This window comes from Somniosus microcephalus, chromosome 2 (genome assembly GCF_052327205.1).
Source record: "Somniosus microcephalus isolate GS21.2 chromosome 2, FLI_Smic_1.0, whole genome shotgun sequence".
NCBI lineage: Eukaryota > Metazoa > Chordata > Chondrichthyes > Squaliformes > Somniosidae > Somniosus > Somniosus microcephalus.
This window is the reverse complement of record NC_140988.1, coordinates 253283300-253355388: the sequence shown is the minus strand read 5'-3', so window position 1 is coordinate 253355388 and position 72089 is coordinate 253283300.

Below are 72089 nucleotides of genomic sequence, written 5' to 3'. Positions count from 1 at the left end.
TCTCATTAAATTGTGGAACAGGCTTGAGGGGCCGAATGGCCTACTCCTCATCCTATCTTCTATGTTTCTATGTTTCTACAATGAGGCACAGACTGAGGTGGGGAGATACAATGAGGCACAGACTGAGGTGGAGGAGAGATACAATGAGGCACAGACTATGGTGGAGGAGAGATACATGAGGCACAGACTGAGGTGGGGAGATACAATGAGGCACAGACTGAGGTGGAGGAGAGATACAATGAGGCACAGACTGAGGTGGAGGAGAGATACAATGAGGCACAGACTGAGGTGGAGGAGAGATACATGAGGCACAGACTGTGGTGGAGGAGAGATACATGAGGCAAATTCCGAGGTGGAGGAGAGATACAAAGAGGCACAGGCTGAGGCGGAGTAGAGTTAAAATAAGGAACAGATTGAGGTGCAGAACAGATACAATGAGGCACAAACCAAGGAGGAGAGATACAATGATGCACAGACTGTGGTGGAGGAGAGATACAATGAGGCACAGACTGTGGTGGAGGAGAGATACAATGAGGCACAGACTGTGGTGGAGGAGAGATACAATGAGGCACAGACTGTGGTGGAGGAGAGATACAATGAGGCACAGACTGTGGTGGAGGAGAGATACAATGAGGCACAGACTATGGTGAAGCAGAGATAAAATGAGGCACAGATTGTGGTGGAGGAGAGATACAATGAGGCACAGACTGAGGTGGAGGAGAGATACAATGAGGCACAGACTATGGTGGAGGAGAGATACATGAGGCACAGACTGTGGTGGGGGAGAGATACATGAGGCACATTCCAAGGTGGAGGAGAGATACAAAGAGGCACAGGCTGAGGTGGAGTAGAGATAAAATAAGGAACAGATTGAGGTGCAGAACAGATACAATGAGGCACAAACCAAGGAGGAGAGATACAATGATGCACAGACTGTGGTGGAGGAGAGATACAATGAGGCACAGGCTGTGGTGGAGGAGAGATACAATGAGGCACAGACTGTGGTGGAGGAGAGATACAATTAGGCACAGACTGTGGTGGAGGAGAGATACAATGAGGCACAGACTATGGTGAAGCAGAGATAAAATGAGGCACAGAATGTGGTGCAGAAGCGATACAATGAGGCATAGACTGAGGTGGAGGAGAGGTACAATGAGGCACAGACTGAGGTGGAGGAGAGATACAATGAGGCACAGACTGAGGTGGAGGAGAGATACAATGAGGCACAGACTGAGGTGGAGGAGAGGTACAATGAGGCACAGACTGTGGTGGAGGAGGGATACAATGAGGCACAGACTATGGTGAAGCAGAGATAAAATGAGGCACAGAATGTGGTGCAGGAGCGATACAATGAGGCATAGACTGAGGTGGAGGAGAGGTACAATGAGGCACAGACTGAGGTGGAGGAGAGATACAATGAGGCACAGACTGAGGTGGAGGAGAGATACAATGAGGCACAGACTGAGGTGGAGGAGAGATAAAATGAGGCACAGACTGTGGTGGAGGAGGGATACAATGAGGCACAGACTGTGGTGGAGGAGAGATTGTAAGGGGTGGCCGTGTGGGTGGTGTTGCTTGGCGCGTATGCCCAGCCAGTTATGCCTCTGACTGTTTTGTGAGCGGTTCTAATCACTCCCACGCCCCTGGGTTCTAGACACCAGACTTAGGTATAAGGCGGCGGTACAGAGAAGACTCGAGTAGACAGGTGGTTGGATGTAAACTGTTGTATCCGTGTGTTAATAGAGACACTGAAGGCAGGAGTTAGTTTCACAGGTGTTTACTGAACAAAGTCTGGAGGTGAACTAACTGATACAACACAATATACAGGCTTATATAGCCCGAGTGGCCATTACCGGCATTACAGTACACAGGGGGCTCTTAAAGGCACATACACTACAATTCCTCCCCTTTTAGCCAACCAGTACATCATATTTTAAGTAATCATTAATTACATGTTACAAGAACAATAATCTACACATTGCTGCAGTTAATCAATTATAAGTCAGTCTCTCTGGAGGCTTCCTGACTCGGTCCGGATAATGCCTCGGTGGTGTAGTAGTTTCTGGTGGTGTAGTAGGTTCTTTTGGCAAGGCTGATTCGGCTTGAATGCCAGTGTCGGGTTCATCTGGTTCCAGTATCACCGGATCGGAGGTAGATACTATGGGTATCTCTACTTCATCATTAGGCATATAGAGTTGTGGTGTAGGTTGTCCCTTTTTGGATGACTCTATGATCTGGTCAGCATGGCGCCTTATTATGCTTTCTCCAATGTCCACGGTGTACATCAGCAGTCCTAGTTGTGTGCAAATAGTTCCAGGCTGCCATTTCTCGGTACGGTAGTCCCGGGCCAAAACTTGTTGACCTATCTGGAAGGTTCTAGTTGGCCTTTCATTCATGCCTTGAAATTGTCGGTTCTCCACGTCCCTTCTGATGTTTGGCATGATCAAATCCAGCCGGCATCTTAGGCTTCTATTGAAGAACATCATGGCGGGAGTTTGGTTTGTAACCATATGTGTTGCATTCCTGTATGCAAACAAGAAGTTATCTACCTTATGCTGAAGTTTTATGTCTTCATTACCCATGGCCTTTATGGCCTTCTTGAAGGTCTGGACAAACCTTTCAGCCAATCCATTGGTGGCGGGATGGTATGGGGCGGATGTGTAGTGCTTAACCCCATTGTTTTTTAAGAACTTCCTGAATTCTTCGGACACAAATTGCCGTCCATTATCAGAACAGATCTGTTCAGGCAGCCCATTCCTGGCAAATATGGTCCTTAATACTGTGATGGTTTTTTCCGTGGTGGTGGAGGACATCTTTATTACCTCCAGCCACTTGGAGTGTGCATCAACCGCGATTAAGAACATTGAGTCCATAAATGACCAGCAAAGTCGATGTGTACCCTTTGCCATGGAGATGAGGGCCACTCCCATTGATGTAGAGGGGCTTGTGGTGGAGCATTTTGGACCTTCTGGCATCCTAGGCAGTTCTTGGTCATTTCTTCGATGTCTCCATCGATACCTGGCCACCACACAAACGCCCTGGCTAGGTTCTTCATTTTCACTCCACCCAGATGCCCCTCGTGAAGCTCCTTTAGCAATTTATCCTGGAGTTTGGGTGGAATCACCACTCTGGATCCACACATCAAGGTTCCTCGGCACACTGACAGCTGTTCTCTTCTTTGTGAGAATGCTGGCAACAGTGGTTCGCCATGTGCTGGCCATCCCTTCACTGTTAAATCGTAGACCCGTGAGAGAGTCGGGTCATTTCTCGTTTCCCTTTCAATGGCAGTATTTGTTACTGGTAGACATTCCACTATGGTAGAGTGGAACATCTCCACTGGGTCTACTGTAGGTGCCTCTTCTACCGTTGGTAACGGTAGGCGCGATGAACCGTCAGCATTCCCATGCTGTTTTGATACTTTGTATTCTATGTCATATTGGTGTGCCCCTAGAAAAAGGGACCACCTCTGTAGCCTTTGCACTGTCATAATGGGAACACCCTTTTTAGGGTTGAATATGGAGATGAGGGGTTGATGGTCAGTCAACAAGGTAAATTTTTTGTCCGTGTAGGTAATGGTTGAATTTCTTCACTCCCCATACCAGGCTGAGTGCTTCTCTGTCGATTTGGGCACAGTTACACTCAGCTGAGTTCAATGAGCGTGACGCAAAAGCTATCGGCCGTTCCAAGCCATCAGGGAATCGATGTGATAATACCGCTCCTACGCCGTAAGGGGATGCATCGCACGCCAGTCTGATTGGCAGTGATGGGTTGTAATGAGCCAAAACTTCCTTGGACGTGATTAAGTCTTTGCATTTATGGAAGGCACGTTTACAGTCTTCGCTCCATTTCCAAATTACTCCTGTTTGTAGCAGTTCATTAAGAGGGTGCAGAAGAGTTGATAAGTTCGGTAAAAATTTATGATAGTAATTTATCAATCCCAGGAACGACCTTAATTGTGAAACATTTTCAGATGCTGGGGCTTTTATGACCGCTTCAATTTTTTCAGGTGACTTATGCAACCCTTCCTTATTAATTATGTGGCCACAATATGATATTTGTTTCTGGAAAAATTCGCACTTGGGGCAATTTGCTCGTAGGCCCTGTTCTCTCAGCCTAGTGAGCACCTGCTCCAAATTGGCAAGGTGCTCGTTGTCGTTTTCTCCTGTTACAAGGATGTCGTCTAGGTAGCATTGAGTCCCCGGAATCCCTTGGAGGACTTGCTCCATAGCTCTTTGCCAGATAGCTGGAGCTGATGCTACTCCGAAAACCAGTTGATTGTACTGGTACAGTCCTTTGTGTGTATTTATCGTGAGATACTTTATCGAGTCCTCTTCAGCCTCCATCTGTAGATATGCCTGTGCCAAGTCAATTTTGGTGAAACGTTTCCCTCCGGATAGTGAGGCGAAAATATCTTCTATCCTCGGAAGAGGATACTGTACCGTGTGAAGGACTGGGTTTACAGTCACCTTGAAGTCCCCACAGATGCAAATTTTTCTCTGTTCTTCAGATTTATCATTATTCAACGTTTTCTTAATGACCGGGATGATGGGTGTTGCCCACTCGCTCCAATCTACCTTGGATAACACGCCTGCCTTTTCCAAATTCTCCAGCTCTGCCTCGACTGCTGGACGAATTGCGCATGGCACCGGCCTTGCCTTAAAAAACTTGGGAATTGCCACATCTTCTACTTTTATTGAGGCGGTGACGCCTTTCAAGGTTCCTAGTTCCTGTTGAAACAATTCTTTGGCGTTGGCCAAGATGTCTTTTAATCGTTCAGGTATGACGTCATCATCATTTTTTTTCTTACTGGTCACCGTCAGTGCCTGAATGGAGTGCCAGTCTAAACGTATCTTCCTGATCCATTCACGTCCCAACAGCGGTGGACCACCATCTTGCAGAACGTATAAATACAACTTCTGTATTTCCTTGCCATTGTATACAACAGGCACCCTTATTTTCCCTCTGGGGTATACTTTCTGCCCTGTATATGTCTTCAAGATAATGGATGTGTCTTTCAAAGGTATATGCGGAAATAGCTGCTCGTAATCCCGTCGACTTATGACGGTCAGAGCTGATCCTGTATCTAGCTCCATTTTAACTGGGGACCCCGCTATCGTGAGGGTAACCCAAATGGTCTGGTAATCTTCTTTGGCAATTACATTATGTAATTTGAGACAGCTTAGTCTCTTGTTTCCGGAGTCGCTATCGCTCTTCTGGTCTTCAGAGCTACTGTCCGTCATCATTTGTACCTTTCTGTACTTTTCTTTATTGATTTTTTTTTCCTGTCCGTGGATTTTTTTTGTCCAGATCGGCATACCCGTGCAATGTGTCCAATCTTTCCGCATTGCCTGCATGCTTTGTCCTTGTACCAGCAGTCCCTCTGGTCATGGGTGGATCTGCCGCAGCGATAACATCTCTCGAAACCCTGTGTCATTTCATGGGTGCCGAAGTCCTGTGTCTTTTGCTGTATCTCTGCAGCTCCTCTTGCGGCTGCTTCGTATGATACAGCCATACTGAAAGCCTTGTCCAGTGTCAAATCTTTCTCAGAAAGCAGCCTTTTCTGTGTTCCTTCACTTTGGAGACCGCAGACGAATTTGTCTCGAAGAGAATCTGCCAGTCCTGCCCCGAATTGGCAGTGCTTTGATAGCTTTCTTAATTTGGTGAGGTAATCAGCGTTACTTTCATTCTTGTGCTGATTCCTCTTGAAGAATTTGAATCGTTCCGCTATCAGCAGCGGTGTTGGGTTTAAGTGCTCCTGTAGGGTATCAACAATTTCCTTAAAATTCTTGTCCTTTGATTTGGCTGGAGTGATTAAGTTTTGTAACAGCCCGTATGTCTTTGCGCCCATTAGATTTAGAAGTACTGACGCCTTTTTATCATTTTCTATCCCATTTGCTGTGCAATATACCTCCACTCTTTCCACATATGTGGTCCAATCCTCTATATCGTTATCAAAAGCATCAATATTGCCAGCCTTAGGCATCCTGGAAAAAAATGGCGCTTCCCACGCTTTCCTTTCTTTCCTGCAGAAAAAGTATGGAGCTCCCCGCGCTTTCCCGCTGCTGCTGCTGCTGACAACGCTGTTTTCCACGTATTTTTTTTAATTTTTAAATTTTTTTTATTTACAGTTGGAGACTCGTTCCCGCTGGACTCTCTGGGACTTTTCCCCCCCCCTCTGCTAGGTCCGAACGCCGACCTGCTTTGCAGCGCCGGCCATCTCCCGAGTGCTCCCCCCCGTCTGTTTCTGCTTGCCTTCGCCTTCGCTGCTTGGCCTCGCTGCAGAGCCAGCCGATGGAGCCCCAGCCCGCCGCCCAGGAAGGATTATTGCAGTACCTGCCACCAGCTCGGCTAGCTGGTGAAACCACAGCTTTTTGGTTTTTTTTTTCTTGCTTTTCTTCGACTTTGGACGTCTGAGGAATCAATGTCCTTGAGGTGCTGCCGAATTGCAGGTATGTCCGTTTCCAATTCGTCGCCACTGTTGTATCCGTGTGTTAGCAGAGACACTGAAGGCAGGAGTTAGTTTCACAGGTGTTTACTGAACAAAGTCTGGAGGTGAACTAACTGATACAACACAATATACAGGCTTATATAGCCCGAGTGGCCATTACCAGCATTACAGTACACAGGGGGCTCTTAAAGGCACATACACCACATAAACAAAACCAAGATTTTTTTGAAGAGGAAAACTTGATACAATCTTATGGAAAAATTACTAGTGTACACTTCTGCAGGCAAAAATTGCAAAAGAAGAATAATAAACTATACTTATACAGGGAATGGGGAACACACGGCACATCGAGGGAAAACAAATATCTTAACAATCCCCTTATCCTTATCCCACCCCCTATACCTAACTAGATTAAGCTATGAGTGGTCAGAACTTCATGCTCACCAATCAAAAGGTTTGTTAGACTCAAAACAGCAGTTGGGTTCGGGGTTCGCTCTTGGTGCTCTCTGGAGCCTGCCGTCGTCACGTGGTTTTCAGGTGCTGCAAGGGCGATGTCCAGGTTTGCGTTCCCCAAAGTTAAAGTCTCTGTTTGGGTACTTTACCTTGCAGGGATGATTCTTCGTCGACAGCCGTCAGTTTGAGTTAGTGTGCAGATATTCGACAGTCGGCCGAGGCTGAATGCCTGATGATTCGAAGCCTCCCCTCAGTTCATCTCCTCAGTTGGTCTTCTTCAGCCGGCCTTTCCTCTGTTGGTCTTCCCTCCTCCCCTCGTTGCGTCCCGCCTCGCCTGGCCTGAATTGTCCGTGTCCGCCCAACCCGGTGCCGGGGCGATTCAGATGGAGTGGGAAAAGGGCACGGGCAAAGGCCAGGGGTTAAGCGCAGGACAGGGAAAGAGCAGCAGCCACGAGGGTGAGGGGCCGAAGAGCAGCACCAGCACACCAACCAACGAACGCACCTGACGATCTAACTCTTCTCAATGCTACCCGGGGCCTTCAATTATACCTTCGTCGAAAACCCTTATCTGCGCGCCAAATCAGGTTAGTTCTTTGTTTTAATTTTGGCGGGCAAGGTTAAAATAATGGTAGCAGTCCATACTAACTGGTTTTAGATGGCTAGTAATCACATCTACCGGCCCGATAATTGACTTGTATTGTCATGAAAGTTCCTTGATGGGCTTGTCCAGCCTCGATGGCTGTGTTAATCTGTTTCCAATAAAATATGTAGACTGTTTGATGGACTTAACTATAGGCAGAAACTTAATTTAGATTTTGTCTCCAATTCGGTCTAATGCTTAATTCGGAGTCCTGTCTGGTTTCAAAATGCAAAGTTTCTCTTCACAGACACTGCAGCTTTGCTTTCGATTTCTCCAAGCTCTCTGCATTGCAGAATCCATTTTAAAATCCCACAGCCTTTCAGCCACGAGGCACGGACGCCATCTTGGGTACCCTTTTTGATTTAAACTGTCCTCGCAGGGTCCCGTTTATTAATAACAGCCTTCGGGGAAATGTAGAAATTTTGCAAAACTTACAAGATAAAATGAGGCACAGACTGACGTAGACGAGAGATACAATGAGGCACATATTTTGATGGAGGAGAGATATAATGTGGCACAGATTTTGGTGGATGAGAGATACAATGAGGAACAGACTGAGGTGGAGGAGAGATACAATGAGACACAGACTCTGGTGGACGAGAGATACAATGAGGCACAGACTGAGGTGGAGGAGAGATCCAATGAGGCACAGACTGTGGTGGAGGAGAGATCCATTGAGGCACAGACTGTGGTGGAGGAGAGATCCAATGAGGCACAGACTGTGCTGGAGGAGAGGTACAATGAGGCACAGACTGTGGTGGAGGAGAGATCCAATGAGGCACAGACTGTGGTGGAGGAGAGAAACAATGAGGCACAGACTGAGGTGGAGGAGAGATACAATGAGGCACAGACCGTGGTGGAGGAGAGATACAATGAGGCACAGACTGTGGTGGAGGAGAGATACAATGAGGCACAGACCGTGGTGGAGGAGAGATCCAATGAGGCACAGACTGAGGTGGAGGAGAGATACAATGAGGCACAGACCGTGGTGGAGGAGAGATAGAATGAGGCACAGACTGAGATGGAGGAGAGATACAATGAGGCACAGACCGTGGTGGAGAAGAGATACAATGAGGCACAGACTGTGGTGGAGGAGAGATCCAATGAGGCACAGACTGTGGTGGAGGAGAGATACAATGAGGCACAGACTGTGGTGGAGGAGAGATACAATGAGGCACAGACTGTGGTGGAGGAGAGATACAATGAGGCACAGACCGTAGTGGAGGAGAGATAGAATGAGGCACAGACTGTGGTGGAGGAGAGATACAATGTGGCACAGACTGTGGTGGAGGAGAGATCCAATGAGGCACAGACTGTGGTGGAGGAGAGATACAATGAGGCACAGACCATGGTTGAGGAGAGATACAATGAGGCACAGACTGTGGTGGAGGAGAGATACAATTTGGCACAGACTGAGGTGGAGGAGAGATACAATGAGCCACAGGCTGAGGAGGACTAGAAATATTATGAGGCGCAGAATGAGGTGGAGGAGAGACAAAATGAGGAACAGACTGTAGTGGAGGAGAGATACAATGAGGCACAGACTGTGGTGGAGGAGAGATACAATGAGGCACAGACTGAGGTGGAGGAGAGATACAATGAGGCACAGACTGAGGTGGAGGAGAGATACAATGAGGCACAGACTGTGGTGGGGGAGAGATACAATGAGGCACAGAACATGGTGGAGGAGAGATAGAATGAGGCACAAACTGTGGTGGAGGAGAGATACAATGAGGCACAGACTGTGGTGGAGGAGAGCTACAATGTGGCACAGACTGTGGTGGAGGAGAGACACGATGAGGCACAAACTGTGGTGGAGGAGAGATACAATGAGGCACAGACCGTGGTGGAGGAGAGATACAATGAGGCAAAGACCGTGGTGGAGGAGAGATACAATGAGGCACAGACTGTGGTGGAGGAGAGATACAATGAGGCACAGACCGTGGTGGAGGAGAGATAGAATGAGGCACAGACTGTGGTGGAGGAGAGATACAATGAGGCACAGACTGTGGTGGAGGAGAGATACAATGTGGCACAGACTGTGGTGGAGGAGAGATACAATGAGGCACAGACTGAGGTGGAGGAGAGATACAATGAGGCACAGACTGTGGTGGAGGAGAGATACAATGAGGCACAGACTGTGGTGGAGGAGAGATACAATGAGGCACAGACTGTGGTGGAGGAGAGATACAATGAGGCACAGACTGTGGTGGAGGAGAGATACAATGAGGCACAGACTGAGGTGGAGGAGAGATACAATGAGGCACAGACTGTGGTGGAGGAGAGATACAATGAGGCACAGACTGTGGTGGAGGAGAGATACAATGAGGCACAGACTGTGGTGGAGGAGAGATACAATGAGGCACAGACTGAGGTGGAGGAGAGATACAATGAGGCACAGACCGTGGTGGAGGAGAGATGCAATGAGGCACAGACTGTGGTGGAGGAGAGATACAATGAGGCACAGACTGTGGTGGAGGAGAGATACAATGAGGCACAGACTGTGGTGGAGGAGAGATACAATGAGGCACAGACTGTGGTGGAGGAGAGATACAATGAGGCACAGACTGTGGTGGAGGAGAGATACGATGAGGCACAGACCGTGGTGGAGGAGAGATAGAATGAAGCACAGACTGTGGTGGAGGAGAGATACAATGTGGCACAGACTGTGGTGGAAGAGAGATACAATGAGGCACAGACGATGGTTGAGGAGAGATACAATGAGGCACAGACTGTGGTGGAGGAGAGATACAATGTGGCACAGACTGAGGTGGAGGAGAGATACAATGAGCCACAGAGTGAGGAGGACTAGAAATATTATGAGGCGCAGAATGAGGTGGAGGAGAGATAAAATGAGGAACAGACTGTAGTGGAGGAGATATACAATGAGAACTGACTGGTGGAGGAGAGATACAATGAGGCACAGATGGTGGTGGAGGAGAGATACAATGAGACACAGACTGAGGTGGAGGAGAGATAAAATGAGGCACAGATGGTGGTGGAGGAGAGATACAATGAGGCACAGACTGAGGTGGAGGAGAGATACAATGAGGCACAGACCGTGGTGGAGTAGAGATACAATGAGGCACAGGCTGTGGTGGAGGAGAGATAAAATGAGGCACAGACCGTGGTGGAGGAGAGATACAATGATGCAAAGACCGTGGTGGAGGAGAGATACAATGAGGCACAGACTGAGGTGGAGGAGAGATACAATGAGGCACAGACTGTGGTGGAGGAGAGATACAATGAGGCAAAGACTGAGGTGGAGGAGAGATACAATGAGGCACAGACTGAGGTGGAGGAGAGATACAATGAGGCACAGACTGTGGTGGAGGAGAGATACAATGAGGCACAGACTGTGGTGGAGGAGAGATACAATGAGGCACAGACTGAGGTGGAGGAGAGATACAATGAGGCACAGACTGTGGTGGAGGAGAGATACAATGAGGCACAGACTGTGGTGGAGGAGAGATACAATGAGGCACAGACTGAGGTGGAGGAGAGATACAATGAGGCACAGACTGTGGTGGAGGAGAGATACAATGAGGCACAGACTGTGCTGGAGGAGAGATACAATGAGGCACAGACCGAGGTGGAGGAGAGATACAATGAGGCACAGACTGAGGTGGAGGAGAGATACAATGAGGCACAGACTGAGGTGGAGAGAGATACAATGAGCACAGACTGTGGTGGAGGAGAGATACAATGAGGCACAGACTGAGGTGGAGGAGAGAAACAATGAGGCACAGACTGTGGTGGAGGAGAGATACAATGAAGGCACAGACTGTGGTGGAGGAGAGATACAATGAGGCACAGACAGTGGTGGAGGAGAGATACAATGAGGCACAGACCGAGGTGGAGGAGAGAAACAATGAGGCACAGACTGTGGTGGAGGAGAGATACAATGAGGCACAGACTGTGGTGGAGGAGAGATACAGTGAGGCACAGACAGTGGTGGAGGAGAGATACTACTGAGGCACAGACTGTGGTGGAGGAGAGATACAATGAGGCACAGACTGTGGTGGAGGAGAGATACAATGAGGCACAGACTGTGGTGGAGGAGAAATACAATGAGGCGCAGACTGGTGGAGGAGAGATACAATGAGGCACAGACTGTGGTGGAAGGGAGATACAATGAGGCACAGACAGTGGTGAGGAGAGATACAATGAGGCCCAGACTGTGGTGGAGGAGAGATACAATGAGGCACAGACTGTGGTGGAGGAGAGATACAATGAGGCACAGACTGTGGTGGAGGAGAAATACAATGAGGCGCAGACTGGTGGAGGAGAGATACAATGAGGCACAGACTGTGGTGGAAGGGAGATACAATGAGGTGCATGTGTCCACCAGGTAGCTCATCGAGAGTACAATCAGTATGCTGAAGAGCCGCTTCAGGTGACTAGACAGGCCTGGGAGCTTCTTCAGTATTTCCCAGAGATTGGCTAAGATTGTGGTAGTGTGCTGCATCTTGCACAGCTTCACATTGGCAGAAGTCTGGACAGCAACTTCCCAGCAGAGGAGCTATACAGACGGATGCTCCAATGCTATGGGACCCAGAGCAGAGAGACATGGCAATTGCGCAGGAGGGCAACCAGTAGATTTTGACACAAGGAGTGGGTATGAGGGGGGAGGGTGGGGTGGAGGGAGGAGGGGGAGGCAGAGGGATGGAGGGGGAGGGAGAGGGGGGGAGGGGGGGAGAGGGGGAGGGAGGGGGGAGGGGGGGGAAGAGGGGGGGAGGAGGGGGGAGGGAGGGGAGGGGGAGGGGAGGGGGGAGGGGGGGAGGGAGGGGGGGAGGGAGGGAGGGGGGGAGGGGGGGAGGGAGGGGGAAGGGGGAGGGGGGTTGGAAGGGGGTGTGAGGGAGGGGGAGGGGGGAGATGGAGGGGGAGGAGAAGGTGGGGAGGGAAGGGGGAGGGGGGAGATGGCGGGGGGAGGGAAGGGGGGAGGAGAAGGGGGGAGGGAAGGGGGGAGGGGGGAGAAGGCGGGGGGAGGGAAGGGGGAGGGGGGGAGAAGGGGGGAGGAAAGGGGGGAGGGGGGGAGAAGGGGGGAGGGGGAGGGGGGGAAAGGGGGGAAGGGGGGAGGGGGAAGGGGGGAAGGGGAAGGGGGAGGGGGAAGGGGGGGAAGGGGAAAGGGGAGGGGGGGAAGTGGGGGGGAAGGGGGGAGGAGGGGGAGGGAAGGGGGGAGGGGGGAGGGGGGAGAGAGGGAGGGAGAGGGGGGGAGGGGAGGGCGGAGTGGGGGAGGGAGGGAGGGAGGGGGAGGGGAGTGGGAGGGAGGGGGGGAGGGAGGGAGGGGAGGGGGAGGAGGGGAGGGGGTAGGGAGCGAGGGAGGGGAAGGGGGGAGGGGGTGGGGGGAGGGATGGAGGGGGGGAGAGGGGGGGAGGGGAGGGGGGAGAGGGGGGGAGGGAAGGGGGAGGGAGAGGGAGGTGGGGGGGAGAGGGGAGGAGAGGGGGGAGAGGGGGGGAGAGGGGGGGAGGGGAGGGGGAGGGAGAGGGGGAGGGGAGGGAGGGGAGAGGGTGGAGGGTGGAGGGTGGAGGGGGGAGGGGGGAGGGGGGAGTGGTGGAGGAGAGGGGGGAGGGGGGAAGGGAGGGGGGGAGGGAGGGGAGGGGGAGAGGGGGGAGGAGGGGGAGGGGAGGGGAAGGGGGGGAGGGAGGGAGAGGGGGGAGGGAGGGAGTGAGGGGAGGAGGAGGGGGGGAGGGGGAAGGAGAGAGGGAAGGAGACAGTGAGGGAAGGAGGAAGATACCGGGCAGCCAGACTAAAGATGGCGCTGTTCGGGCCCACATTGAAGTTCCGCCATGATCAAGGATGGCGTCACGAGGAAATTGTTGTGCTGCCAGGATCAAATATGGCGCTGTTGTTTCGCTACATTGAACTGCTGCCAGGATGAAAGATGGCCAGGCCCAGTTACCGGGGTAACCCTCCTCCCCTCCCGATCTCCAGAGCCGGTTGCCGGGTTAACCCTTCCCCCCCTTCCGAGCCCGCGCCCCGCTCTCCCGCGAGCCCCGCCCCCCCGCCCGAGCCGGCGATGGCTCCGCGGAGCTCCGTGCTGCCCCATGCACTGACATGACCCCGCCCTCCCGAGTTGGCTTCAAGCGAGTCGGCTTGAAGACCGCCGAGCGGGGAAGAGAGAGAGACGGGCGCAACCGCCCAGGAGACCCCGTGCTCCCGCCTGAGTCAGTAGACGTGGGAGCGATGAGACGGGGAGGTCCGAGGAGAGTGGGGGGGACGGGGGAGACCGAAGGGGGGCGTGGGGGGTGAAGGGTGGGAGGAGCTTGCCACAAAACAATACCGTGTGTCCAGCATGGCTGGCAACAGACGCCCAGGCTTCGAGGCCTACCTGCATAAACGGGGAAAGGTAGGAAAATTAATGAGATTAGATAAAAGATTTAGAAAGTAATTAACTTTTTTTTAAAACAAATTGGCCTAGAAATTGGGTTGTTTGCATCAGCGGTTAGCGCCTTAAGAGACCGAGAATTGGGGCATTGCCTAATGTTGGGGCGGGCGCAATGAAGATAGCGACATCTCCCATATTGACTATACATTTAATGCCTGCGCTAAGTGTTTGCGCACGCCCGTGAGCGCAAGCACATAATGACGTCATTTCATCGTGCAACGCCTTTTAGGGGCGCCTGAGCGGATATTGGGTGGCTCCCGGAGCCTTAACGCCTAGCGCTATTAGTGACAGTTCGAGGGAGCGTTAGCAGGCCCTTGCCGGAGTTGGGGGGCGCTATTTAAAGGGGACAGCTCTAGTATAGAAGCTTCAGCCACTTGGCCTGTTCATTGCGATCGTTGGTGGAGAGATTTGGGGAGCTACTGTGGAAGAGTTTTTGGATTTTAGCATTAGAGTAATTGGGACCCTCAAACCTGTCCAGAGCAGTTGGAGCACTAGACCTAACAGCCTTCTGACCAACTGGCATCGGAATGGGAGATGCTTTGGAGGGCGACGGGCCCCTGGCCGAACACTATGAAGGGGCAGAAAGACGGCGGGAGAGAGGGCCAGGATTGGCCAGAAGGAGGAGGGACAATGGAGGTTGCTCAATCCGAGGGTATGCTGCGAGGGTCTTTAGGGGTCATACCTTGACATGTCGGAGGAGCAGTGTGTGCGAAGGCTCCGAATCGGGATGGACGTTGTTACTGAGCTGTGCCACCTGCTTACTGAGGATCTGCAGCCGCGTCAACGGTGCATGACCTCTCTGTCGGTGGCCGCTAAACTGACTGTTGGCCTCAATTGTTATGGCAACAGATCCTTTCAGTGAGCCATTGGGGACATCGCGATTATCTCTCAGGCTGCAGTCCACTGCTGCATCCGGCAAGTTACAGCTGCCCTTTATAGGAGAAGGCGTCAATTCATCACCTTCCCTCTGACCCTGGAGAAGCAGGCGGAGGAGGAGGAAGAGGAGGAGCATGCGGATGAAGAGGAGGAGGAGCAGGAGGAGGAAGATGGAAGGGCTCCTGAAAGTGGAAGGGACATCGGTCACTGGCTCATGAGGAGTCGTCTTGAGGCCCCTCTGGTGGAATGATGAGTGTCTTAACTGCTGCGCACTTTGGATGTTTGAAAGCATCTGAAGGCCAGCATCACTGTAATTATTCACGTACACCTTAGCACATTTAAACTTCTCTTTATTGTCACAAAAGTCTTTCCTTACAGCAAAACAACGCCATGTCAACAGAAACCATAACAAACAAAATAACAATAAGCTCTTCGGCAAAGCCGCCAAACTGAAAACTTTTTCCAACAATTCCAACAGGTGAGGGGTCTCCTTGAGTTTGGCCAAAGAAACATCGCAGGACCTCCCTCTACTGCTGGGCCCCTTGATGGAGAACGACTTCTCTTTCGCGCTCGGCCCCTTCCCTCCCTGCTGCTCCTACGTAATTGAACCCAGTGGCGGGGTGAAGGCTGGGGGACGCCTGCTGACTGTCTGGAAGCGCAGAAGCCCCTGATGGACGGCCTGGATGACCCCTGGGCTTGGAGGGGTGCGGAGGCTGGCTGCTTGATCTGGCCATGGCTGGAAGCAGTGTGAACTGCAGGTGGTGGCAGCTGGACTGCAGACGTTCCAGCGGTGGCATGAGCAATGGTCACCTGCCGAGAGAGGACACCTGCACCATTGTCGGATGACACACTGGCTCTCGGAGGGGACCGGCTCGGCTCCACCGCCACAAGCGACTGCTCCACTGATTCCTGGCCTCGTGTGGTACTGGAAGGGCCCGGGGTGATCCTAGCTGAGGCAGATAGGGTGGCTGCAGTGAGAGTTTGCGTTGCCTCAATCTGGGTATGGACGAGGCCGGCAAGTGACTGCGTGGCAGCAGTGAGGACCTGTGAGCCAGGTGCCAGTGCTTCGGAGAAGCCCTGAACAGTTCTTTCCATTGCGTCGGACAAGGCCGGTGCTGACTGCTCCACTGCCTCGGACAAGCCCTGGACAGACCTTTCCAGGGATTGTCCGAAGCCCTGAACAGTCCTTTCCATAGCGGCCTCGAAGCCCTGGACAGTCCTCTCCATTGTTGGTGCAAAGCCCTCAACAGACCTCTCCATTGTTGTCCCGAAGCCCTGGAGAGTCCTGTCCATTGTTGCCCCGAAGCCCTGGAGAGTCCTGTCCATTGTTGCCCCAAAGCCCTGGAGAGTCCTTTCCATTGTTGCCCCGAAGTCCAACACACTCTTTGCCAGTGAATCTATTGACTGAGGCATCATCCCCACTGCAGCCATCAGCTCAGTGTGCCTGAGCCGGGCCTGGGTGCTCATTTCAGCCAGGCGACGCACCTCCTCTGCACTCTGTGCAGCAGTCATCACTACCTGCCTTGCCCTCCGGGGAGATGGTGGCCGAACTTGCCTACCCCCCTTGCGTTGCTGCATGCCGCTTGGTCCGGCAACTGCCTGATCATCAGAGCCCCCCCCCCTCCCCTCCAGGGAACTACTATCCCCAGTCTGTACATGTGTATGCTCCTCTGAGATTGGAGCGGATGGGCCGGCTGGAATGATATCAGCAAATAGTGATGTTATTTGCCTGTTCAATTATGATGCCTTAATAGCATGATTGCAGGTACTGATTGCTTGTGCCTGACCAGCAGAGGTCATGTGACCAGACAAGCAGGCTGAGAGTTTTTAGTTTCACTTTAGCTGGAGCTGAAGCATGGTGTCTCCTGAAAAGCTGTATAAAGTCTTGAACAAACCTTAGATTAAAAGTTATTCTTTTTGATAAATGTCTCATCATTGAACCCACAAGGAAATCAATACATGGTGTCAGAAGTGGCTGAAAGAGATGAAGTTAAATCAGCTCTCCACAGATTAGCAAGCCAGAAGAGAAAATCGTTACTTACCTTGGAGAATAGCTAACGAAGTGATTAATGGAAGGTTTACTCCCACCGGCGACGCTTCAGTTGTCAGGTAATGTGGCTGAAAATTGGAGAATGTTCAAACAACGTTTAGAGTTGTATTTAGCGGCAACCGGAGCTGACGAGAAAAGTGATAAACAGAAATCGTCCATGTTCTTACATGTAGTGGGTGATGCAGCGCTGGAGGTCTATAATAATTTCATATTTGCCATTGATGGAGACAAAATGAAGCTAGATAAAATAATGGAACAGTTTGAGGCCTACTGCATACCTAAACGCAACGTGACCTTTGAGAGGCACAAATTTTTCACATGTGTACAGAAAATCGGCGAGACTATTGATCAGTATGTGACTGAACTGAGAAACCGAAGCAAATCGTGTGAATTTGGGGGATTCACAGACTCGCTGATAAAAGACAGACTGGTGTGTGGTATTCCAGATAATGGTCTAAGGGAAAGACTGCTAAGAGAGCCAGATCTAGACCTGGGAAAAGCCATAGCACTGTGTAGGGCTACAGAGACTGTGAAGTTGCAGGCAAAGGAGCTGTTCAGTGACAGTAGCTGCAACGTGGATGCAGTGAGAAAGGACGGATACAAACCGTTTAACAAAGAGAGCGCCAATGTGAAAAAAGAGGCGTGGCCAGCAAACGAAAATGAAAGGGACAATCGGAAGTCATGTACTCGATGCGGTACACAGCATCCACCAAGAAAGTGTCCAACATATGGTAAAACATGCAATAGATGCAACAAAAACAACCATTATGCCCGTTGCTGTAAGAACCAAGCGCAACAAAGCAAGGTCCATACAGTAGATGAAAGCGAGATAGAGGAATTCAATGTAGATGTTGTGTCTGAAAACAAAAAAGAAGAGACTGGATGTTGACACTAAAAGTGAACAACATACACATTCCATTTAAATTGGATACTGGAGCATAAGTTAATGTGATATCAGAGACCGATTTTAAGAGAATTAGACCCAGACCAAAGTTACATGGAATACAAGTGAAAGTGACCGGATACTCAGGTACTGATATACCAGTGAAAGGAAAATGCATTGTCAAAGTAACACACAAGGACAGAGAGCACACGCTAGCATTAATCGTGGTGCCAAAGGAGGTGCAAGCCATACTAGGTTTAAAAGCCTGTGAGAGACTGAACCTGGTAAAGAGAGAGTCCTCGTTGTGGAAAGCGAAGGAGAGACAGTCTATGATGAACTCATGAAAGAGTACAAAGACCTATTTAAGGGTCTAGGTTGCATTCCAGGAGAACACACGATCAGAGTAGATAAAAGTATGACACCAGTCATACATCCATGCAGAAAAGTTCCGTTTGCTCTTCAAAAGCAACTGAAGGCAGAGTTGGACAGGATGGAAAGCCTGAACGTGATTCAGAAGATAGATGAGCCAACTGAGTGGGTGAGTTCCCTTGTCGTAGTGGACAAAAAGAATGGAAAGCTCAGAATTTGCATGGATCCAAGAGATCTAAACAGAGCAATAAAGAGAGAGCACTTCAAGCTTCCTACACGTGAGGAAATCATGGCACAGTTTGCAAATGCAAAATATTTCAGCAAGTTAGATGCATCCTCAGGATTTTGGCAGATGAAGCTGGACGAAGCAAGTTCAAGACTGTGCACGTTCAACACTCTATATGGCAGATACAGATTCCTAAGGTTACCATTTGGCATTGCCTCAGCTCCTGAAGTGTATCACAAGACTATCCATATGATCTATGAGCACCTGGAGGGAGTTGATACATCAATGGATGACATCATGGTATGGGGAACCATGAGAACTGAGCATGACGAGAGACTGAAAAAAGTGCTGGAAGCAACAAGGAAAACAAACCTGAAGCTGAATAGAGAGAAATGCCAGCTCGGGGTGACAGAACTGACATTCGGGGGAGATATCCTTAGCAGTGAGGGCATCAGACCAGATCCCAGAAAGGTGTCCGCCATTGAGAATATGCCAAGGCCACAATGCAAAAAGGACGTGCAGAGGTTTAATGGAATGATCAACTACATGGGTAAATTCATATCCAACCTCTCAGAAAAAATAGCACCACTGAGAAGACTAACTGAAAAGAACATAGAATGGGAATGGAATCATGAGCATGAGAAGTCATGGAGCGATCTAAAGAAACTGCTCACAGAGGAACCAGTTCTGAGGTTTTATGACCCAGCGAGACCCATCAAGATATCATCAGATGCATCACAGAGTGGGCTCGGTGCCGTTCTTCTGCAACAATATGACTACTGGCAACCTATTGCATATGCATCGCGCTCAATGACAGACGCGGAGATGCGATATGCTCAAATAGAAAAGGAGCTGCTCAGCATCACATACGCCTGTGAAAGATTTCACCAGTTTGTGGCAGGACAAGCAATCAGTGTAGAGACTGACCATAAGCCCTTGATTGCATTGTTCCAAAAGCCACTGAATAGCTGTCCGCTTAGAATACAAAGAATGATGATCAGGCTGCAATGCTATACACTGAATGTTGCGTACACACCGGGTAAGCTGATGTATACAGCAGACACGTTGTCCAGAGCTGTTGACCCAAGTGAGCCCGCAAACACCACAATGGATGAAAAAGTGAACGCCTACGTGGACATGATCACAAGTGCACTGCCCATAGCAGATGCAAAAATGGAGCTCATAAAGACTGAGACAAACAAAGATGAAACAATGAGACGACTGAAGAAAAGCACCTTGGATGGATGGCCCAACATGAAGCAAGACTGCTCACCTGACATAGCAGAGTACTGGAACTGCAGGGCGGAACTATCAGTGGTCGAAGACATCATCTACAAAGGAAGTAAAATAGTTATCCCAAAGAGCCTGAGAAAAGAGATGCTAAAAAAGATCCATGGAGGACATCTGGGAATCGAAAAGTGTAAGAAAAGAGCACGAGAGGAGATGTACTGGCCACGAATCAACCAAGATGTGACAAATGAGGTGTCAAACTGCACAATATGCCTGAAATATCGAGCAAGCAATCCGGTAGAACCACTAAAGCCACACCCAGCACCAGACAGACCTTACCAGAAGGTAGGCGCTGACCTATTCGTATGTCAAGGGAAGGACTATCTTGTAGTCACAGACTATTACTCCCTGTATCCAGAGGTTTGTAGACTGTACACCACCACTGCAGAAGCTGTGATAAGAAGTATGAAAGCCATATTCTCCAGGCATGGCGTGGCAAGCGAGGTCTTCACAGACAACGGACCCCAGTTTTACAATGCAAATTTCCGACACTTTGCCAAAGAGTGGGACTTTGTCCACACAACGTCAAGTCCTCACTATCCACAGTCCAATGGACTAGTGGAAAAATCGGTCCAGACAGTGAAAAGACTGATGTACAAGGCAAAAGACAGTGGAACTGACTTCTACCAAAGCATGCTTGTATACCGCACAACGCCGCTCGAGTGTGGTATGTCACCAGCCCAACTCCTGATGGGACGTTGGCTAAGGGACGGGTTGCACCTGAACCAGAGCGGGACAAATATCCTTGCGGGGAGGTTTGCTAGCACTGTCGGGGGGGGTTTAAACTAACTTGGCAGGGGGATGGGATACAGAGGGAAGCTGAAATAGGGGGGGATGTGCTGCCAATTATGGAGGAAAAAACAAGTCAGCTTGGTAGACAGGGCAAATATATAAGGGCAAGGCTGGATGGCATCTATTTTAATGCAAGGAGTCTTGCAAATAAGGTGGATGAACTGAAGGTGTTGATAAACACATGGGAGTATGATATTGTTGCTATCGCGGAGACATGGTTGAGGGAGGGGCAAGACTGGCAGCTCAATATTCCGGGGTACAGAATCTTCAGGCGAGACAGAGGGGGAGGTATAAGAGGAGGGGGTGTCGCAATATTAATTAAGGAGTCAATTACTGCAGTAAGGAGGGATGATATATTAGCAGGGTCCTCTAATGAGGCCATATGGGTGGAGCTTAAAAACAAAAAGGGGGCAAGCACTTTGCTGGGAGTGTACTATAGGCCTCCAAACAGTCAGGGGGAAATAGAGGAACAGATATGTAGGCAAATCTCAGAGAAATGTGCAAATAATAGGGTAATAATAATGGGGGATTTCAACTTCCCCAATATTAACTGGGATAGTCAAAGTGTGAAAGGCTCAGAGGGTGTAGAATTCTTAAAGTGCATCCAGGAGAGCTTTTTGAGCCAGCATGTAGAAAGTCCTACAAGAGAGGGGGCGGTACTGGACCTAATTCTAGGGAATGTGGCCGGCCAAGTGGAAAAAGTGCTAGTAGGTGAGCACTTTGGTGATAGTGACCATAATATGGTAAGATTTAAGGTGGTCATGGAAAAGGACAGGGATGGGCCGGAAATAAAGGTTCTAAATTGGGGGAAGGCCGATTTTAATAGGATAAGGCAGGATCTGGCCAAAATGGACTGGGATCAGCTACTTGTAGGAAAATCCGCATCGGAGCAATGGGAGGCTTTCAGAAGGGAGATTGAGATCATACAAGGGCAACATGTTCCCATAAATGTCAAGAGTGGTTCCAAAAACCACAGGGAACCGTGGATGTCAGGGGATATACGGGAATGGATTAGGAAAAAAAGGAGGGCTTTTGGTAGATACAAAAGGCTAAAGACGGAGGAAGCCCTAGAGGAGTACAAAAAGTGCAGGGGGATACTTAAAAAAGAAATTAGGAGATCAAGGAGGGGCCATGAAATAACACTGGCGAGCAAAATAAAGGAAAATCCGAAGATGTTTTATAAGTATATTAAGGGTAAAAGGATAACTAGGGAAAAAATAGGGCCCATTAGGGACAAAAGTGGCAATCTGTGTGTGGAGCCGGAAGATGTAGGAGGGGTTCTAAATGAATTTTTTGCATCTGTTTTCACTATGGAGAAGGACGATGTAGACATAGAAATAGGGCGGGGGGATTGTGATATGCTCGAACATATTAACATCGAGAGGGAGGAGGTATTGGCGGTTTTAGCTGGCCTAAAAATGGATAAATCCCCAGGCCCGGATGAAATGTACCCCAGGCTGCTGTGTGAGGCAAAGGAGGAGATTGCGGGGGCTCTAACACATATATTCAGGACCTCTCTGGCCACAGGGGATGTGCCAGAGGACTGGAGAACCGCTAATGTAGTACCATTATTCAAGAAGGGTAGTAGGGAAAAACCGGGGAACTACAGGCCAGTGAGCCTAACATCAGTGGTAGGAAAATTACTGGAAAAAATCCTGAGGGACAAAATTTGTCTCCACTTGGAGAGGCAAGGATTAATCAGGGATAGTCAACATGGCTTTGTCAAGGGAAGATCATGTCTGACTAATTTGATTGAATTTTTTGAGGGGGTGACTAGGTGTGTGGATGAGGGTAACGCAGTGGATGTGGTATACATGGATTTCAGTAAGGCCTTCGATAAAGTCCCGCACAGGAGACTGGTCAAGAAGGTAAGAGCCCATGGAATCCAGGGTGCCTTGGCACATTGGATACAAAACTGGCTTAGTGGCAGAAGGCAGAGGGTGATGGTCGAAGGTTGTTTTTGTGACTGGAAACCTGTGGCCAGTGGGGTACCACAGGGATCGGTGCTGGGTCCCTTGCTGTTTGTGGTCTACATTAATGACTTGGATATGAATGTCAAGGGTATGATCAGTAAATTCGCGGATGATACTAAAATTGGTAGGGTGGTAAATAGCGAGGAGGGTAGCCTCAGTCTGCAGAACGATATAGATGGGTTGGTCAGATGGGCGGAACAGTGGCAAATGGAATTTAACCCGGAAAAGTGCGAGGTGATGCACTTTGGGGGGTCTAACAAGGCAAGGGAATACACAATGAAGGGAAAGACCCTAGGCAAGACGGAGGGTCAGAGGGATCTGGGTGTGCAGGTACACAGATCCCTGAAGGCGGCGGAACAGGTGGATAAGGTGGTAAAAAAGGCATATGGGATACTTGCCTTCATTAGCCGAGGCATTGAATATAAGAGCAAGGAGGTTATGATGGAGCTGTATAAAACACTGGTTAGGCCACAGCTGGAATACTGTGTGCAGTTCTGGTCGCCACACTACAGGAAAGATGTGATCGCGTTAGAGAGGGTGCAGAGGAGGTTCACCAGGATGTTACCAGGGCTGGAGCGCTTCAGCTATGAAGAGAGACTGGGCAGATTGGGTTTGTTTTCCTTGGAGCAGAGGAGGCTGAGGGGGGACATGATTGAGGTGTACAAAATTGTGAGGGGCATAGATAGGATGGATGCTGAGGAGCTTTTCCCCTTAGTAGAGGGGTCAATAACTAGGGGGCATAGATTCAAGGTAAAGGGCGGGAGGTTTAGAGGGGATTTGAGAAAGAACTTTTTCACCCAGAGGGTGGTTGGAGTCTGGAACTCACTGCCTGAAAGGGTTGTGGAGGCAGAAACCCTCACAACATTTAAGAAGCATTTGGATGAGCATTTGAAATGCCATAGCATACAAGGCTACGGGCCAAATGCTGGAATATGGGATTAGATTAGACAGGGCTTGATGGCCGGCATGGACACGATGGGCCGAAGGGCCTCTATCCGTGCTGTATTACTCTATGACTCTATGACTCTATGACTCTAAGGTCAAACCTACCCATCCCGGAGAACCTCCTGAAAACAAAAGAGGGGGAGAAAGTGAGGAAGTTCAAAGAACAACAGAAAGAAAAGCAAAAGTACTATTATGACAGAGGAACACAAAACCTACCTGAACTCCACACTGGTGACCAAGTAAGGTTCAAAGACAAAACAAACACATGGACTGAGAAGGGAACTGTCCTGAGTGAAGTTCAACCAAAATCATACACCATTCAGACAGATGAGGGTGCTGTTCTGAGAAGAAATCGTCGAGATCTTCTCATGGAACCAGCCACAGCAGGTCAAGAGACTGATACTGTTGAACAACCTGATCACACAGCTGAGAACCAATCATCTGAGGCAACAACTCAGATTCAAGGACAATCAATCAGAAAATCCTCAAGACACGTGAAGCCTCCTGAGAGACTCATTGAGCACATTTAAGGACTATTGTTATAGAAGGAAGTAATGTTATCTTATTCTTTCTTCAAGTTCTAGTGTATTGACATATTTCATGTGAACACACAAAGCAAGGTTAAAAAACCTTGATCATGATAATGATAATGTAAGTTCATTAAGTGTTACAGTTAAAATGCAGATTAATACAAAGAAAACATGTTGTTAGTTAAAAGTAAAATACTTTTGTTTTAAGAAAGGGAGATGTAATGATATCAGCAAATAGTGATGTTATTTGCCTGTTCGATTATGATGCCTTAATAGCATGATTGCAGGTATTGATTGCTTGTGCCTGACCAGCAGAGGTCATGTGACCAGACAAGCAGGCTGAGAGTTTTTAGTTTCACTTTAGCTGGAGCTGAAGCATGGTGTCTCCTGAAAAGCTGTATAAAGTCTTGAACAAACCTTAGATTAAAAGTTATTCTTTTTTATAAATGTCTCATCATTGAACCCACAAGGAAATCAATACACCGGCTTCCCCCTGATCCTCAACTCCGGAGGCACTGGCACTGGCAGCTTCAGGGCGTCGATCCCCAGTTGGTGATGCATCATCTGAAAGCAGGGAGGTGGAAGAGTGGCTTTAGCAAAAGGACAGGTTGGCGGAAAGGCATGGCAGATTGCGGCAAGGCTCTGACATGGCTGCACACTGAGGAAGCATGCTGGAGGGGGGACCAAGTGGAAGGAAACAGCTGAAAAAGGAGAGAGCCTTACCCTCGCTGTCGGAAATGGGGTCGGCAGCTGCAGAGGTAACAGGACCAGACAGACGTCCTCAAAGAATCTGGTGCACTCTCTCATCGAGATCCGTCAGAGTGACGACTTGTGGAGGTCCGCCACCGGTTCGACGCTGCTCCCTCCGCATCGTCACCAGCTTGGACTGCAGGGGAAAGAAGCGGAAGTTCTGTAACATGATACCTTGAGAGATCATCTCATGCCCCCCATGGTGCAACAGCCCTTACATGATGCCTTGAGAGATCATCTCATGCCCCCCATGGTGCAACAGCCCTACATGATGCCTTGAGATATCATCTCATGCCCCCCATGGTGCAACAGCCCTTACATGATGCCTTGAGAGATCATCTCATGCCCCCCCATGGTGCAAGGGCCCTTACATGTCGCCTTGAGAGATCATCTCATGCCCCCCATGGTGCAAGGGCCCTTACATGATGCCTTGAGAGAAATGTCCATGTGTGTGCCCAGAAAGGGCCATGGGTGCTTGCTGACAGATGGCCATTGGGGCATCATGGCAACAGGGTCCTCGAAGTTAGGTGCAGATGGAGGGAATCAGAAGTTTGCATAACCAACACTCACCCTAACGACCCGAGTGAGGTCGTTGAATTTCTTCCTGCACTGAACAGGGGTCCTGGTCGCCAAGCTGTTGGAGTTGACCCTCTGAGAAACCTCTCTCCAAGATCGCCGGTAAGCCTTTTGATTTGGCCTCTTGCCATTGTCAGGATACAGAACATCTCGACGGCGCTCAACTGCAGACACCAAGTGGTCCAGGGCCTCAGTGCTGAAGCGCTCTGCTCTCTGTCTCACCTTCTCCATCCTCACCAAGCTTGTTGCGCCAGAGAAGGGCGAGCACCGATTCTGAGGCCTACAGGGCGTTGAGTGCAGCAGCTCAGGCTGACTGACCCACCCCTTTAAGAGCTGGCCAGTGCCTGGAAGTCTCGTGGTTTCCGATAATTGAGATCACCTGTGCTGCGCCCGTCCGTGACGATATTGGGTAGCGCCTGAACTTTTGCGCCTTAGGAGCCCCGTGCAACATCTGAGTTAGCGCCTCAATCCCCTTTGGGGGCGATGCAACCCAATATCTCGCCAGGCAGCGATAAGTTTCGTCTGGCTATAAACTTTGCGCAGTGCCAGTTCTAACACCTCAAGCGGGGCTATACCCAATTTCTAGGCCTTTGTGTTTTAAAAGCAACTTTTTTTTTAAAGACGCAGAATGTGGGAAAAAGAAATGAAAAGTTTGGAATCAAGATGGCGGCGACTCACCTCGGTTCAGAACCATAAGGCCCGCCCACACACGCACCGATTGGTCGACCGTCAGGTCACCGAAGCGTAGGATTGGTCAATCGTCCCGTCACTCGACTCTAGGAGGGCCCGCCCGCACGCACCAAGAACGCGCCCCTGCCACGCAGCAATTGGTCGACCGTTGGGTCGCTCGACCGTACGATTGGTCGACCTCGACATCACTCAATGCTAATGAGCAGATAATGAGCGGAATTTTGAACGTTTTTTGGATACCGCGGGCACAATTTTTGTCTCACCGAAACGTAAATATGCTTACGGCCGTTCTGGAATCGTAAGCTTTCTTTTGATGTAACACACGTGTAGGTACGCTCTATAACTTGAGAGTGTATAGCCGGACAGACAGACAGACAGACGGAATGACAGACAGAAGAACCGCTTTATTATATAATATAGATTAACAAGTATCTGTAAATAACCAAGTTGTTTAATTTAAATGCAAGACTCCTTTACCAATTAGAAGCAATATTCTGAAAAATATAACTATGTACCTGTTCTCCAGTTATGGTTCAGTCACGCTCGTAGATTGCGCTGAGCCATGGGTGATTTTACGTTCAGGCTTATGATAATTAGTTTGCACAGAAACTTGGCCGCAATTTCACCTCGGCTAGATGGGCAGGCATTTCCAGGTCAGCATGTTTAAGAATATGCAAGCGTAGAAGCAATTCAATTTTTAATGTGACTTGTACTGATGCCATAAATATCCATTCAAAGAAACAGAAAATACAGTGCAGGTCTCAGTGAGGATAAATAAAAAGAAAATCGCTCAAAAAAAATCACAGTAAAATACCAGATAAATGATTTTGTTTCCTGCTGAGCTTACAATCCTGGGTGTAATTTTACACCTGTTTTGAACCCATGTAATTGCAGTAAATTCACAAGTATGGCTCTTTAGATTGGATGGCGGAGCCATTACAATGAACCAAGATGCATTCAGGTGCAGGGATCGATAAACGGGCATAAAAGAACGAAGAAATTTGGGCAAAGCGTAATTATGTCCGTAACACACTTGCGCCCAAGTTTCCTCGATCTTTTACATTGGCCCAATTACACATGTGTCTGGGCACAAATACACAGGGAATTCCACCCCTTCATTTCAAACGATCCTCTCACACAGCAGTTCAGCCTCCACATCTTGTCCATTCATTTGATTTTGAAAGTGTAACAAAAGCTGTGACTGTTGAGTGTATTCTGCTTGAGTGTCACTGGTATGGATATCAAATGGCATTTCCCAATAATCTGAGGGGCACCGACAACAGTTTTGTTACATTTGCTTTTTGCTACATCTGCTGATGTTGGTTTTCTTCAGGGTAAACGCTATCAGCAGCTGTTACAAAATTAAATTGGCATCACCTCCCCATCCTGTTCATCTTCCCCCAACATTATTGACAAAATTTACCTCTTCGACAAAAAACATCGCTAAAAGTACAGACACTGAAAGTAAGCTTGCTAACATAACAGTGTTGATACATCTCAGCGATATTTGATGGGACTTTTCTTTGCTGCTTTTAGATAAACAGGTCTCAGATGCTCAATAAATAACAAGGTTGCAGAGCAAGTCAATTAAGCTTGTGAAAAATAGATGCTTTCGTCAAGAAAGCTGGCAGGTCTAGCACTCTGCACCGAGCTCTCTCACTGTCAAGTGCAATCATGCATACCGCATATATATTTTAAGAGGGATCATTCCCCTTTTGGGCTTGAAGATGTTTTCAGCACTGGATTGTGTGAGGCCTGTGCAATAGAGCAGTTTGTTATTATTAGACTTTCCTCTGTTTTTGCTTAATAATTTTGCTGTGGAGATGTCTCTTGCCGAGCAAGCCACTCAGTTGTATCAAACTGCTACTTCATGGCAACTAAGAATGACAAATAAATGTTGGCTTCACCAGCAATGTCCACATCCAGAGAATGACATTTTTTTCAAAGATAGAGATTTTCAAATGCCTCAGTTATTTCATTTAATGAATTATTATATTTATTTTAAATTGTTGGCACATCTTGTGCACTCAAGCTCATGCTGTTTATATAGATATCTTTTGAGCAGGCCATCAATTTATGATGTGATTGGGAACCGTAGATTATAAAAAAATAAACACTGGACTGACACCAGGTCTGAAACTAAACCACTACTACCAGGACATGTAATATAATACCTCATAGACCCAAATAATGGGAAATTAAAGACTGAGTTTATGGAAAATTTGCTGGAAAATAAATTTTGAAAAATATCCCTGGTTTGGTTAAAGCGATGGCCTTTCAAATTAAGTTAAGAAGTCTGTTTTCATTAGATAAATGGTGAAATATAAAAGGAGGGACGTATTCTCGCCACTGACACAATGGCTCAGAATTTGCAGTGGGTAATAACAGGGAACGAATAGCGTTTGCTGTCATTACCCCTTTGAAATTGACCACAGCTTCAGGACTTAGCGCACATGCATCCTAATGCGGAAATCCTGAAGTTGCGATCAGTCATTCACTGCTCCGACACTGGCTATGCTGTGGGCACCCCCCACCCCCCTTCATAGCTGGCAATCAGTGTAATCAAGGAAATCAGTGAAATTGAGGAAAACTTTGACCTTTCTGCAGTAATATCATTGATAAATACCCCATTAAAAGTTCAACATTAATACAAAAGCAAAATACTGCGGATGCTGGAAATCTGAAATAAAAATAGAAAATGCGGGAAATACTCAGCAGGCCAGGCATCATCTGTAGCGAGAGAAACAGAGTTAGCGTTTCAGGTCGATGACCCTTCGTCAGAACTGGAAAAAGTTGCAGATGTAATAGGTTTTTAAGCAAGTGTAATAGGTTTTTAAGAAAGGGGGAGGGGAGGAAAGAACAAAAGGGAAGGTCTGTGATAGGATGGAAGGCAGGAGAGATTAAGGGACAAAAGGGATGATAGTGCAAGGCAAAAGGAGATGCTAATGGGACAAGATAAGAAACAAAAGATGAGTCTAGATGAAGTGTAAATGGGAATGGCAGAATCATCAACAGCTGCCATGTGAAAAAAAATAGGGGCCATGGTTATGGTCTGAAATTGTTGAACTCGATGTTGAGTCCAGGAGGCTGTAAAGTGCCTAATCAAAAGATGAGGTGCTGTTGAAGTTAGACATTGTTGGATTAGGTGTAACTGGGGGTTTAAAAGTGTATTGACTGCTAAGATTTGTATTCATTTTTATGGGATGTGGGTGTCGCTGGCAAGGCCAGCATTCATTGCCCATCCCCAGTTGCCCTTGAGAAGGTGGTGGTGAGCCGTCTTCTTGAACCGCTGCAGTCTGTGTGGTGAAGGTACTCCCACAATACTGTTAGATAGGGAGTTCCAAGATTTTGACCCAGTGACAATGAAGGATCGGTGATATATTTCTAAGTCAGGATAGTGTGTGACTTGGAGGGGAACTTGGAGGTGGTGGTGTTCCCATACGCCTGCTGCCCTTGTCCTTCTAGGTGGAATAGGTCACGGGTTTGGGAGGTGCAGATGAAGAAACCTTGTCGAGTTGCTGCAGTGCATCTTATAGATAGTACACACTGCAGCCACGGTACGCCAGTGGTGGAGGGAGTGAATGTTTAAGGTGGTGGTTGGGGTGCCAATCAAGCGGGCTGCTTTGTCCTGGATGGTGTCAAGCTACTTGAGTGTTGTTAAAGCTGCACTCATCCAGGCAAGTGGAGAGTATTCCATCACACTCCTTACTTGTGTCTTGTAGATGGTGGAAAGGCTTTGGGGAGTCAAGAGGTGAGACACTCGCCACAGAATACCCAGCCTCTGACCTGCTCTTATAGCCACAGTATTTATGTGGCTGATCCAGTTAAGTTTCTGGTCAATGGCGACCCTCCGGGATGTTGATGGTGGGGGATTCGGCGATGGTAATGCCGCTGAATGTCATGGGGAGGTGGGTAGATGCTCGCTTGTTGGAGATAGTCATTGCCTGGCACTTCTGTGGCGCGAATGTTACCTACCACTTATCAGCCCAAGCCTGAACGTCATCCAGGTCTTGTTGCATGCGAGTATGGACTGCTTCATTATCTGAGAAATTGTGAATGGCGCTGAACACTGTGCAGTCATCAGGTAACATCCCCATTTCTGACCTTATGTTGGAGGAAGGTCATTGATGAAGCAGCTGAAGATAGTTGGGCCTAGGACACTGTGCTGAGGAACACATGCAGCGATGTCCTGGGGCTGTGATGATTGACCTTCAATCACCACAACCATCTTCCTTTGTGTTAGGTATGACTCCAGCCAGTGGAGCGTTTTCCCCCCATTTTTCTAGGGCTTCTTGATGCCACACTCGGTCAAATGCTGCCTTGATGTCAAGGGCAGTCACTCTCACCTCACCTCTGGAATTCAGCTCCTTTGTCCATGTTTGGACCAAGGCTGTAATGAAGTCGGGAGCCAAGTGGTCTTGGCGGAACCCAAACTGGGCTTCAGTGAGCAGGTTATTGGTGAGTAAGTGCTGCTTGATAACACTGTCGATGACACCTTCCATCACTTTGCTGATGATTGAGAGTAGACTGATGGGGCTGTAATTGGCCGGGTTGAATTTGTCCTGCTTTTTGTGAATAGGACATACCTGGGCAGTTTTCCACATTGTCGGATAGATGCCAGTGTTGTAGCTGTACTGGAACAGCTTGGCTAGAGGTGCAGCTAGTTCTGGAGTACAAGTCTTCAGCACGATTGCCGGGTTGCTATTGGGGCCCATAGCTTTTGCTGCATCCAGTGCGCTCAGCCGTTTCTTGATATCATGTGGAGTGAATCGAATTGGCTGAAGACTGGCTTCTGTGATTGTGGGGACCTCAGGAATAGGCCGATATGGATCATCCACTCGGAACTTCTGGCTGAAGATGGTTGCAAATGCTTCAGCCTTGTCCTTTGCACTCACGTGCTGGGCTCCACCATCATTGAAGATGGGGATATTCATGGAGCCTCCTCCTCCCGTTAGTTGTTTAATGGTCCACCACCATTCACGACTGGATGTGGCAGGACTGCAGAGCTCTGATCTGATCCATTGATTGTGGGATCGCTTAGCCCTGTCTATAGCATGCTGCTTCCTCTTTTTAGCATACATGTAGTCCTGTGTTGCAGCTTCCCCTGGTTGGCACCTCATTTTTAGGTATGCCTGGTGCTGCTCCTGGCATGCTCTTCTACACTCCTTATTGAACCAGGGTTGATCCCCTGGCTCGATGGTAATGGTAGAGTGAGAGGTATGCCGGGCCATGAGGCTACAGGTTGTGGTGGAATACAATTCTGCTGCTGCTGATGGCCCACAGGGCCTCATGGATGCCCAGTTTTGAGCTGCTAGATCTGTTCTGAATCTATCCCATTTAGCACGGTAGGAGTGCCACACAACATGATGGGGGGTGTCCTCAGTGTGAAGACAGGACTTTGTCTCCACAATGACTTTGCGGTGGTCATTGTCATGGACAGATGCACCTGCGACAGGTAGATTGGTGAGAATGAGGTCAAGTAGGTTTTTCCCTCATGTTGGTTCACTCACCACCTTTCGCAGGCCAAGACTACCAGTTATGTCCTTCAGGACTCGGCCAGCTCAGTCAGTAGTGGTGCTACCGAGCCACTCTTGGTGATGGACATTGAAGTCTGTGCCCTTGCTACACTCAGTGCTTCTTCATAATATGATTGAATTTTATATTAAGTTTGAGAGTGATATAGTCCAATCTGAAACTAAGGTCTTCAATCTAAACAGAGGAAACTACAAGGATATGAGGGACAAGTTGGCCATGGTAGAAGGTGGACATACAATGGCTAACATTCAAGGAAATAATGCATAATTTGCAACAAACATATATTCCTCTAGGGCATAAATACCCAAAAGGAAAAGTGATCCAACCATGGCTAACAAAAAAAATTAAAGCTAGTATTAAGTCAAAGGAGGAAGCTTATAAAGTTGCCAGAAAAAGCGGTCTGGCAAATTGGGATCTTTTCAGAAATCAGCAAAGGGGGGCCAAGAAATTGATAAAGAAAGGGAAAATGGAATATGAGAACAAACTAGTGAAAAATATAAAAATGGACTGTAAAAGCTTCTATAGGTATGTGAAAAGGAAAAGACTGGTGAAGGTAAATGTACGTAAATGTAGGTCCTTTACAGTCAGAGACGGGAGAATTTATAATGGGGAATGAGGAAATGGAAGAGAAATTAAATAAATACTTTGTTTCTGTCTTCACGGAGGAAGACACAAAAAACCTTCCAGAAATACGAGAAAACCAAGGGCGTGGCGAGAATGAGAAACTTAAAGAAATTATTATAGTAAAAAAACAGTATTAGCAAAATTAATGGGACTAAAAGTTGGTAAATCTGAAGGACCGGACGACTTACATCCTAGGGTTTTGAAAGAGGTGGCCATTGGGATAGTGGACGCATTGGTTGTCATCTTCCAAAATCTATAGATTCTTGAACAGTTCCTGCAGATTGGAGGATGGCAAATGTAACCCCGCTATTTAAGAAAGGAGGGAGAGAGAAAACGGGGAACTACAGACCTGTTAGTCTCACATCAGTAGTTGGGAAAATGCTGGAATCTATTATAAAGGATGCAATAACTGGGCACTTAGAAACTAATCGTAAGATTGGGCAAAGTCAACATGGATTTCAACAGGAAATCCTGTTTGACAAACCGATTGGTGTTCTTTGAGGATGTAACTAATAGAGTAGACAAAGGGGAACTGGTAGATGTGGTGTATTTGGATTTTCAGAAGGCCTTCGATAAGGTCTCACATAAGAGGTTGGTGAACAAAATTAGGGCACATGGAATTGGGGGTAATATACTAGCATGGATTGAGAATTGGTTAACAGACAGAAAACAAAGAGTAGGGATAAACAGGATTTTTCAGGATGGCAGGCTGTGACTAGTGGGGTACCGCAAGGATTGGTGCTTGGGCCCCAGCTATTCACAATTTATATCAATGATTTGGATGAGGGGACTAAATGTAACATTTCCAAATTTGCTGATGACACAAAGCTAGCTGGCAGTGTCAGTTGTGAAGAGGATGTGAAGAGGCTTCAAGGGGATCTCGACAGGCTCAGTGAGTGGGCGAGAACATAGCAGATGGATTATAATGTGGATAAATGTGATGTTATTTCCTAAATGGTGAAAGATTGGTGTAAAGTCTGTGGGTTATATGGTGAATTAATACACAGACTACAAGAGTAACTTTAACAGGACTTTACTATTCGAAGGTCAGGGCGAATCTGCCCAATAAATCCTCACACAGCACTTATATACCGGTGTGGTCACTCCCGGTATTACAGTATACAGCAGCCAAGATAAAGTAGTGCAACACCTAAAATAGTTCTCTTAAAGGTGGACGGTTACATACAATAGTTCTCTTAAAGGTAGAACGGTTACATACACTACAATCCTCCCTTTTTAGCTTACAACATACTTATTCCCCATTAAGCATAACGGGCTAGATTTTCAGTTGCTTGCGCTAGCAGTTAGCGCCTTAAGAGAAGTGATTTTCGGGCGCTATGCGTGTAGCGCCCGGGCGCAGCGCAGTTTGCGCCCCGCCCCAAATTAAGTTGCCCGTTAGCGCCGGCGCAAAGTTTAGCGGCCGCCCGGATGCGCGCGCAGAAAATGACGTCACATCCTCGTGCAACGCCCTTTGGCCGCCCCGAATCCAAACTTCAGTCGGACCGCCCCATTGTGCGGCTGGCGTCCAAAGCGTTTCTAAAATGGAACGCAACACACCCTGGGGAGCGCAAATCTCCTCCTCCTCCTCCTCCTCCTCCTCCTCCTCCTCTTCCTTCATCGTCGTCTTCATCTTTTCTCTCTTCCTCCCCCCCCCCAGACTCTGCCTTTGCCAAAAAAAAAAAAAAAACACATGCACCCTTCCCCTTTAAGAGCTCACTGGCACCAGAGTGTCTGCCGTGCGCTGCGCCCTGCACCGCCGGCTTAGCGCCTAAAGATAGTAGTGGAACGCCTCTTTTAGCGCTCCACCAACCTCTTAGGGCGAAACCACTGAATTTCCGGCAACGGGGCACTACTTTGGGGCGGGCGCTAAGGTTAGCGCCCCAAAACTGTCTATACTGAAAATCTAGGCCAACATATATCCAACTTCATGTAAAAACAGTTCACAGATGTAGTCTCTGCGGAAACAGTTCACAGATTCAGTCTCTGCGGAAAACAGTTCACAGATTCAGTCTCGGTGTAGTCGGTTCACGTTGCTGGAGTGACTCATCCAATAGTCCTTCACTGGACTTAACAGCTTGAACTTCCGTCAATTCTGAACCAGCATTGTTGACTTCTAAAAGCTTGAGTACCTTGGGAAGTTTTTCTACTTCCAAACTGATTTGGCTCCGTACGGAGAGACCACGTGCGTGACCTGGTAGAGGTGATAATGGTTCAGATGGTCATCATCTTCTGCTTCGTCTTTTCCTTTTCTGCTTCTTGGAGACTCTCTGGGCTCCACTGTCAGCTGCCAGCTGCATGCACCGTTCCTCCTTCTCATCCTCCTTTTTCCGTAGTAGCGCCACCATCTCCCGATGTTCCTTAGACTTTAGGTGATTCTTCATGGCTTCTGCACTTTGGGAGTTCTCATCACAAGCTGGGCAGAGCAGGTCATCGTAATATTCGGTGTCGTCCAACAGGTCATGGTAATATTCGGTGTCGTCCTGAGCTAGGCCAGCGAGAGGGTCTTCTATTTCCTCCATACCCAGCTGGACGTTAGCCAGCTTTTGTTCCAAATCCAGACATCTTTCCTGAAGAGACTTCTTCATGCGTTCAGTTTCATCCAGCTTTTTCTGGGCTTCCTGCAAGTCTTTTACTAATGACCTCATTCGTGATTTCAATACTTCAACTTCATTGGGAGATTGATTGATTGTATTATTCAATTCCTCTACTGCAGCAGCTGTTTCAGCATTCTGTTGTTCAACATTGACGTGAATCAGCGTACTTTTGGCATCCAAGGTTTGCTCTGCTGCCATCTTCTCAGTCTGTGTTGCAACCTCAGCTATTCCAATAACTTTTGGGAGCTCCAAACCCCTCTCCTTTGAAGATTTAGACTCATGTCCAAATTGTTCCCATTTCAGAGTCTTGTCCCTCAACATATGAAGGAGTTGACTGACCGTTGACTCTTCTGACCTCATCCGTTTCCCAGTAGCTGCAGGGCTGCTTATAACCTTGCCCTGGGGCTCCTTTGCTGTTTCTACTTCGCCATCATCCGCAGCCTCCACCATTCAAATTTCCACAAATGAATCGTCCGGTGATGCTGCACCCAACTTCAGTAGGAGCTCGGAATTCATGGTGACCAACTCAGCCTTTTCTACCTGCAATCTGCTAACAAGCGCCTTCAGTTGCTGAACATCTTGCTCCACCAGATTAGAGCACGCACCTTCAGAAACCGAATCAGCTTTGATTTGTTTGGCCTCCTTGCGCAGACGGTTTGTGTGCTCCTGCTCCCTTTTCTCCCTCAGCTGTTCCTGTTGTCTTTCCAGATTCTCCCACTCTGTGTCAAAGAACGTTTTCATTGCTTTTATCTCTTGCTCGAGACGGCAACTCAATTGTTCTAATTGCTGTTGTAATTTGAAATGGAGTTGAGTTCGAGCCCGGTGTTCCTCAGACTTGTGCATGTCTGTAAACTGGACAGACTCAGAATTCTCTGCCAAACTATGTTGTTGTTGTTCAGTGGAATTCTGTTCTGAAACTTTGTTCTCCTTTGAAGCATCAGTATTTATGCACTCCTTCGTTTTTCCAACCTTAGTCAGCAAGTCCATTGTAGACTTGTCTTTCGCACCTGGGCTGGTCTTGTCGTCATCCGTTTCAGAGTCTGAGCTGATTGTCTTCACCGAGTTCTCACTCGTTATTGCTTTTAGGTAGTGCCATTCCATGTTTATTTCCCTGATCCACTCCCATCCCAGAAGTGGTGGACCTCCCTCAGGTAGTACATATAAGTCCATTCCTTGGTGTTCTTTGCCCCTGTCTCTCACCTTGACTTGTATCTTTCCCATGGGGTATACTTTATGCCCCGTGTATGTCTGCAATACGATCTTGGTATCTCTCAAGGGTATATGTGAGAATAGTCGGTTGTAATCCCTTCGATTTATGACTGATAGGGCTGATCCTGTGTCCAATTCCATTTTCACTTGGACTCCGGCTACTTTTAGTGTGACCCATATAGTTTGTAGGTCAGCTTCCTTACTCCCATTGTGAATTCTCAGACTACCCAGTTCCTGGCCGTTCGGGTCTGAATCCGAATTCTGTTCATCTGAACTCTTCTCAGCCACCTTGTGTACCTTGCTGTACTTTTCCTGCGGTGACTTTTTTCTGTTGTTGGTCTTCTTTCCTGACCGGCATACTTTAGCTATGTGACCAAGCTTGCCACATTTTCTACATTCCTGGTTTTTAAACCAGCATTGGTTCTGGTCGTGTGTTGTCTTCCCACAACGATAACATTTTGTTGTACCCGAAGTCATTTGATCCACGCTGAGTACCGCTGCCTTCAGCTGCATTTCCGCAGTGCCTCTCGCGGCTGCTTCGTGTGATGCTGCAATAAGAACAGCCTTGTCAAGTGTAAGATCGTTCTCTTCGAGCAGTCGCTTTTGTGTTCCTTCCTTCGACAACCCGCACACGAACTTGTCTCTCAATGCCTCTGTCAGATTTTCCCCAAACTGGCAGTACTTCGCTAGTCTACGCAGTTCGACCAAGTATTCCGCGTTGCTTTCCTCTTTCCGTTGCGTTCTCGCATAAAATTTGAATCGTTCCGCCAACATCAGCGGTGTGGGGTTCAAATGATCCTTCAGGACAGCAACAATATCAGCGAAAGTCTGATCCGCCGGTTTAGCTGGTGATAGAAGATGCTTCAATAGCCCGTATGTCTTCACCCCCATTGCATTTAATAAGGTGAGAGCTTTATCATCATCTGCTATTTTATTGGCCTCACAATATATCTCGATGCGTTCTACGTACGTGGCCCAATCTTCCACCTCGGAATCGAAGTTGTTGATGTTACCATGCTTAGGCATCTTCACTATCTTTTTGAGAAACCACAACGAATTTGTTCGATGCATTTTTTTTCCAAAAATGGCGGTTTCCCGCGCTTGTCTTCTTCCCCGCCCACTTTCAAAATGGCGGTTTCCCGCTTCTGTCTTCTTCCCCGCCTACTGGCGGCTTCCTGCGTTTCTTCCCCTGGCGGGAGGGGTAAGCTTTCCTTCGGGCGACGACCGCTGGCTTTCGGAGTTCGCAGCCTGCGCGCCGGCTTCAGTGCGTTCCTTGTTCCCTTTTCTCGGCCGGCAACCGGCGCTGGGGACAACCCGTTGGCGGCGAACAGTTCCAGCTGCTGGGCGGAATCTCGCTCGGTCTCCCTCGCTCGGTCCCATTCCCCCTTCACTCGGGCTCTGTCTCTCCCTCAGCGGCTTCCAATCGCGCCTCCCAGCCCTCTCGCAGTCCGGTCCTTTCCTCCCCCGGCTGCGGCTGAGTTCTCCGCGGTTTTATTTATTTTTATATCTTCCCGCGCCTTACGATCCCGGTCGCAGCGCCTCGTGGCCTTGGTAGCTGCCCGGCCTTTTTTGCCGGTCGCGGTCTAGCTGTCTCATGACGCTGTTGCGTCTCCCAGCCCGCTTGTAGCCCGGTCTCTCACACCGGCTGCGTTCCCGCTTGTAGCCCGGTCTCTCACACCGGCTGCGTTCCCGCTTGTACCGCGGCTTCCATGCCCTATGCTGCCACAGTCTCAGCGCCTCTGGGCCCAACTTCTGTCCGGCTCCTTTCCCCCGACCGTGGTCGAGTTCACCGCCCTTATCCTCCGTTTCTTTTTATTTTCCCCCTACTCACAGTCAACGTGGCCGACTTGCTTCTCTTGGCTGATCGGCTCACTCACCGCCGTGGCAGAAGGGACAATAACAGCCTGTTGCTGATGGAAGGCTTCGTGTCTGAATCCTTCCTTCTTCCTTGCTCTGCAGACTCGAGTCTTCTCTCAGCAGAACGACGAGGGCGGTTGCCTCTTCTCGACGCTCGTTAACTGCTTCGGGTGTGTCGCTGCCTGTGGTAAACCACTTTTATCGTTCACTATCGTTACACTATAGTTATCACTGTTGTATTGTTCTCACTGTTCTCACTGTTGTATCACTATACGAGGTTGCCTCTTGTCGCGCTGTTATACCTGGGCTGACCACCTCCGACTCCGCCCATGGCTCCACCTACCTGCCCAGGTATAAAGGTAGTCGACTGGCTGGTATTCCTCCTTGTTGGACCCGATCACCCACGAGGGTGGGCTCTGTTATTTAGTCAATAAAAACCTTTAGTTACGTTCCTAACTCGTCGCTTTTTATTGGACGAATTGATAGGTATATCAATTTTATTGACTAAATTTTAAAGATGTCTAGTTGTGGAAATAGAGGTAAACAAGTATGATTTGATTGGGATTACAGAAACGTGGCTGCAGGGTGGGCAAGGCTGGGAACTTAACATCCAGGGATATACAATATTTAGGAAGGATCGGCAAAAAGGTAGGGGAGGTGGGGTAGCATTGCTGGTAAAGGAGGGGATTAATGCAATGGAAAGGAAGGATATTAACTCGGATGAAACGGAATCTGTATGGGTAGAAATGAGAAATAGCAAGAGGAGGAAAACGTTAGTGGGTGTGATATATAGGCCTCCAAATAGTAATATGGAGGTGAGGGAAGGCATAAAAAGGGAAATTAGAGAAGCGTGCGATAAGAGCACAGCTGTCATCATGGGTGACTTTAATTTACATATTGATTGGACTACCCAAATTAGTAAAAATTCTGAGGAGGAGGAATTCCTGGAATGTTTTCGGGACGGTTATCTGGACCAATATGTCGAGGAGCCGACTCGAGATCAGGCCATTTTAGACTGGGTATTGTGCAATGAGAAGGGACTTATCAACAATCTTCTTGTACGAGGCCCCTTGGGTCAGAGCGATCATAATATGATCGAGCTCTCAGTCGAGATGGAGAGTGAGGAAATTGAATCAGAGACTAAGGTCCAGAACTTAAATAAAGGGAATTACGAGGGTATGAGACGGGAATTGGGTAAGATTGATTGGGTGGTGTTTCTGGGGGGATTGACAGTGGATAGACAATGGCAAGCATTCAAAGATAGAATGGAAGAATTCCAGAACATGTTTATACCGGTTTGGCATAAAAATAAACCTAAAAAGGTGGCTCAACCGTGGATAACGAGGGAAATTAGGGACAGCATAAAATCAAAAAAAAGGGCATATCAACTGGCAAAAAAAAGCACCAGACCGGAAGATTGGGGGCAGTACAGGATACAGCAAAAGAGGACAAAGGGATTAATCAGGAAGGGGAAAATAGAATACGAAAGTAAACTTGCAGCAAACATAAAGACAGACTGCAAAAGCTTTTATCGGTATATCAGGAGGAAAAGACTGGTAAAATCCCAAGTCGGTCCCTTGCAGTCCGATTCGGGAGAATATATAATGGAGAATAAGGAAATGGCAGACCAATTAAACTCATACTTTGGTTCTGTATTCACAAAGGAGGACACAAATAACCTCCCAGGAATATCGGCAAACATAGGGACTAATGAGAGGGAGGAGCTGACAGAAATTAGTATCTCTAGGGATATGGTGTTGGGTAAGTTGAGGGGACTGAAGGCCGACAAATCCCCGGGGCCTGATAAACTACATCCTAGGGTACTTAAGGAGGTGGCCCTGGAGATAGCAGATGCTCTAAGGATCATCTTCCGGAACTCCATTGACTCGGGAACAGTACCCGTGGATTGGAGGGTAGCTAATGTTACCCCAATATTTAAAAAGGGGGGTAGAGAGAAAGCAGGGAATTATAGACCAGTAAGCCTTACATCGGTTGTGGGCAAAATGCTAGAGTCCATTATTAAGGATAAAATAGCGGAGCACTTGACAAATGGGGAAAGGATCGGACAGAGTCAACATGGATTTACAAAGGGTAAATCGTGTTTGACTAATCTGCTGGAATTTTTTGAGGAAGTAACTGGTAAAATAGATGGGGGAGAGCCAGTGGATGTGGTGTACCTTGACTTCCAGAAAGCCTTCGATAAGGTTCCACACAAAAGATTATCATGCAAAATTAAGGCTCATGGGATTGGGGGCAAAGTATTAACGTGGATAGAGAACTGGCTGGCGGATAGAAAACAGAGAGTTGGAATAAACGGCTCGTTTTCGGAGTGGCAGGCAGTGACCAGCGGGGTGCCGCAAGGATCTGTCCTGGGACCCCAGCTGTTCACAATATATATAAATGATCTGGATCAGGGAATTGGATGCAATATTTCCAAATTCGCTGACGACACTAAACTAGGAGGAGGGGTGGGCTCTGATGAGGATGTCAGGAGGCTACAGTGCGATTTGGACAGGTTGGGGGAATGGGCGGATACGTGGCAGATGCACTATAATGTGGATAAATGCGAGGTTATCCACTTTGGGGGTAAAAACAGGAGGGTAGATTATTATCTAAATGGCAATAGATTGGGAGATGGGGAAGTGCAGAGGGACCTGGGTGTTCTTGTGCACCAGTCACTGAAGGAGAGCATGCAGGTGCAACAGGCGATTAAGAAGGCAAATGGTATGTTGGCCTTCATATCAAGGGGGTTCGAGTATAGGAATAGGGATACCTTACTACAGCTGTACAAGGTGCTGGTGAGACCGCATCTGGAGTATTGTGTACAGTTTTGGTCGCCCCATCTGCGGAAGGATGTTCTTGCCATGGAAAGAGTGCAGCGGCGATTCACCAGGCTGATACCTGGAATGGCGGGAATGACCTACGAGGAGAGATTGAATAGTTTGGGCTTGTACTCACTGGAGTTTAGAAGATTGAGAGGGGATCTCATCGAAACATATAAAATTATGGCAGGCCTGGACAGGCTGAATTCAGAGAGAATGTTTCCAATGGCAGGGGAGCACAGAACCAGGGGCCACAGTCTAAAAATAGCGGGCAAATCATTTAAAACAGAGATGAGGAAGAATTTCTTCACTCAAAGAGTGGTGAGCCTGTGGAATTCCCTGCCACAGAGGGCTGTGAAGGCTAATTCAATAAATATTTTCAAGAGAGAATTGGATATATTTCTGAAGGCTAAGGGGATTAAGGGTTACGGAGAAAAGGCGGGGACGGGGTACTGAACTGGTAAGATCAGCTAAGATCTCAGACGAAGATCAGCCATGATCTCATTGAATGGCGGAGCAGGCTCGAAGGGCCGAATGGCCTACTCCTGTTCCTATCTCTATGTTTCTATGTTTCTATGTTTCTACTGGCCAGCCAGAAGCCCTCCCAGAAGCACAGCCACAGCAGCTTTCAGACACCGGGCTACACCAGCCACACCAGCCGGCTTGGCTGCAAGCCCTCAAACCACCGTACCTGGATCTAAACCCACAGGCAGCAAACTCAGCCCTCAACTTCAAACACTGGCTGGACTGCTTCGAATCCTACCTGGAAGAATCCGGCGTCCCTCAGAGATCCAAACTAAAAGTTCTGAACGCCCAAGCGAGCCCGAGAGTATACGCACTCATCCAGGACACGACTACATACGAGGCCGCTATCAACCTACTGAAACAGCAGTACCGGAGCCCGGTAAATTACATGTACACCAGGCACCTCCTGAGATCCCGCCCGCAACAGCTAGGTGAGTCTGTAGCTGAATTTTTACGGGCGCTAAGAGCACTCGGCAGGAACTGTGACTTTAAAGCGGTGACGACTGTTGAAAATACGGAAGATAATATCCGCGATGCCTTTGTGAAAGGCCTACGGTCCGACTACTCACGGCAAAGACTGCTTGAAGCTAAAGACCTCGACCTGGACAAAGCTTAAGCCCTCGCTCTCTCCCAAGAGGTGGCCCATCAGGACCAGGAGGCGTTTTCCAGGTACTGCTCACGGCCCTGGGACTCGGGCCCGACCCCTACCGCAATACCCTTCGCAGCGCCGCCCCCGGGAACCTACCTCAGCATCGGCGTCCCGGACCCGACCAGGACCGCCACCCCCGGTACCGGCTCCGACATCGGGCACCCGCGATCGGGCCGCCGGCTGCTTCTTTTGCGGCCAGGAGAAGCACCCGAGGTCGCGCTGCCCAGCCAGGAACTCTACCTGCTCAACCTGCAGGAAGAAAGGCCACTTCTCTAAGGCCTGCAGGAGCGGATCTTCAGAGGCCAGCAGTGCCTCATGCGAACTGTGGGGGCGGCCATCTTCTTTCAAGGCAACTGAGGCCAGCATCCCCACATGTGAGTCATGGGGCGGCCATCTTTGATCAAGGCAACCGACCCCAATAGTGCCTCATGTGAGTTATGGGGGCAGCCATCTTCTCCGCCATTTTGTCCTACCTCGTGGGAGACACCATTTTACCCACCACGCCCGACTGCCACCGGGCCCCCGGACCCGACGACCGCCTCGCCCGCAGACGACAACGACTCGCTTACCTACACACTAGCCTCCGTCACTCTGGATCAAGCCCGCCCACACCACCTGTCCAAGTCGATGATGGACATCAAAGTAAACGGCCACGCCACGACCTGCCTGTTCGACAGCGGAAGCACGGAGAGCTTCATCCACCCAGACACGGTGAGCCACTACTCCCTCCCTGTCCTGCCAACGCGCAACCGAATCTCGATGGCATCGAGGTCCCACGCCACGGACATTAACGGCTACTGTGTTGTGACCTTGTCGGTTAAGGGTACGGAGTATAAAAATTTTAAACTCCTCGTCCTCCCCCAGCTCTGCGCTGCCATCCTACTAGGGCTGGACTTCCAATCCCACCTCCAAAGTGTAACCCTAGCATACGGTGGACCCCTCCCCCCACTCACAGTCGACAACCAGCAAATGTTAAACCGCCCACCGCGTAACACCTGCAGCCTATCCACCCTCAAGGTGCCGCCACCTTCCCTGTTCGCTAACCTCACCCCCGACTGCAAACCCGTCGCTACCAAGAGCAGGCGGTACAGCGCTGGGGACAGAGCCTTCATTAGCTCTGAGGTGCGGCGCCTCCTGAAAGAGGGCATTATCGAGGGGAGCAACAGCCCCTGGCGTGCCCAGGTCGTGGTCATTAAGACCGGCGATAAAAATCGCCTGGTCATCGACTACAGCCAGACCATAAACAGATACACCCAGCTGGACGCATACCCCCTTCCCCGCATATCTGACATGGTCAATCAGATTGCACAATACCGCGTATTCTCGACCATCGACCTTAAGTCGGCCTACCACCAACTCCCTATCCACCCCGAGGACCGCCAGTACACCGCCTTCGAGGCGAATGGGCGCCTATACCACTTCCTTAGGGTCCCCTTCGGTGTCACCAACGGGGTCTCGGTCTTCCAAAGGGAGATGGACCGGATGGTTGACCAGAACGGACGGCAGGCCACATTCCCCTATCTAGATAACGTCACCATCTGCGGCCGCGACCGGCAGGACCATGACGTGAATCTGGAGAAATTCCTCCGTACGGCCCAACGGCTGAACCTCACCTACAATAAGGAGAAATGTGTGTTTAACACCTCGCGCCTTGCCATCCTTGGCTGTGTAGTAGAGAACGGACTCATCGGCCCCGACCCCGAAAGAATGCGCCCCCTCATGGAGCTACCCCTCCCCCACTGCCCTAAGGCACTTAAGAGAACCCTGGGACTCTTCGCCTACTATGCCCAATGGGTGCCCAATTATGCGGACAAAGCCAGACCCCTCATGAAGTCCACATCCTTCCCCCTCACGGAGGAAGCGTGCGCGGCCTTCTCCCTCATCAAGGGAGACATAGCCAAGGCCACAATGCACGCAGTGGATGAGTCCATCCCCTTCCAAGTGGAGAGCGATGCATCCGACTTCGCCCTAGCCGCTACCCTTAACCAGGAGGGGAGGCCGGTGGCCTTCTTCTCAAGGACCCTACAGGGCCCCGAGATCCGACACTCGTCGGTCGAGAAGGAAGCCCAGGCAATTGTGGAGGCGGTACGGTGCTGGAGGCATTACCTGGCAGGCAAACGATTTACCCTCCTCACCGACCAACGTTCGGTTGCTTTCATGTTTAATAACAAGCTGAGGGGCAAAATCAAGAATGACAAGATCTTGAGGTGGAGAATCGAGCTATCCACCTACGATTATGATATCTTGTACCGGCCAGGTAAGCTGAACGAACCCCCTGATGCTCTTTCACGAATTACATGCGCCAGCGTGCATATTGATAGACTTCAGACCCTCCACAACGACCTCTGCCACCCCGGGGTCACCAGACTTTCCCATTTCATTAAGGCCCGCAACCTGACCTACTCCATCGAGGAGGTCAGGACCATGACCAGGAACTGCCAGACCTGCGCCGAGTGCAAACCGCACTTCTATAGGCCGGACAGAGCAAGCCTGATCAAGGCCACCCGCCCCTTCGAGCGCCTGAGCATCGACTTTAAGGGGCCTCTACCGTCATCTGACCGCAATGTGTACTTCCTCAACATCGTTGATGAGTACTCCCGTTTCCCTTTTGCCTTCCCCTGCCCAGACATGACCAGTACCACGGTCATCAAGTGCCTGAACGACCTCTTCGCCTTGTTCGGGTTCCCGAACTATATACATAGTGACCGGGGCTCCTCCTTCATGAGCGAGGAACTCCATCAGTTCCTACTAGCGAGAGGTATTGCAGCAAGTAGGACCACCAGCTACAACCCCCGAGGGAACGGCCAGGTGGAAAGAGAGAACGCGACGGTATGGAAGGCCGTCCTCTTAGCCTTAAAGTCTAAGGGCCTCCCAACCTCCCGCTGGCAGGAAGTCCTCCCGACAGCGCTGCACTCCATCCGGTCACTACTTTGCACTGCCGTTAACGCCACCCCCCATGAACGAATGTTTGTTTTCCCCAGGAAGTCGACTACGGGAACCACTCTACCAACCTGGCTGACCTCTCCGGGGCCCGTCTTGCTGCGAAAGCACGTGAGGGCCCATAAAACGGACCCCCTGGTCGAGAGGGTGAACCTCCTGCACGCCAACCCCCAGTACGCCTACGTGGCTTACCCAGACGGGCGGGAGGACACTGTCTCCTTACGAGACCTCGCACCCTCGGGCACTCCGGAGACACCACCTTTACCCCCCCCCACCACCCCCCCAATTCCAGCCCAGGTAGACGGCATGCCGGAACCCCACGAGCCTTCGCCGACCACGCAGACACCAGCATTAACACCGGATAATGCAGCACCGCCGCTGCGACGATCGGAGAGGCTTACGAGGCCTCCGGACAGACTGACATACCAGAACTGGTAGTACACTTCACCCCGCCGGACTCAAATCTAAACAAGGGGTGAATGTGGTAAACCACTTTTATCGTTCACTATCGTTACACTATAGTTATCACTGTTGTATTGTTATCACTGTTCTCACTGTTGTATCACTATACGAGGTCGCCTCTTGTCGCGCTGTTATACCTGGGCTGACCACCTCCGACTCCGCCCATGGCTCCACCTACCTGCCCAGGTATAAAGGTAGTCGACTGGCTGGTATTCCTCCTTGTTGGACCCGATCACCCACGAGGGTGGGCTCTGTTATTTAGTCAATAAAAACCTTTAGTTACGTTCCTAACTCGTCGCTTTTTATTGGACGAATTGATAGGTATATCACTGCCGCAGGGTAAGATCCCATCCTCGTCGCCACTGTAAAGTCTGTGGGTTATATGGTGAATTAATACACAGACTACAAGAGTAACTTTAACAGGACTTTACTATTCGAAGGTCAGGACGAATCTGCCCAATAAATCCTTACACAGCACTTATATACCGGTGTGGTCACTCCCGGTATTACAGTATACAGCAGCCAAGATAAAGTAGTGCAACACCTAAAATAGTTCTCTTAAAGGTGGACGGTTACATACAATAGTTCTCTTAAAGGTAGAACGGTTACATACACTACAATTGGGGAATGCAGATGCTCAAAGGGACCTGGGCGTCCTTGTACATGAGTCACTGAAAGTGAATGTGCAGGTGCAGCAAGCCATTAGGAAGGCAAATGGTATGCTGGCCTTCATTAGAAGATGATTTGAGTATAGGAGTAAAGACATCCTACTCCAATTATATAGGGCCTTGGTGAGACCACGCCTGGAGTACTGTGTACAATTTTGGTCTCCTTACCTAAGGATATACATGCCATAGAGAGAGTGCATCGAAGGTTCACGAGATTGATTCCTGGGATGGCGGGGCTGTCGTATGAGAAGAGATTGAGTAAAGTAGGCCTGTATTCTCTTGAATTCAGAAGAATGAGAGGGGATCTCATTGAAGCATACAACATTATTTCAGGGCTTGATAGTGTGGATGCTGGGAGAATGTTTCCCTTGGCTGGGAAGTCTAGAACCAGGGGCCACAGCCTCAGGATAAAGGGTAGGCCATTCAGGACTGAGATGAGAAGAAATTTCTACACAGAGGGTGGTGAATCTTTGGAATTCTCTACCCCAGAGGGCTGTGGAGGCTCAGTCATTGGGTATATTCAAAACAGAAGTCAATAGATTTCTGACTAGTAAGGTCATCAAGGGGTATAGCGATAGGGCCGGTGAATGGAATTGAGGCAGAAGATCAGCAATGATCTCATTGAATGGCGGAGCAGGCTCAAAGGGCCGAATGGCCTTCTCCTGCTCCTATTTCTTATGTTCTTATGTTCCAAGTGGTGTTCAACATGGCCCTGCAAAACTAATTTTAATTTTGTGGAGTGTCAAATTTCTCCATTTTAATAACAATTACAATTTTTAAGAAATGTTTTTAAAAATTATGGCCTAGAAATTAGGTTTGCCTCCGCCAGGGCTTTTGCGCCCAAAATTTTGCGCCCGCGATAATTGCCGCTGCGCCCGCCAAAAATTCAGCTGCCCCGCGCCCAGACGGCTGTGGGCGCTAATGGAGGGTTTCAGCGCCTCGCTATGGGCGCTGAATGCAGGTTTGCGGCGCTAATCCCCCGCTGCGGCACTCGATGCGGTGCGGCAGGCTGGGGTACTGCAGGCCTCCTCCTTCTGTTAAGGAGGAGCTGCCTGCAGCCGACCGCTGACCGGTCGATTCGCCCGACAAATGAGCCCGGCACCTCGGAGAAGTGCCGGGCTCGCGTGCCACACACATCAGTGCCGCGGGGGGGTGGTGGAGGAGTCCGGGGAGGGATGTGCGGGCAGGCGGCCGCCGGGAAAGCGGCCGGCCGCCGCTCCACCTTAATGCGCCGGTGCTACGTGCTGCAACATCCCGTTGAACAATCGTTGGTTGCGGCTGCCACGGGCGAGGCGGCCGCAACTGAATCTGGGCGTCCGGCCGCGTTACCACGGCAACCGGGACGCTGCGCACACCGATGACGTCATCGGTGCCGGCGCAGCGCTACCGGCTAACGCCGATGGTAGGGCCCAACGCAATTTCGATCGCGGCTATAATTCCGGCGCAAGGCCCTCTAACGCCTCTAATTGGGCGCTAACCCCACCGAATTTCTAGGCCTATATTTTTTTAAAGTTTACTCATATTTATTTCAGGTTTACCTTTTCCCCATGTGAGAGCCCCAATCTTTGTATTGCTCTCTCTAACATTTTTAAAAAGTTAGAATGAAAGGAGCTTATTCTCTTCCTGGTTCCTGGTCTGTGTGAATTCTACATTGTGATTGGCTGCTTAGACAGCTTGTTGATGTCACAGCAGCTCGCACTAGGGATTCCCCATTAACTTACACTGATCTCAGCTGAACATTCGGAAAAGCCAAACTTCTCGACACAGAGATCGCAAAATCTTTGTGGGAAACTTTCTTCAGGGCCAGCGGCAAACGCCTTTGCTTCACCGCTGATCCCAAATTACAAGCCAATGCCTATAGGAGACAGAATTAGAGACGTCGCCACAGCAAAATTAAGCAGAAAGAGGGGAAAGTCTAATAATGTTCTGCTATATTATCAGTTCATAGGAGACTCAAACCTGATCCACCTTTGGTGCTATTAAAATTTGACTTCCTGATTGGCGTTAAGAGATTTAAGGAAACAAATGAGGTAAAGAGTCTAAGGTTTCCCCTCAGCAATTATTAGTCATTACGGAAGAAGAGTTGAAAATACAGGAGTATGAGTGTAGAGTCAAGACTGCAGCAGTTCAAGAAGGCGGCACACCACTACCTTCTCAAGGGCAAATAGGGATGGGCAATAAATGCTGGCCTTGCCAGCGATGCCCACATCCCATAAACGGATAAAAAAAATAACTGGTTAGACAGGAAATGAGATTACAATTTCAGGGAACATAAAAACCCAATACAAGAGGCTACTTGAAGTACATTTGGATTAAACAAAGAGTCATGATCGTAGGGCCTTTGAAAGGGGAACAATTTCTTTGGGGGCGATTTTGCCAGCCCTGAGGAGGTGGGTATGGAGGCGGGACTGCTGGGAAAATGGCAGAATCTGGGAGTGGGTACCCATCCCGCCCCAACTCACCTCCCTGCCATCTTCCCAGGAAGCGGTTAGTCGACCCGCGCCGGGTCCCATCTCCTCGAGGCGGGAAGGGGATTAGTGCCAATTAACTGCCTGTTCAGGTAGTGAACAGGAAGTTTTTTTGAAAATCCCTAGTTTGCCACCTAAAGTGTGGGCTTCCCGACGGCTCTGAACCTCACCAGGGTCAGCGAGGCGAGCCGTGGGTCTGCGGGGGTCGAAGGGGCCGAAAAGTGCGCTGTGCAGTTGAGTAATGTATGGAGAGGTAAGTGTGTGAGGTGAGTGTAGTGTGTTTTTATAAGATTACTTACCTTTGCTTCTTCTCCGGGCTTCATCCCTTTAGGCTGCGGAGCTGCCTCATCTCACTGGCAGAGAAAGCAGAATGGCCGCTGCATTCTTAAATGCAACAGCCTTCTACTTTCTGCTCAGGAAAGCTTTCTAAGTGAGTTTTGAGTAAAGGACTCAACTTAGAAGACAGATTGTCAGTGTTTGACAGCTTCACAGAACTGTCAAACGATGACAATTCATCTGTCAAAAAATCTTGATAGATGAAACGTCACTCGCTGACGTTCTCTGTCACTGGCTTTCCCTTAATTGGACTGCTAAGCCCGCTGGGCAGGCTTAACAAGGTCAATCAAGGGAAAATAGCGTGGGTTGGCTGGACGTCGATGGAGGCGGGACTAAAACCCAACAAGCCCCAGTCCCACCTCCATCACGTCCCCATTGGCAAAATCACCCTCTTTGTATCAGTGCTCGCAGAAGAAGCTATTGACTCTCTTCCAGAAGTGAAGGTTGGTTTTCTCAGAAATTAGGGAAATATTTTAGGAACAACAGCAATTACTGATAAAGAAGTGACAGGAATATTGAAAGCATTGGAAGAGGATAAGGGCCCAATGCCAGATAACCAGGGTATTAAAAGGAAATGGTCAACAAAATTCTCTGAGTCTGTAGGTTGTAGGCTCAAGCCCCACTCCAGAGGCTTGAGCACATAACCTAGGCTGGCACTTCTGTGTAATACTAAGGGAGTGCACTAGACTTAAGGCCCTGAAAATTATATAATAACCTGATGAATCCATAATGTATTTGCAACATCTGAACAGACACCTAGGGGTGAAATTTCTGCTGGGTTTCCCCAATCTCCCATTGTAACTTTGATCAGCAAAAACCCCAGCTGTTTACGGCTTTTCTCCGGAACATCTGCCAAAGTTACGACAGATGTTCAGAAGAACCCCATGGAAATTAATGGTACTGGTGCCCATATAAGAAGAGTGCTGAATAGTGGACCTTTTCAGCACTGTTGTCTTTTTTTTTAAAGGGAAGCATGCTTCATTGTTCTGGCAAATAACCGTATGTTGGCCCAATGATCCTTATTTGCCAAATTTGTTTACTGTGAAGCTATTTAGACCTTAAAGCTGCAACCCATTTCCCATCTGAGAATGTTTGCTAAAAAACAGCAACAATAATTTGCATTTATATATTGCCTTTAACATAGGAAACATCCCGAGGCACTTTGCAGGAGTTTGGGATAGTGTGGGAAGGTGGAGTTGAGGTAGAAGATCAGCCATAACCTTATTGAATGGCGGAGCAAGCTCGAAGGACCAAATAGCCTACTCCTGCTCCTATTTCTTATCTTATGTAATCAAACAAAAATTGACACCAAGCCAAAGAAGGAGATATTAGGAGGGGAGGTCAAAGAGGTAAGAAAGAAAAGGATCAGAGGAGACATACAAGACAGATGTGGTTGCACTGTAAACATTCAAGAAGAAATCACCCTTAAGCCACCACCCGTGCACACAGTCCAAGGCAATTGAACCCATATATGTCCAAGGAGATTTGTATGCTGAGAATATAATTCCCCAAGAAGACGGAGACAGAATTATGCTATGGTGTCAGCCATGGCTCAGTCAGTAGCACTCCCACCTCTGAATCAGAAGGTTGTGGGTTCAAGTTCCAATCCAGAGACTTGAGCACATAATCTAGGCTGACACTCCTAGAGGTGCCGTCTTTCAGATGAGATATTAAACCAAGGCCCCGTCTGTCCCCTCAGGTGGACGTAAAAGATCCCATGGCACTATTCAAAGAAGAGTAGGGGTGTTTTCCCCAGTGTCCTGGCCAATATTTATAAAGAAGACTTGAAAGACTTGCATTTATATAGCGATTTCATGATCACCGGACGTCTCAAAGTGCTTTACAGTCAATTAAGTGCTTTTTGAAGTGTAGTCACTGTTATAATGCAGGAAATGTGTCAATCAATTTGCGCACAGCAAACTCCCACAAACAGCAATGAGATAATGACCAGTAATCTGTTTTAGTGATGTTGATTGAGGGATAACTATTTGGCCAGGACACCGGGGATAATTCCCCTGCTCTTCTTCGAAATAGTGTCATGGGATCTTTTACGTCCACCTGAGAGAGTAGACGGGGCCTCGGCTTAACGCCAACATCACTAAAAAAACAAATTTTCTGATCATTATCACATTGCTTTTTGTGGGACCTTGCTGTGCACAAATTGTCTATCGCGCTTTCTAGATTGCAACATTGACTACACTTCAAAAAGTACTTCAATTCAATTCAATTCAATTTTATTTGTCATATATGCAGCAAACGTGTGTACTGCACAATGAAATGTTGATTTTTACGAGTCCTCCCAACATTGGATAAATATAGCATAGCAATGATAAAAATACTAATAGAAATACAGTAATAATAAATAAAACAACAGTAATAAATAATAATAAATTATTCGTTCATGTGTCTTATGGCCTGGGGGTAGAAGCTTTTTCAAAAACTGCTGATATGAGACCGTATGCTTCGATATCTCTTACCGGACGGGAGCAGGGCGAAGAGGTTGTGGCTGGGGTGGCTCGCGTCTTTGATGATTCTCAGGGCCTTCCCCCGGCACCTCTCGGGGTAGATATCCTGCACAGCAGGTAGTTTAATTCCTATAGTATGTTGTGCAGCTTTCACCACCATCTGTAGAGCCTTGAGGCCTGTGGCGGTGCAGTTACCATACCAGGTAGTGATGCAGCCGGACAGGATGCTCTCGATGGTGCACTGGTAGAAGTTGGTGAGAATCTGGGGGGCCATTCCAAATTTCTTCAGTCTCCTGAGGAAGAACAGGCATTGGCATGCCTTCTTGTTTATGACATCGATGTGATTGGACCACGTTAAGTCCTCCGTAGTGAATACACCCAGGAATTTGAAGCTGCTAACCCTCTCCACCTCAGCCCCTTCGATGTAGATTGGGGTGTGTCCCTCCCCCTGCCGCTTCCTGTAGTCCACGATCATCTCCTTTGTTTTGCTGATGTTGAGGGAGAGGTTGTTGTACTTGCACCATTCTGCTAGGGCTCTTACCTCCTCCCTGTAGCCTGTCTCATCGCCATCTGTGATCAGGCCTACAACGGTAGTGTCATCAGCAAACTTGATGGAGTTGGAGTTGTGCGTGGCCACGCAATCGTGAGTAAACAGGGAGTACAGAAGGGGGCTGAGCACACAACCCTGGGGAGCTCCCGTGTTCAGGATCAGTGTGGAGGAGGTATTACTGCCTATTTTCACCACCTGGGGCCTGCCCGTCAGGAAGTCCAGGATCCAGTTGCATAGGGAGGTGTTAAGTCCTAGCTCACTGAGCTTGTTGACAAGCTTGGAGGGGATAATGGTATTGAATGCTGAACTATAATCAATGAACAACATTCTCACATAGGTGTTCCTCTTATCCAGGTGTGATAAGGCAGTATGCAGTACAGTGGTGATGGCATCATCCCTAGATCTGTTTGGGCGGTAGGCAAATTGGAGTGGGTCCAGTGTGTCAGGTAGTAAGGAATTGATGTAGGTTTTGACCAGCCTCTCAAAGCACTTCATGATGACAGAAGTGAGTGCTATGGGGCGGTAGTCGTTTAAACAGGTTACTTTTGTTTTTTTGGGGACTGGAATAACCGACGTCATCTTGAAGCGGGTGGGGACTACAGACTGGTACAGTGAATGGTTGAATATATCCGTAAACACGGCTGCCAGCTGGTCAGCGCATGCTCTAAGGACACGCCCAGGGATTCCATCTGGACCGGGTGCTTTGTGGGTGTTCACTCTCTTAAAAGTCTTACTCACGTCAACCACGGAGATTGAGAAAACCCAGTCGTCCTGAGCCGTGGGCGCCCTTGTAACAGGCCAGTTGTTGTTGGCCTCAAACCGGGCGTAAAAAGTGTTGAGCTCGTCCGGGAGAGAGACATTGGTTTTAAAGTGCTTTGGGACATTCTGAGGTTGTGAAAGGCACTATATAAATTAAAGTTCTTTATTTCTTTACTAAGCCAATGGTTGTCAAGGTACCTGGACTTCTAAGCAACAGCAGGAGACATTTATCAAATCTCACAAGCTGCAGTCACATATGCCTTGTTTGCCCATACCAGTGAATTCATACATTTCTGCTTGAAAACAGAAGCAGCATGAAAGAATCTTGCATTTTTGCTTAGATTACCCAATGTGCAGTGTTACTGGTGGCCATACATGCCTCTACCCTTACTGCCTGCCACATGCTTCATGAGCATTTAGGAGTTCCACTTCTTGAATGTGCAGCTGATCTGTGACTGCAGGTATAGAATCATGCATGTTAATGCTCACTACGCTGGTAGTTGTCATGATTCCTTTAATATATGACAATTGATGACAGCATTATATTTCAAGCGCCAAGCAGACTAAATGGATGGCTGCTAGTGGGCCAAAACTGTCTACTGGAGCCCTGACTCATGACTTCTTTGATACATCAATGAACAAACCCTAACGAAAGATTCAATGAAGCACATGCAATTACCTGGGTCTTGCTGGAGCAGACCATTAGAATAGGGCAAATGTTTCAATGCACTGACCAATCGGGAGTCTTGCAGTACAGCCATGATATCCAAGATTATTGTAGCTTGCTGTATTTGCACAATTTCACCCTGCAATGGAGAATTGGTAGGGTAGAAGAATAGCCATACTACAGATGGGCACATATTCAAACTGCAATTTACAACTGCAACTCTTGCCACAGTGATATCTTAAAAGGACTTTACATAAACAATATTTCCAACAAACCCTACTGCATATTCATTGCCTTACACATGCAAAGACAGACATTCACTATTAGTGAGCAGAAAATCTAGCCTGTTTGTGCTCTTGATAGTTCCAATATAGACCCCACTGCTTATTGAGGGCATGTTGGTGTTAATAATGTACCCATTATAAACAGTGTATGGTAAAACCGCAAAGTGTTGAATAAAAACAGTATCAGTAGCCAGTTTAGCTTCCAGTTCTACCTTATTCATGTAGGAGTCATCAACATTCTAAAGAGAAGTGGCACACAGTGCTTTGAAAGACAATGAAATCTTGCAGCCTGAGCGATCACCAATGTAATACATGTTAGATCCGTGGTTCAGTTGATAAATAATCACACGGATGCTGTACATTAACAAATAACAGGTCTTTACTGGAGGAGGGTAATCTCTAGACTGGGGTACAGAGGCATGCGCACTGCTTATATACCGGTGTGGTCACTGCCGGTACTACAGTATACAGGAGCTGTAAAAAGTAGTTCTGACTTAAAGGCACATACACTACAATTCCTCCCTTTTTAGATTAATAATACCCCCTTAATATTCAAATAACAATTACATTTTTACATGTACATTAATAACAAAAGTCCATTTATAGATTCAGGCCTAGAAATTCAGTATAGCCACTTTTGGGGCGGTAAAGTCGGGCGGGCGCTAAAGTTTGCGCCCGGCGCAAAGTCGATGGCACTTCGCCGATATTCAGTAGCTTCGCCCTAAGAGGTTGCTTGAGCGCTAAAACTGGCGATGCACGCTTATCTTTAGGCGCTAAGCCGGCGGTGCTGAGGGATAGCGCCGAGGCCGGGCACAGCGCAGGTGCGGTCATTTCTTGATTGACAGCAGACACCGTGGCGCCGGCCAGCTCTTAAAGGGGGAAGGGTCGACTTGCTCTGCTGCAACGGCCTGCACACTGCAGCCTTCCAGCTAGGCCTGAACACTGCTGGTGATCAGAAGGAGCCATGGCAATGGTACAGAAGGCCCGTGAGCGTGCCCTGCGCTTCTCAGCCCATGACTTGAAGGTGATGGTGAGGGCCTTGGAGAAGAGACAGCACATCTTGTTCCCGGACACTGGCAGGAAGCCTCCCACCAGCGTCTATAGGAAAGCCTGGAGGGAGGTCGCCCGCTGGGTGTCGGCCACCGGCGATGCCCCCAGGGACAATGTCCAATGCCGGAAGAAGTTTAATGACCTGACCAGGATTGTCAGGGTGAGTACCCTTTCCAGTCTCCTCCTCATCCTTGCATGTACACCTGACATGATGGGCAAAGGGACCTGAAAGCCCTAATGGCCAGCCCTCAGCCAGCAGCTATGGGACAGTCATGAACATCAATTGCACATTCTGCACTTTACACCATGGGAGGCAGTGCACACCACATCAGGGCTACACACTGGCCAAGCTATTCCACCATGGGAGGCAGCGCACACCACATCAGGGCTACACACCGTACTTACAGGCCGTCCTTTCTCTTGCAGGCAAAACTTGCCAACAACCGAAGGCACCAGGAGCAGACCGGGGGAGGCCGCCCCCAGATCCAGGAGCTCACTCCCCTGGAGGAGCGCGTGAGTCGCCTCATGGGACCCCGGGTGATTGGGCCCGTCGCCTGTGGAGATGCTGACCCTCTTCTGGGCCACAATGGTATGGACATCACCTTTTGGACCTCTCTCGTCGCACTTGCGCATCCGATCTACCTCCTTTGCCATTGTCCGACCAATGCGCTGAATGCCACCAGTCATGCCTCCCTCGCTGACGCCCTCTCCTCACTCTAAAGCTACTCTTGTGCCTTCCTGCTTTCAGCTGGTGACGAGGAGCTCCCTGAAGCTGCCAGTGACAGCCCCTCCGAGGAGGAGGAGGAGGAGGAACAGGAAGGCGGACCATCAGGGCAGCAGTCAGGTGCGGCTGCAGATGCTGAAGTAGTGGACACGTCTTCCCTGGAGGAGAGCCTGGAGGAAGTGTCGGAGGGGAGTGGAGCTGCTGGGACCAGTGGCGTCCAGCAACCCAGGAGGGCTGCGGTTGGTCCGCGGCCTTCCCCCCAGAGGGGGGAAGGATCGGAGGGGAGTGCAGTTGCTGGGCCCAGTCGCCGCCGGCAACGTGGCAAGGGTCGGGCAGCTCTGCCCCCTGCTCCCCAGCGGGAGAGTCCGGACTCCAGTCCGGCCATGTTCAACTCAGAGGAGGCGCGCCACCTCGATCAAATGGCCCAGGATTCGGTTCGCCGGCACACCGAGCTGATGGGGGTAGTGGCACGGATGCCTGAGGCGATCGAGTCCCTGGCTAGTAGTGTGCGCGAGTTCGGGGCCTCACATGCCGCGAGTGGCCGGCTGATCAGTGATGCCGTCCAGACAGTGGCTGCTCTGTTGCGGTCGCAGACCAGGGCAACAGGGGCACTGACTGCTGCCACAGGCGCTGCGTCAGCCAGGCATCGCCTGGACACCCGCCGTGCTGCAGCAGCACAGCGGGCTGCCCTTCGGCAGATTGGTGCGCATGCTGCAGTGCGGGCCTGGGCGAGTGCCAGAGTGGCACATCACCAGCCAGGGCCGACCATCCGCCAGATTGCACACATTCCTCCAGCCGTCACCGCCACTCCCCCAGTGGCGCCTCAACGGCAAGCGGCTGCGAATGATGTTGGCCAGGCACAGCTGCGCCAATCACCAGCCGGCCCCTCGAGGGCCAAACCCCGTCTAGGCCGCCCCCCAAGGGCATCTGCCGGAAGGACATCTGACCCTCAGGAGCCTTCCCCCAGCCTCGCAGCAGCCACTGGGCAGAGCTTGCGGAGGAGCAGCAGGCCGGGCAGAGGCCCCAAAAGGCTCGACAAGGTCTCGCCCTCGCGGCCCAATAAGTAGACGGTGTGGCCAAGTGTTATTTTATATGGCGATGCCTATGTTTCTTTTGGGGATGGTTGTTTTGTTTCTGGGGATGTTTTTTGGGTTAAGACCGAGGATGAAGGCCATTTTTGAACAAATGTTCAGTTATTCCTCCCCAGGTTGTGGGAGTGAGTCATTTGATGTACTGTTTTTTGGGGCCGTTGAATGTTTCTGGGTTTCATGTGAGAAGGGGTTTCATTGGTCTAAAATAAAGACTTCTCTTTATTCAGAGAGTGTCCATGTTTGTTGCTGTAAGTGTTTGTTGCCTTCGCCGGCTGAGGGCTTGCGGAGCGGCTGCGTTCATGTTCCTTCATGGCCACAAGGCATTCCCTGACAGGGGGCTTAGAAGTGACGTTCAATAAGCCGCCGACGGACGGCCCTTGGACCTTCTCGCTCCCTCCTGGGATGGTACTCCTCCTCCTCCTGCTCCTCCTCCTGAGGTGGTGGTCCAACGTGAGGTGGCAGTGCCTGATTCCTGCGGAGAGCCAGGTTGTGCAGCATGCAGCAAACGACGACGAATTGGGACACTCGGTCCGGGGAATACTGCAGAGATCCACCGGAACGATCCAGGCAGCGGAACCGTTGCTTGAGGACGCCAATTGTTTGCTCGATTATGTTCCTGCTCGCTTGATGACTCTCGTTGTATGCCTCTTCAGCAGGGGTCCTGGGCGCGCGGAGCGGGGTCATGAGCCAGGTACACAAAGGATAGCCTTTGTCCCCGAGAAGCCATCCTCTTGGGGGAGGCTGTGCCTCAAACATGTCACGCACAGTTGTCTGCTGCAGGATAAAGGCATCGTGGCTGCTGCCTGGAAAGCGGGCATTGACAGCTAGGATGCGCTGCTTGTGGTCACACACCAGCTGCACATTGAGGGAATGGTAGCCCTTCCGGTTGCGGTAATCCTCGGCATGCTCCACAGGTGCCCGCAAAGCCACATGCGTACAGTCAATGGCGCCCTGCACCAAGGGGAAGGCCGCGAATCTTGCAAATCCCAGTGCACGCTGATGCTGCCTCTCCAGGGCCATGGGGAAGGAGATGAATTGGCGTCTCCTTCTGAAAAGGGCATCGGTCACCTGGCGGATGCAGCAATGCACGGCGAACTGGGATATGTTAGCAATGTCCCCAGCAGTGGATTGGAAGGAGCCGGTGGCATAGAAGTTCAAGGCCACCGTCACCTTCGCCTCCACCGACAGAGATGTCCTGCTCCTGAGCTTTGGACGCAGATCTCTGCGAAGCAGATGGCAGATCTCTCCAACCACCTCCTTTCGGAATCTCAGCCTCTTTACACATCGCGCGCCACTCATGTTGAGGTAGGAGCGCTGCTGGCGGTATGCCCTGACTGGGTAAGGCCTATGTTGCCGACGCCTGTTGCCCCCTCTGCGTCTAGCCAGGGCTGCCCCTCTCACACCGCGTCTGCAAGCCCTACGGACATGACGCTGAAACTTAGCGTTGGCACCCCATGCAGCCCCCATAATATGCTGCCAAACAGTCAAATATCCAAGAGGCCACTTGCAACGCTCTGGCCTGAAGCCAAAAATACCTGAGCTAGTGTTGGCCCAAACCAGAAAGCTGTCTTCCTTGGTCTCTCTCCAGAAATCTGTTGCACAAGAGTGTTTGCTGCAAAATGCCTGCCCTTTATAGTGCAGGGTAAGTGCCCTTTAATTTACGCTCCCCGGGGCCCGTGTCGGCTCTGTTGCGTTCCACTAAACAAGCGTGCGGGCCGCCGGCCGCACAATGGGGCGGTCCCACTGAAGTTCTGGATCGGGGCGCGCAAAGGGCGTTGCACGAGGATATGACGTCATTTTCTGCGCGCGCAGGTGAGCGCGCGCTAAGACTTTGCACCGGCGCTAAATGTCTACTTAACTTGGGGCGAGGCGCAGATCGCGCTGCGCCCGGACGCTACACGCATAGCGCCCGAAATTCACTTCTCTTAAGGCGCTAAAGGCTGGCGCAAGCAACTGAATTTCTAGGCCTCAGTCTTTGGGGCGGCTTCCTGACCCTTTCGGGATAGCGCCTTTCCAGAGGTTCTTGTTCTTGGTGCAGAGGCGATTCTGACCTCTTTTCATCGGGTAGTTCATCGGGTTCCACTGCTACTGGGTCTGAAGTAGATGCTACCGGTATGTCGGGTTCATCCCCAGGTACTCGAGACATGGGGTTGGCGCATTCCTGTGATGCTAAGATCTGATCGACGTGGCGCCTCACAATGTTCTCCCCGACATCCACGTTGTACATTAATGGCCCCTGCCTTGTACATATCGTTCCAGGTTGCCACTTCTCTGTTCGATAGCCCCGGGCCAAGACTGGTTGCCCTACATTGAAGCTCCTTGTCGGCTTTTCGTTGATGTGCTGGAATTGTTTGTCCTCAACATTTCTTCGCACATTTGGCCTGAGCAAGTCCAGACGAGATCTCAACCTTCGGTTAAAGAACATCATGGCCAGGGTCTGGTTGGTAACTGCATGTGTCGCGTTTCGGTAGGCTAATATGAAATTGTCCAGCTTATGCTGTAGTGGAATTTCCTCGTCGCACATGGCCTTTATCACCTTCTTAAAGGTTTGTACGAACCTCTCAGCCAATCCATTGGTGGCTGGATGATACGGGGCGGATGTGTAATGCCTTACCCCATTCCTTCTCATGAATTTTTGGAACTCGTCGGACACAAACTGTGGTCCATTATCAGAGCAGATCTGCTCTGGCAAACCGTTTCTGGCAAATATGGTCCGTAGGACTGCAATCGTTTTCTCTGTAGTGGTTGAAGATATCTTTATCACCTCAGGCCACTTTGAATGAGCATCCACTGCTATTAAGAACATTGAGTCCATGAATGGACCAGCGAAATCAATATGCACCCGTTGCCATGGAGAGGAGGGCCACTCCCATGGGTGTAGAGGGGCATGTGGTGGTGCATTTTGGACCTTCTGGCATCCGAAGCAGCTCTTCGTTAGGTCTTCGATTTGTTGATCGATTCCCGGCCACCACACATAAGCCCTAGCAAGGCTTTTCATTTTCACTCCCCCCAGATGACCTTCATGTAGCTCATTTAGCAGTCTCTCCCTTAACTTGGGTGGAATCACCACTCTGGCTCCACACATCACTGTCCCCTGGCATACTGACAGCTGTTCTCTTCTGGATGAGAATGCTGGCAACAGTGAGTCGCCATGTGTTGGCCATCCCCTCACCGTCAATTCATATACCCGTGACAGCGTCGGATCATTGCGGGTCTCCTTCTCTATATCCGCGTTTGTTACTGGCAATCGTTCAATTATCGACGAATAAAATATCTCGATAGGGTCCACTGCTGGTGCTTCCTCCACCGTAGGCAGTGGCAGGCGCGATAGCCCATCAGCATTCCCATGCTGTTTCGTGCCTTTATATTCTATTTCATATTGATTCACCCCTAGAAACAGGGACCATCTTTGTAACCGCTGTGCAGTCATTACTGGCACGCCCTTCTTAGGATTAAAGATGGAGACAAGTGGTTGGTGGTCAGTCAGCAAGGTGAACTTCTGCCCATGCAGATAGTGGTTGAATTTTTTTACTCCCCATACTAGGCTGAGGGCCTTCCTGTCAATCTGGGCGTAGTTGTGCTCAGCTGAGGTTAGTGACCGAGACGCAAAGGCTACTGGCCTCTCCAACCCGTCTGGGAATTTGTGCGACAGCACCGCTCCAACGCCGTAGGGTGATGCATCACATGCCAAATGAATTGGTAGTGCTGGGTTGAAATGGGCCAACACCTCTTTTGATGTGATCAATTCTTTACACGTCTGGAAAGCTCGTCTACGTTCGTCATCCCACTTCCATGGTACCCCTGTTTGCAGTAGGGTGTTCAGCGGGTGTAATACCGTAGACAAATTTGGTAAGAACTTGTGGTAATAGTTTACCAGCCCGAGGAACGACCTCAGTTGTGACACATTTTCCGGTGCTGGAGCCTTGACTACTGCCTCAATCTTGTCAGGGGACTTATGTAACCCCTCTTCATCGATGAGGTGGCCGCAATACGAGATCTGTTTCTGGAAAAACTCGCACTTGTGGCGATTAGCTCGTAGCCCATATTCCTTTAATCTGGCGAGCACCTTCTCCAAGTTAGCGAGGTGATCACCACTGGCATAAAAGGAAATCTAAAAAGGTGACTCAACCGTGGATAACAGGGGAAATTAGAGACAGCATAAAATCCAAAGATAGGGCGTATAAAATAGCCAAAAAAAGCGCCAGAGCGGAAGATTGGGAACAGTTTAAGATAGAGCAAAGGAGGGCAAAGGGCATAATCAAGAGGGGCAAAATAGCTTACGAAAACAAGCTGGCGGAAAATATAAAAACTAACTCCAAAAGCTTTTATAAGTATATCAAAAGGAAAAGACTGGTGAAAACCAAAGTTGGTCCATTGCAGTCAGATACGGGGGAATATATAATGGGAAATAAGGAAATGGCAGATCAACTAAATGCATACTTTGGGTCAGTCTTTACGAAGGAAGACACAAAAAACCTCCCTGGGATATCGGGAAAAATAGGGACATTGGCAAAGGAGGAACTGACGCAAATCAATATCTCTAAGGATATGGTGTTAAGGAAGCTAAAGGGATTGAAGGTGGACAAATCCCCAGGGCCTGATAACATGCATCCTAGGGTACTGAAGGAGGTGGCCCTAGAGATAGCGGATGCACTAAGGATGATTTTTCAGAATTCATTAGACTCGGGAACAGTGCCGATGGATTGGAGGGTAGCTAACGTTACCCCACTATTCAAAAAGGGGGGTAGGGAAAAAGCAGGTAATTACAGACCTGTAAGCCTTACATCAGTTGTGGGCAAAATGCTGGAGTCCATCATTAAGGATGAAATAGCGGAGCACTTAGCAAATGGGGACAGGATAGGACAGAGTCAACATGGATTTACAAAGGGTAAATCGTGCTTGACTAATCTATTGGAATTTTTTGAGGGAGTAACTGGTAGAATAGATGGGGGAGAGCCAGTAGATGTGGTGTACCTGGACTTCCAAAAGGCCTTCGATAAGGTCCCACATAAAAGATTAGCATGGAAAATTGAGGCTCATGGGATAAAGGGGAAAGTTTTGGCGTGGATAGGGAACTGGCTGTCAGATAGAAAACAGAGAGTTGGAATAAACGGCTCATTTTCTGAATGGCAGGCAGTAACAAGTGGGGTACCACAGGGATCTGTCCTGGGCCCCCAGCTGTTCACAATTTACATTAATGACCTGGATCAGGGAGTCGGATGCAGCATTTCCAAATTTGCAGACGACACTAAACTAGGAGGGGGGGTGGGCTCAGAGGAAGAGACCAGGAAGCTCCAGAGCGATTTGGACAGACTGGGCGATTGGGCGGATAAATGGCAGATGCACTATAATGTGGACAAGTGCGAAGTTATCCACCTTGGGTGCAGGAACGGGAGGGCAAATTATTATTTAAATGGCAATAGATTGGGAGAGGGGGAAGTACAGAGAGACCTGGGTGTTCTTGTACACCAGTCACTGAAGGCGAGCATGCAGGTGCAACAGGCGGTCAAGAAGGCAAACGGTATGCTGGCCTTCATAGCAAAAGGGTTAGAATACAGGAACAGGGATACCTTGCTGCAGCTGTACAGGGCACTGGTGAGACCACACCTCGAGTACTGTGTACAGTTTTGGTCGCCTCATCTGAGGAAGGATGTTCTTGCCATGGAGGGGGTGCAGCGGCGATTCACCAGGCTGATACCAGGAATGGCGGGAATGACCTATGAGGAGAGACTATGTAGTTTAGGGATGTACACACTGGAGTTTAGAAGATTGAGAGGGGACCTCATAGAAGTGTATAAAATTCTGACAGGTCTAGACAGACTGGATGCAGAAGGAATGTTTCCCTTGGCGGGTGAGAACAGAACTAGAGGACATAATTTGAGGATAAGGGCTAAACCATTTAGGACAGAGATGAGGGGGAATTTCTTCACTCAGAGAGTGGTGAACCTGTGGAACTCATTGCCACAGAGGGCAGTGTACGCCAGCTCATTAAATATATTTAAGAGGGAATTAGATATATTTCTACGGGCAAAAGGGGTTAAGGGTTACGGAGAGAAGGCGGGGACGGGATACTGAATTAAAAGATCAGCCATGATCTCATCGAATGGCGGAGCAGGCACGAAGGGCCGAATGGCCTACTCCTGCTCCTATCTTCTATGTATCTATGTATTTTCGCCCGTGACCAAGATGTCGTCCAAATAACACTGGGTCCCTGGAATCCCTTTCAGGACCTGATCCATCGCCCTTTGCCAGATAGCCGGAGCCGAGGCTACTCCAAACACCAGCCGATTGTATTGATAGAGAGCTTTATGGGTGTTGATCGTAAGGTAATGTTTCGAAGCTTCTTCTACCTCCATTTGCAAGTATGCCTGGGCTAGATCAATTTTGGTGAAGCGTTTACCACCAGGTAGCGAGGCGAAAATATCCTCAATTCGTGGAAGCGGATATTGCACCGTGTGAAGGACTGGGTTCACTGTCACCTTAAAATCCCCACAGATGCGGACCTTCTTTGGTTCCCCAGGCGTATTACTCAACGACCTCTTAATTACAGGAATGATGGGTGTAGCCCACTCGCTCCAGTCCACTTTGGACAGTACTCCTGAACGTTCCAACCCTTCCAGCTCTGCTTCAACAGCTGGTCTGATCGCATAAGGCACTGGTCTGGCCTTCAGAAACTTTGGGCTTTCATTTTCCTCTATTTTAATTGTTGCTGTTATTCCTTTTAGTTTTCCTAGTCCCTCCTGGAACACTTCTTTTGCGTCAGTTAGCATTTTTGACAGTTGTCCAGGTGTGACGTCGTCATCCTTTTTGGCCTCAACCTTCAGTGCCTGTATGGAATGCCAATCTAATTGTATCTTCCGGATCCATTTACGTCCTAGCAGTGGTGGTCCTCCATTTGGCAATACATATATATCCATTTTAGGTATTTCCTGACCTTTATATGTCACTTTCACCCTTATTTTCCCTTTGGGGTAGACTTTTTGCCCTGTATACGTCTTCAAGACAATCTCTGTAGCTTTCAAGGGTATGTGTGAAAATAGCCGCTTGTAGTCTCTTTGATTTATGACTGTTAGAGCTGACCCTGTGTCCAATTCCATTTCCACTTGGACTCTGTCTATCTTGAGTGTAACCCAGATAGTCTGGTGATCCTCCATTTTGGTTACATTATGTAGTTTCAGACAACCCAGCTCCTTGCTTCCGGAGTCTGTCACTTTTTTGTTCGTCTGAACCACTGTCCATCACCTGGTGTACCTTTTTGTACTTCTCCTGTGGAGATTTCTTACTGTTGGTTTTCTTCCCAGACCTGCAGACTCTTGCTATGTGTCCTGCTTTCCCACACTGTCTGCACACTTGGTCCTTGAACCAACAATCTTTCTGGTCATGTGTTGTTCTGCCGCAGCGATAGCACTTCCCTGTTCCATAGGTCATTTTGTTGGTGCCATATTCTTGCGGTCTCCGTTGTATCTCTGCAGCGCTCCTTGCGGCTGCTTCGTGTGATACTGCCATACTGAAAGATTTGTCCAGCGTAAGGTCCTTTTCTGATAGAAGCTGTTTCTAGGTTCCTTCACTTTGTAGCCCACACACAAACTTGTTCCTTAACGTGTCTGCTAGTCCTGCTCCAAACTGGCAGTATTTCGATAGCTTGCGCAGTTCCGTTAGGTACTCAGCATTGCTTTCGTCTTTGTGTTGGTTCCTTTTATGGAACTTAAATCGTTCTGCTATCAGCAGCGGTGTGGGGTTTAAGTGGTCCTGTAGGATTTCTACTATGCTTTCAAAATTCTTGTTTACCGGCTTCTCTGGGGTTATTAGATTTCGCAGTAACCCATAAGTTTTTGCACCCATGGAATTTAACAGAACCAGTGCTTTATTAGCATCTGGCAGTTCATTCACCCTGCAGTACACCTCAATACGTTCCACATATGTCGCCCAATCTTCGACTTCATTGTCGAACGTAGAGATACTGCCACTCTTCGGCATCCTTGGTTGTGTGTTAACTATCCCCAATGGCGCCTCCCACGCTTCCCCTTCTTCTCCGCTGGCACAAAATGGCGTCTCCCGCGCTTTCCTTCCTTCCCGCGCTCGCCCGTCTTCTCCGCTGCGGCTTCGCAAAATGGCGTCTCCTGCTCTCTTCCTTCTTCTCCGCGGCTCAATGGCGCCTCCCGCGCTCTCCCTGCTTCTCCGCGGCTCAATGGCATCTCCCGCGCTCTCCCTGCTTCTCCGCGGCTCAATGGCGTCTCCCCTTCGCCCCGCGGACCCTGCTCAGCCCGTGATCCCTGGCTGTGCTCTGCGCGTTCTTCTCTTGATATTTGTCGATGCCGCTCAGTCTAGAACTCGGCTGTTTCTTACCCTCTCTCTCTCCAGTTTGCAGTATTTTCCCTCGACGCCGCTCGGTGATCAACCCCCGGCTGTGCCCTTCTCTCTTCACCCTCTTTCTTACCCCGTCGATGCTGCTCGGCTCTCTCTCTCTGTCGTCGGTCGGCTCCAGCCGCCGCTGCTCGGGAAGGGTCTGCTCTGGACCTGTCGTCGGTCTCTTACTGCTTGTTGCGGCTGGGGAACCAAGCCCGGCTCTCCACAGCCTCCCCAGCGAAGTTGGATCTCTGCCTGACTGCTGGGCGGTTGCTCACGGTCGACGCCCGTGTTCCTGGACTCGACTATTTTTTTTTTTTTATGTTGCAGGTAGATTCGAATCGACACTCGTTGCCACTGTTAGATCCATGGTTCAGTGGATAAATAATCACACGGATGCTGTACATTAACAAATAACAGGTCTTTACTGGAGGAGGGTAATCCCTAGACTGGGGTACAGAGGCATGCGCACAGCTTATATACCGGTGTGGTCACTGCCGGTACTACAGAATACAGGAGCTGTAAAAAGTAGTTCTGACTTAAAGGCACATACACTACAATACATGTAATACTGTCACTCAGCCATTATTTCACCATGCTCCAGATACAAGCACTGACACTGCAATACTGAGGTACTCAGCTCCTCAGTTGAATAGTTAACAGTGCAAACTGAAAGACATTTAATAAACACTTCGGGGGGAATTTTCCAGGATGGTCAGTGGGCACGATCGATGGTGTGTCAGGTAGGAAGGTGTTGTTTTTTGACAGCGGGTCGGGTCCCCAAAGAGAGAGGTCGAGATTGGGGTTCAGAGTTATTCCACGTGGATTCCAACTGAACTTCCACACTTCATGTTTTGGATCCACCCAGGATTACAAATATCTCCTCGATATTCATCGTTCCTCGAACTACTGCTCTCGCCGCATCTTGAGATCCACGCTCAACGCCATGCGCCGCCACATGAACAATCTCAAACTCTCTCATCAGCAGCACTGACGCACTCTGTCTCAAAGCTGTCCGGGTCCACAGTTCCATTTCATCCTTCGACTCAGCCGACGCTTCAACAAAAAACTTTTTTTCTTCCTTTCTGATGTCAAGGATCGCAAGCTTCATCAACTGTTGGACACCAAGGCCCCTCCGGAATCGTCTTCCCCGTTACTTTCCTCTGATCCCATCCCTTCTTCCAATCTCAACCCCTGCCGTGTTTTCACTATTCTCTCTGACCTTCCCCTCTCTGACCCCGAACGATCAGTCCTCAGCAAAGGCCTGAGCTTCATCCCCTTATGCCCCCACCTCAATGAATTTCAAGCTCGGCACGATGCTGAGCTCTTCTTTCGTCGCCTTCATCTCGGTGCCCACTTCTTTGGCCAGGAGTCTTCCCCCTGCACAGCTGACCCTTTCTCCCACTTTCTAAATTCTCGTTCTACTTGGACCCCTCCCTCTGGCCTCTTACCCTTGCTAGATCTTTTCATTGCTAACTGCCGATGTGACATTGGCCGTCTCCATTTCTCTGCTCCCCTCTCTCACCCCAACCTACCTCCCTCTGAACTTGCAGCACTTGGTTCTCTCTGATCCAACCCTAACATTATCATTAAACCTCCTCCTACCTCCGCCTGGACCATGACCCCACTAGCAAACATCAAGCCATTGTTTCCAAGACTGTCACTGACCTCATCTCCTCTGGAGATCTTCCCTCCGTGACCGCCAACCTCATAGTCCCCCAACCCCGCACAGCCCGCTTCTACCTCCTTCCCAAGATCCACAAACAGGACTGCCCTGGTAGACCCATCATTTCAGCCTGTTCTTGCCCCACGGAACTTATCTCTTCCTATCTCAACTCTATTTTTTCTCCCCTTGTCCAGTCTCTTCCCACCTACATCCGTGACTCTTCCGACGCCCTCCGTCACTTTAACAGTTTCCAGTTTCCTGGCCCCAACCGTCTCTGATGTAATAAAGACTCACTACGCATTTGGTTGTACATAAAGCAAGGCTTTAATCGACTTGTAACAAAACATGGAGGTCTAGTTAGTAGTCACTAGCTTCCTGTTTCCAGACTGTATCTGGCCAAGGTGGGCCCACGCCCGAGGATTTATACTCCTTGGGCGGCGCCCTCAGCTGGCCGTTCAGTAGTACTTCTTGTAGAAGTTGCGATTTATGACAGTCTCCTTTTCACTATGGATGTCCAATCCCTCTACACCTCCATCCCTCACCAGGATGGCCTTAGGGAGCTCCGTTTCTTCCTTGAACAGAGGCCCAACCAGTTCCCATCCACCACCACCCTCCTCTGCCTGGCTGAACTTGTTCTCACATTGAACAACTTCTTCTCTGACTCCACTCACTTCCTCCAAATTAAAGGTGTTGCTATGGGAACCCGCATGGGCCCTAGCTATGCCTGCCTGTTCATGGGATATGTGGAACACTCTTTGTTCCAGTCCAACTCAGGTCCCTTCCCTCACCTCTTTTTCCGGTACATCGATGACTGCATCGGTGCCGTTTCCTGCTCTTGCCCTGAACTAGATAAGTTCGTTCACTTTACTTCCAATTTCCACCCTTCCCTCACCTTCACATGGTCCATCTCCGACTCTTCCCTTCCCTTCCTTGACTTCTCCGTCTCCATTTCTGACAATCGGCTTTCGACAAACATCCACTACAAGCCCACCGTCTCCCACAGCTACCTGGACCATGCTTCCTCCCACCTCGCTTCCTGTAAGGACTCTATTCCATTCTCCCAGTTTCTCCATCTCCGCCGCGTCTGTTCTGACGATGCCACCTTCCATACCAGTGCTTCCGACGTGTCTTCCTTTTTCCTCAACCGAGGATTCCCCTCTACTGTGGTTGACACGGCCCTTGACCATATCCGTTCCATTTCCCGCACTTCTGCTCTCACCCCTTCCCCTCCCTCCCGGAACCATGATAGGGTTCCCCTTGTCCTCACCTTTCACCCCACCAGCCTCCGCATTCAACGGATCATCCTCCGCCATTTCCACCACCTCCAACGTGATCCCACCACCAAACACATCTTCCCCTCACCTCCCCTTTCAGCATTTCGAAGGGACCGCTCCCTCCGCGACACCCTGGTCCACTCCTCAATCACCCCCAACAGCCCTTCTCCTTCACCTGGCACCTTCCCGTGCAAGCGCAGGAGATGCAAAACATGTCCTTTTACCTCCTCCCTTCCCACTATCCAGGGCCCCAAACACCCCTTCCAGGTGAAACAGCGATTTACTTGTACTTCTTGCAATTTAATATACTGTATTCGCTGCTCACGATGTGGTCTCCTCTACAATGGGGAGACCAAACACAGATTGAGCGACCGCTTTGTGGAACACCTCCGTTCAGTCCGTAAGGGTGACCCTAAGCATCCGGTCGCCTATCACTTTAATTCTCCGCTTCACTCCCACTCTGCTCTCTCTGTCCTCGGCCTATTACATTGTTCCAATGAAGCTCAATGTAAGCTCGAGGAACAGCACCTCATCTTTCGATTAGGCACTTTACAGCCTTCCGGACTCAATATCGAGTTCAACAATTTCAGATATAATCCCTGCCCCCATTTTTCATGCTGTATGATTTTTCCATTCCCATTTCCAACATTTTCACAGTATGTTCTTTCAATTCCTTCCTCCCCTCCTAACCCCCCTCCCCTGTCTCTGCACCTGCATAATATCTTTTACATTTCCAGCTTTTTCCAGTTCTGATGAAGGGTCCGAGAACTGAAACATTAACTCTGTTTCTCTCTCCATGGATGCTGCCTGGCCTGCTGAGTATTTCCAGCATTTTCTGTTGTTATTTCAGATTTCCAGCATCCGCAGTATTTTGCTATTGTACTACTTAAAGGGATGCACCCCAGCTGTCAAGGAGCCTCCGTTCGAAATGTCAGTTATAAGCGGCAGAGAGCGCATGATGTATCTGCAGCTGAATAAAGGTTGCTTATTCCCTAGAGTGTTGTGGGCCGTCAAAGGAATTTGCATTTCATCCCACAGCATATCACCATTCTGCACTCCCCAAATCATTGGGGGCTGGTCTGCAGACTCCAGTGACCCTCCCCTTTAATGGCTGGAAGGCGCCTGCGCCAATGCTCACTCCCGGTTACACAACACCTCATATTCCTTATCGCTTGGAGCCTAACGCCACTCACCTATGTAATTGGTGCCTGACTTATTGCTCCCCTGCATTCTTTGAGCACTGAGACTGAATTTAGTGGGCAGCGAGATTGATTAGCACCTGGCGCTAAATTTCCAACTTCCTGGGTGCTACTGAATTTCTCCCCCATAGTCTTTGCCAATCCCAGAAATAGTACAGCAATGCTGAGGTTTGTCCTCTGGAAGCCACCATTGCTCTTTCAGAGGCAGAGCAGTATAAACTGCAGTTTCAGGAAAATCTGATTATAGAAATGACAATAAAGTGAATCTTAATGTCAAGGCGAAAAATGTCATGTACTGGTCTAGCTGACAGCTGGCCATACATACTCACTCATCAAAACAACCCAAGACCCATAGACTTGGCTGCTACAATTGGAAGTTACAATAAATCATTAGCCACAGCAAGCCCTGTGTGATCTTTAAGTAAGCTTATTGTTGCCCTATGTAATGAGAAATACATGTAATGGCAGTTTGTCTGGAATGGGTTAGATCCTGCCTCCCTGAGTAATCAAATATTTTGCAATGTGTAATTTGATCCATTCATTCTGACTGCCAAGCTCCAGACAGAACTCACAGCACTGCTTTCAGAGAACAGACAGGGCTCACCCTCGCAGGTTAGGACCTTCTCCCCCACCCAACAAGTTCCTGAACCCCCAACAAGTTCCTGACCTTCTCCCCCCTGAGTTTCTGACCTTCTCCCCCTCCCCGCCAGGCTCCTGACCTTCTTCCCCCCTCCAAGTTCCTGACCTTCTCCCCCCTCCCCCCGAGTTCCTGACCTTCTCCCCCGAGTTCCTGACCTTCTCCCCCACCCGAGTTCCTGACCTTCTCCCCCCCATGTTCCTGACCCTCTCCCCCCAAGTTCCAGACCTTTGTCATGACTTCGGATGTCGTCCAGTCCAATGATGTCACTTGCTGCCCATGCGTTGGACTTTCTGAGAAATCAACCAGGCCTAGCGGGGAGGAGAGGGAGAATGTGGTGTAGGTGTAAAGGGGATGGGGATGGGGTTGGAAGAATGTGATCCACGTCTAACAGAGGGGGGATAACGTGATCCAGATGGGAAGACGCTCTCATTCCGCCCCCCCACACCCCTTTAGACCTGGATCACATTGTTCCCCCATCCCCACTGTTCCCTCCGTGCTCTTCCCACCCCCCCACCTCCGTGATCCTGATCTTCTCCCTCCCCAAGTTCCTGACTTCCTCTCTCCCCTCCAAGCTCCTCTCCTCTCCCACCCTCTTTGATCCCCTCTCCTCGCTCATCCACTCTCCTCTCCCCCTCTTCGATCCCCTTTCCCCTCTCATTCACTCTCCTCACCCCCTTCGATCCTCTCTCTTCCACCCTCAGATTCTCTCTTCCCCCCCCTTCGATCCTCTCTTTCCCTCCTCAGATTCTCTCTTCCCCCCTTCAATCCTCTCTCTTCCCCCCCTTCGATCCTCTCTCCCCATCCCTCCTCAGCCACCAAAGGATCCCCTGACCTTCTCCGCACGGAGCCGAGGAAAGCGTGGTGGTACAGGCCGGAGCCGAGCACCGTTTGTTACTGCACATGTGCGACCGGATTGAGTGCGCACACAGAGTACCAAACGGGCACGCATGTACAGGGAGAGCCAAAAATGCAGTACAAATAATCACTGTGATTTACAAACTGATAGTAACATTGTCTTCCCAAGAGCTGCTGTACAGTGCAGTTACAATGAGACAACGCTCACAATGGAATTGTTTTACACACAATTTGGTTTTTACTGCATGACTTGCTGTTGCCAATCAGCAGGCATATTTGTTCAGTCAGTTTACCTGTTGAGGAGTGGCCACGATTTTAAACCCCATCCCCATCAGGTGGGAAAGGGGCAAGCGAGGGGGTTAAAATGGGCCGAGCGTATTTACCAGCCCCAAGTAGCTCCGTTCCTGTCTGGTGGCATTTTAGTGGCTGTGAGTTTCTTCAGGAACGAGGCTTTCTCTGCAGGCAGCCTTTTTTCTGCAGTCTCTGCTGATTTTTTGCCAAAGGTATGGTGACAGAATGGGGCAGCTTCTGTGGAAACTCAGGGCTAAGAAACTTTTATGCTACTGACATAAAAATAAGTTCACTGACTGTTGGGGGATAACTACACATTTAGAGATTGTGTAAGTAAATGAAATAGCCAGTGGTTGAAACCATGTGCTATTAGTAACAATTCTGTTAACATTCTTGTTTGAAACTCCTCTGCCTACCATTTAAAAAAGTCATTAATCCACAGGTTAACATCTTCATTAAAAGAGCAAACAAAGAAGTTTCCCACGCGAGGGTTATGGGGGGTGTTTTCCACCTTTAAACTGGCGAAGCGGATCACTCAGTTGTTATAGAACCCACAATATTTCTATCTCCATCGATTATTAATGAAAATGAAAATCAGTTGATCTGCTCCACCAGCTTACCACACAAGCAGTAAAGGTGAAGGCCCTGAGAATCATTAAAGACGCGAGCCACCCCAGCCACAACCTCTTCGCCCTGCTCCCATCCGGTAAGAGATACCGAAGCATACGGTCTTGTACCAGCAGGTTTCATAGAAACATAGAAACATAGAGATAGGAACAGGAGTAGGCCATTCGGCCCTTCGAGCCTGCTCCGCCATTCAATGAGATCATGGCTGATCTTCGTCTGAGATCATAGCTGATCTTACCAGTTCAGTACCCCGTCCCCGCCTTTTCTCCGTAACCCTTAATCCCCTTAGCCTTCAGAAATATATCCAATTCTCTCTTGAAAATATTTATTGAATTAGCCTTCACAGCCCTCTGTGGCAGGGAATTCCACAGGCTCACCACTCTTTGAGTGAAGAAATTCTTCCTCATCTCTGTTTTAAATGATTTGCCCGCTATTTTTAGACTGTGGCCCCTGGTTCTGTGCTCCCCGGCCATTGGAAACATTCTCTCTGAATTCAGCCTGTCCAGGCCTGCCATAATTTTATATGTTTCGATGAGATCCCCTCTCAATCTTCTAAACTCCAGTGAGTACAAGCCCAAACTATTTAATCTCTCTTCGTAGGTCATTCCCGCCATTCCAGGTATCAGCCTGGTGAATCGCCGTTGCACTCTTTCCATGGCAAGAACATCCTTCCGCAGATGGGGCGACCAAAACTGTACACAATACTCCAGATGCGGTCTCACCAGCACCTTGTACAGCTGTAGTAAGGTATCCCTATTCCTATACTCGAACCCCCTTGATATGAAGGCCAACATACCATTTGCCTTCTTAATCGCCTGTTGCACCTGCATGCTCTCCTTCAGTGACTGGTGCACAAGAACACCCAGGTCCCTCTGCACTTCCCCATCTCCCAATCTATTGCCATTTAGATAATAATCTACCCTCCTGTTTTTACCCCCAAAGTGGATAACCTCGCATTTATCCACATTATAGTGCATCTGCCACGTATCCGCCCATTCCCCCAACCTGTCCAAATTGCACTGTAGCCTCCTGA